We start from the raw sequence: 72,089 nt of genomic DNA, 5'->3' as shown, positions 1-72,089 counted from the left end.
AAATCATCTATAGCTGTTGGCTCTGGAGTCCCAACACACTAGGCTGGGCCACCTGTTCCCTACATACCCGTTAAAGGGATGAATAATGGTGAAAATCAGAGAGAAATTCAATCAATGGGGTGGCTTTGAGAATTACAGATAAAGGGATTGATTCAGTGACCCCAACTTCATCTTCAGGGAACTCATATGAACTTTGCATTTAAATAGAGGATGGGTTTGAGTAGGACACAAGGCATATGCTAAATTGAACAGCCTTGCTCAAGATGAAGTATGGCTGATCACTATTCCATTTCCTATTCTTCAAGGTGATTTGAAGAAGTCCTTATTGCTTGGGACAAGCTGGTTCCCATGGGAGAATTCTTTTCCTTGTTTTGGCTGGAATGTAATGTTGATAAAGCTCTGCTATTTCCAGACTCCAAGGTTGGTGCAAGTTTGGAATAATGACTAGAAAACTTCAAGCATATTTCATAGGATACGGTATAGGACACTGTAAAATCTGAAAGTAAGATACCTTGAAAACTCACTTGTATGCCTTCAACCTTGAGGGGAGATGAAATAGGTTAAGGTTTCAGCAGGCTTTGCATGGGTAGTCTTGCACAGTTAGGCAAAAGACATACAGAATGAAGAGCTGGGATACAAGCTTTTAGTTATATCCTTTGGGATCAAATGAGAAGATAGTGTTTTCTGAGCTGAAAGACTTTCTGAGCACTCATTCTTTTTTTTTTTTTTTTTTAAATTACAAACTGTATGGCCTATGGCTCAAGGTTTTTGCTAGCTAGCTCTTACGTTTTTTTTTTTTTGTGTGTGTGTGGTGTGTGTGTGTGTGTGTGTGTGTGTGTGTGTGTGTGTGTGTGGGTTGAGACAGGGATTCTCTGTGTAGCTTTGGAGCCTTTCCTGGAACTCATTTTGTATCCCAGGCTGGCCTTGAACTCACAGAGATCCACCTGCCTCTGCTTCCCAAGTGCTGGGATTAAACTAGCTAGCTCTTATAATTTAACCTATTTCCATTAATCTCTCTCTTGCCACGTGGCTTCGTGGCTTCTGAGCACTCATTCTATTTAGTCTCTTCCATCAGTCTGTCCCCAAGTTAGGTCCTTTACTGACGAGCCAGTGTAGTAGGCAAACTGTTTTCTTGAATTCTGTGAACATTTCAAGGAAAGACCAAACCCAGAGAGGAAATGGTGAGATCCTCCGATTTACAGCTGGTCAGATAGAAGCATAGGACCCATTCTGTACATGCATTTGACATCTGAAGTGACGTCTGTCTTGTAGAAGTGAACCTTAACCTATGGGGTCTGATGCTTACTCCAAGAAGACAGTATCTGAATTGAATTGAACTATCTTAGGACACAAAATTTGAACAAACTTTCACATTGCTCTCATGTTGATACAATTGGTGTTGGATAGAGTTTGAACTATTGTGGAGAGCTCAACTTCTTTTTCTTACATCTGGAGGCCAGAAGGGCTGTGAGAAAGCACAGTGAGTAAAGAAATACAGTTTATTTTTCTTAAGAAACGAGACACAATAGAAATCCTGATCCACAAGAAGTAGCACTGGCTATCTTCCATGACGACAAGGAACTCTAGGATTTGGTAAAGTAGCTCTGAAATTCCCTGATGTTCTGAGGTTGTCTACTTTGTGCAGGGCATTCGACCAGATGTCCTGAGGGTGACGATGATGACATAAGATGGTCTTTGAGTTCAAGGTACTTGTATCATTTTGGAAAGGCCAGCTGTATGTGCTTTTTAATGATGATGGTGAGTGCTGACCTAGTGACGGTAGTGTTCTCTGGCTTCGTGGCTCTGATCATCAATATTGTGGGGGCAAAGCCTGTGGACAGCAGTTGTTCTGCATTCAGGAGAGACTTGAGTAAAGCTATTAATTAGATGGGTCTAATGGTGGGAAGGACTTTATCCTGCAAAGAGAGACATATGGACATCTCACTAGTGCTCAGTTGCTAAGCTTTGCATAAAAGAGAAAAAACAGTGGTCAGTTGGAATTAATTCTGCATATGGTGAAGCCAGACCATCTTAATTATGGATTGTTTTGACTCTACTTTTCTACCCCTGCAATCCCAACTTAGACGCCTAATGAAAAAATGGTGGATCGTTTTCTGGGAGTAAGGATTGTTTACTTACTCCAGTCTCCTTTTCTTCCTTCATGTATAATATCTGGCATACAATCAAGCATTATGTGACACCCAAAGAAGCAGGGAAATATGAAGCATAATCAAGAGAATAAAAAAAAGAATATGAAAAAAGTGAATAGAAACTAGCTTACAGATGGCCCACATATTGCAATCATCCCACAAAGACCTTAAAATAGCTGTAATAAATATACGTGCAAATATGGTGTGAAAGAACCAGTATGATTGGACAGAATTATCTTCAGGAAGGCTTAAAGAGAAATAAGAAAGATTTATGATAATTCATGGCTTGCTAGTTACTAGAGAGTCAGGAGTAATTACACTGAGTTTTGTAAAGAAACTGAGAAATGGAAAATTTGAATAAACTTTCCCATTGCTTTCATGTTGATACAGGTTGTTGGGATTATTTTAAGTCAATTCCTATGACCCCACCCCCATTATAGTATACTTTAACCTATTTTGAATATTTTTCGATATACCACATTCTCCTCTTTTTAATTCTATTTTTGAACTTGAACAGTATTAGGGAAAAATGTAAAATATGACTTCAAAATGAAGTCCGTGAAGCTCACAGTTTTTCTCCCCGTAGGCCATTTTTTTTCTTTTTATCCAGGAAGACTGGTGATATCAATTGTATTCCTTTATTATTCTTTATCATTAGCATTTCATTTGTAATTCTTTGATTTGCACAATTGCATTTAACTAATCTCTGGTTCATGTTGTTTCCAACAAAAGTTCATCTTCCATAATTACTTGATTTTGTTCTTGCCTAGTAATATTAAATTATTAAATTTAATTTAATTATTAAATTAATTTAATATTAAAATATTAAATTAAAATATACATTTTCGTCAGATTAATGATTCTTTAAAAAAAACCAACACTGATTATCTTTAGAGGAAGAATTTACGCTGTAACTAAGGCATTCCTCTTTATGGGCTCACGCATTTCGTGAGGTTTAATATGCCGCCATGTTTTGAACATATTGTAGTGAAAAGCTACTTAGACTTTTCACGTAATTGGCCAGTCAGGGTGATTTTTGACTATTATGATTCAAGTAGGAATGGAAATAAGGTAGTATTTATGGGACAGTAGATTATACTAGATGATAGGATTTTGTCTCAAGTTGAATAAAGTCAAAGAAACGCCTTAGGAGACTTTAAAACAATAGTAACTACTGAGACAGTGACAAATGGCCACACATCTCTGTAACTGAAAGATTTTGTTTTATATGAAGTGAGAAATTTGGTAAAGGTCACATTGATAGGAATAGAAGCAGAGTCAAACTTCACATAATGTGTGATAGGTTCGTCTGGGTCATCTCTGTCTATATCCTCATTTTTAAAGAAAATATTGACGGAAGAAGAAAATAAAGATGAAATAGTTTTTGGTTTGTACTGCATTGCTTAGTGCTATTTGCTTTATTGTTTCCAGAGCTGTCCACACACAATCCCATACTAATTGGAATTAGGGAATATTTTAAATTCTTCGCATTCCGTGGCTATCCAGCATTATTCTCAGAAGAGGATCAATTTACATTTCTTCAGTCAGTTCAGCTCTTCAGTTACCCGCATCTTGACTTCTTTCTGCTTACTGAAAGAAAGGAAATGAAGAAGGTCCCATCCTGCTTCAAGGTATTGATCGTCTTCTGGCTATTGACTGATACTATATTTTGTATCTTTGTCTTTCAAAGGGCAAGATGTTAAAGGCTTGAGGCCAGGGTTTTACAGGAGGGTGATGGAAACCTTAAGAAATGGGTCCCAGTGAAATAACTGATGGATGATCCCTTGAAGAGGAAGGAGAAACCACAGGTCCTTCTCACTCACCTTTGACTGCTCACCAAGCAGTAGGTGCTTTTTCTCTGTTATGTGCTACAATCCTATATTGTCCCCAAACCAAGGCCCAAGAGCAATGGTTCCACCCAGCCGTGGACCAGATTCCCCACAACTCTGAGCGAAAATGCACCTTTTATCTTTATAAGTATTTTGCTAATAGTGACGAGGAACTGAACAAATAAAACTCCTAATAGTGAAAGGAGGGGAAAAAGACACCTTTAGCTTTTAGGTAATGTTATGATATTTGCCTTTTTTTTAAAAAATTGAAAATAGTTTTTTTTTTTCCTTTCCTCACGTAATATAACCTGATTGCTGCTGTTTTACGTTATCACAGTGGCTATGCTTTAAACTACTTAGTGGCTCAGCTACTAAGACCGTGGCTTGGGGGTGGACGTGGGGTGGGATTCTGTTCCCCAAGACAGTAGCTCTGTTGCTGCCTCTAAGGTAGTTTTAACTTAATCTCTGTTGTTCTAATAAAACTGGAGATTCAAAGGCTCAGGTGAAAACCTTTGAGCTCAGAGAATTAGAGTAGCAACTGGATAACTTTCCCTCTTAGATGGCGTCCCCGGAAACCTCTCTCCTTCCACACCATCCCAGTTGAAAAACCCAGGCTCTGCTCCTTCCTGTCAATCAGCTGCTAACCTCTCCTCTCTGAGCCCAGGTGAATTTTATTTAATTAATGCAAATGCAACACATCTTTAATAGTTAAACAAATGCAGCATAAACGAATGTAACACATCTTTGTCTAGTTAAACAAATATTTCACAACAGATTGCAGTTTCCTCTCCTCTCCTCCTCCCGGTTTCTCCCCACCTCACGTTGCATCTGCATCCACCCCCTTACTGTCTCTCTTCAGAAAACAGACTTCTAAGGGATAATAATAAAACATAATAAGATAAAACAAAACTAACACACCAGAGTAGGACAAAACAAATAGAAGGAAAAAAGCCTAAGCAAAGTCAGAAGAAACAGATATAGACACAGAGACCCACCCGTTCACACACTCAGGAATCTATAAAACACATAAAAACTGGAAGCCATAGTATGTATGCAAAGAATTAGTAGGGTAAAAAGGGAAAAAATACATTAATAAAATAAAATTTAAAAAAATTAAAAAATTAGACAGAAAACAGGGAAAGCCCCAACAGAACATTACAAGACAAGACACCTCAAAGTTGCTGTTGAGTTCCTTTTTTTGTTGGCCATCTACTGCTGAGCATACAGCCTACCCCTAAGAGTAGTTTGTTTTTTTTTCAGGGAGACTCCCTTGGAGAAAAACTAAACTTTCATTAGCAAGTGGTTATCAATAGGAGATAGCTTCTGGGTCAGGGATGGGGCCAAGTGTTCACCGCTTTCATCTCCAGGACCCCTTCTGGTGCAGACCCCTGCAGGCCCTCTGTTTGCTGCCTCTGTCTCTGAGGGTTGATATGTGCATAGATCCCGATGATTTATAGGACTTTGTTTTCTTGGTGTCCTTCATTCCCTAAGACTCTTAGACTCTTCCTGCTCCCCTTCCACTGGGCTCCGAGGGGAGGAAGTTGGTGGCGACACTTCTTTTAGGGCCGAGTGTTCCGAAGTCTCTCACTTTCTGCATAATGTCTGGCATTATGCGGGTCTCTGTATTTGTTCCCATCTGGTATAGGAGGACGCTTCTCTGATGATGGCTGAACAAGGCACTGATCTACGATGAACATAGCAGCATGTCATTAGGAGTAATTTTATTGCTACTTTTTTTTAAAAAATGTATTCTTCTCTCCTATATTGCATCCCAACAGCTGTTTCCCCTCCTGCCTCTCTTCCCAGTCCCTGTCTCCCTCCCCGAGATCCACTCCTCCTCCTTTCCCTTCAGAAAAGGGCAGGCCTCCCAGGGACATCAATCAAACATGGCATATCAAGTTATAATAAAACTAGGTACATCCTCTTACATTAGGGGTGAATGAGTCAACTCAGTAGGAGGAAAAGAGTCCCAAAAGCAGGCAAAAGAGTCAGAGACAGCCACAGCTCCTACTATAATGAGTCCTACAGGAACACCAAGCTACATAACCATAACATAATATACAGAGGATGTAGGTTAGACCCATATAGGCTCCCTGATTGTCGGTTGAGTCTCTTTGAGCCCCTTTGAACCCTGATTAGTTGATTATGTGGGCCATTTTCTTCTGATGTCTTGATCCCCTTGGCTCCCTCAGTCCTTCCTCACCCTCTTCTGCAGAATTCCACAAGCTCTGCCTAATGTTTGCCTGTGGGTCTCTGCATCTGCTCCTATCAGTTGCTGGATGAAGCCTCTCCGATGATGATTATACTAGGTTCCAGTCTGTGGGTATAGCAGAGTATCATCAGCAATCATTTCATTGACTATTTTTTTCCTGATCATGTTTGGTTCTATACTTGGTCTCTGGGTACAGTAGTATTTGGTTTTACCCTAGGTCCCTGGCTATCCAGTCTCAGGTCCTTGGTCACTCAAGAAGTATAGAGTATGGGTTTCATCTTGTGGAGTGGGCTTTAAATCTAATCAGACATCAGTTGGTTACTCCCACAAGCTTTGTACCACCCTGCACTAACATACCTTGCAGGCAGCACCATTGTAATATAAAGGGTTTGTGACTGGCTTGGTGTTAATGTTTCTCTTTTGGTAGTGTGTAGAGTGCCTTCCTGCACCAAAGATACTAACAGATAGGGGTGAGGGCTGTATGTGGGCACCAGCTTGACTTCTCCATGTTCACTGAATTGTGTAGGTGTTGACTTCAGCAATGGGGCCTTGCTGTCAGTTTGTAGAGAAAAATCTGTAGTCTTGGCAACAGCGTGGGCTGTTTGGGGGTTTCCAAACAACTCAATTAGATATAACCTGATCCTGGTCCTAGAATCTTCATTTGGTGACAAGAGATGCCCAGCTGGGGCTCTGTTTCCCTAATTATTTGGTTAATTCATTTAAATCACCTTCGTATACATATATATTTTGGAAAGTGTCTACTGTATTAGGTTTCTACACCACCCTTCAAAAGGTGCTTAATTTTAACTGCCTCTCGCAGTATTCTCTCCCTCACTCCTACTTTATTATAACCCCCCCTTGACCCTCAGTCATTTAGATAATTTGGATAAGGGTTTGTCAGTCACTGATTTTCTCAGAGAATCAACTCTTTGCTTCATTGATTCTTTGTAATGTTTCTTTTTTCTATTTTACTGATTGCAGCCTTGAGTTTGATTATTTCTTGTGATCTATTCTTTTTGGATGTAATTTCTTCTTTTTGTTCTAGGGCCTATAGGTGTGTTGTTAAGTTAGTAGTATGAAATCTCTTTAATTTCATTTATTTATTTATTTATTTATTTATTTATTTATTTATTTATTTAATGTGGGCACTTAGTGCTATGAATTTGCCTTTTAGAACCACCATCATTGTGTCCTGTAAGTTTGGGTATGTTGTCTATTTATTTTAATTCAGCTCCAGAAAGGTTTGTTTGTTTGTTTGTTTTGAGACAGCGTTTCTCTTCAAAACAGTCCTGGCTATCCTGGAACTCACTCTGTTGACCAGGCTGTCCTCAAACTCACAGAAATCCACCTGCCTCTGCCTCTTGAGTGCTGGGATTAAAGGTGAGCATCACCACTGCCCAGCTGAAAGTTTTTAATTTATTTTCAAATTTCTGTTTTGATTTGTTTTTTCATTCGGTAGTGAATTGGTCTGTTTCCACGAGTTTGTAAGATTTCTCTTGCTTTGGTTGTTATTTATATACAGCTTTAATCTGTGGTGGTCAAATAGGATTCAGGGTGTTATTTCAATTTTCTTGTATCTATTAAGATTTGCTTTGTTTCTAAGTATGTGGTCAACTTTGGAGAAAATTCTCTAATGTTCTGAGGTGAAGGTATGTTCTTTTGTGTTTGGGTAAAAAGTTCTACAAGTGTCTGTTAGGAGTATTTCATTTATAATGTCAGTTAGCTTCAGCACTTCTGTTTAGTTTTTGTTTGGATGAACTATCTTTGTGGAGAGTGGGGTATTGAAGTCTCCCTCTATCAGTGTGTGAGGGTCAATAGTTGATTTAAGCTGTAGTAGTATTTCTTTTATGAACATTTTTATTTGTTTCCTTCAACTGTATTTTTCTCCACTTTCTTTAAGGGATTTATTAATTTCCTCCATTTGTTTGTTTGTGTTTTCCTGGCTTTCTTCTAGGGACTTATTCATTTCCTCCAATTGTTTGTGTTTTCCTGGATTTCTTTAACTAATTTATTTATTTCCTCTTTAAGGACCTCTATCATCATCATATAGTTGGTTTTAAGGTCTTTTTCTTGTTCTTTAGCTGTGTTGGAATACTCAGGGCCTGCTGTGGTAGGATAGTTGGGCTGTGGTAGAGACCTATTGCTCTGGCTATTACTGATTGTGTTCTTACACTGGTGTCTAGGCATCTGGGTTTGGGGTAATTATAGGTCTAGGTTATGATTTCTGGGTTTGTCTTTGTGGGAGGATATTTGTTCCTTGTTTTCTGTTTCCTCTAGATTTTCAGTAAGTGTGTTGGCTGTGTATTGCCCCTTTTATTGGCCTGCTTGGCTGGTGTGTTCACAGAGAATGCTTGCTTGTGTTGGAGGCTGGGGGAAGGGAAGGCCGGGGGACATGGACTGAACTGTTGCAGCACTAGGGATGACCCTGAGAATTGGGTCTGAGAGAAAGAGAGTGGAGAAGGACTGGGGGAAGCCTACCTGATCATCTGGCAGCCGTAATCTGTGGTTGATCGGGGTGTCTTCTTGAATTGGGGACTGGGACACAGGGATGAGCCAGAAAGGGGGGGGGCGGTCATCTGTATATCCTTGATGTTGAGGTATGTTTCTTGTATGCAGCAGAGAGAGGGATGGATCTTGTTTTCACATTCATCTAGTTAGTCTGCGTCTTTTTATTATGGAATTGAGACCATTTATATTGAGAGATTTCAATGACCAATGTTTGTTAATTTCAGTTATTTTGTTGTTGTTGGTGGTGGTCGTGGTGGAGGTGATGGTAGGGTGCGTGCTTCCCTTATTTTGACTTTGCCGGTATGAGAGTATTTATTTTCTGCATTTTCATGTGTGTAGTTAACACACATGAAAACACAGGAAATATAGGGTTGAATTTGTAGATAGATATTGTTTAAATTTTACTTTATCATGGAATGTCGTATTTCTTCACTCTGTCAAAGAAAATGTTAAATCTAAGAAAAATTCCTTGACAAAACCTCCAGGAAATATGGGACACTATATAAAAAGAGAAAAATATACAAATAATAGAAATAGAGGAAGAAGATGACTGAGGTCACAGGCACAGAAAATATTTTCAACAAAATCATATAAGAAAAATTTCCTAATCCAAAGCAGGAGATGCCTATCAAGGTATAAGGAGCATATAAAATACTAAATAGACTTGACTAGAAAAGAAATTCCTCTCATCACATAATAATCAAACATTAAACATATAGAACAAAAATATTAATAGTTATGAGGGAAAAAGACCAAGTAACATATAAAGGCCATCCTACTAGAATAGAACCTGACTTCTCAATGGAGATTCTAAAAATCAGAAGAACCTGGACAGATGTTCTATAAGCTCTAAGAAGTCAGAGATGCCAGTCAAGACTACTAAATCTAGCAAAATTTTCAATCACAATAGATGGAGAAAATGAAACATTCTATGATAAAACCTAATTTAAGCAATATCTATCTATGAATCCAGCCCAACATAGGCACTAGGAGAAAAAACCTCAACCTAAAGAGGTTAACAACATGAAACACACACACACACACACACACACACACACACACACACACACACACCCCACACACACACACCATAACAAAATAATAGGAACCAACAAAAACCTCTCATTGATAACTCTCAATGTCAATGGTGACATTTCAAATCTTAACATTTATGTCCCAAAGGGCACCCACTTTTGTAAACAAACAAACAAAGAACACTACTACAGCTTATATCACATACTTCACACACTGACACTGGGAGACTTTAGTACCCCACTCTCACCAAGGACAGGTCAACTAGACAGGAACTAAACAGAGAAATGCTGGAGCTAACTGATGTTATAAACCAAATGAACCTAACAGATATTTACAAAACATTCCACTCAAACACAAAGAATATTCCTTCTTCTCAGAACATCACAGAACTTTCTCCAAATTGGACACATAATCTGACACAAAAGAAGTCTCAATAGATACAAGAAAACTGAAGTAACTCCCTGCTCCCTATCAGACCACCATGGATTAAAGCTGAATATCAACAACAGAAACAACAGAAAGCTTACAAAGTCATGGAAACTGAACAACTCTCTACTTAGAAATAAAGAAATTAAAAACTTTCTAAAATTAAATGAAAAGGAATACACAGCATATGCAAACTTATGGGACACAATAAAAGTGGTACTAAGAGGAAAGTTCATAGCATTATATGCCTACATATAAAAAAAAAATTAGAGAGATCTTATACTAGCAATTTAACAGAACACCTTAAAGCTCTAGAACAAAAAGAAGTAAGCACACCCAAAAGGAATAATGGCAAGAAATAATCAAATTGAGGGCTGAAATCAATATAATAGAAACAAACAGAACAATACAAAGAATCGATGAAACCAAGAGTTTATTCTTTGAAAAAATCAACAAGATAGACAAACCTTTATTCAAATTAACAAAAAGATGTCAAGAGAATATCCAAATTAATAAAATCAGAACCAAAAGGGGAACATAACAACAGAAACCAAGGAAATCCAGAGAACCATAAGGACATACTTTAAAAACTTGTATTCCACCAACTTGGAAAATCTAAAAGAAATGGGTAATTTTCTCAGTAGGTACGACTTACCAAAGTTAAATCAAGAAAAACAACTTAATTATTTATTTTTAAACCTGTACTCCACAAAACTGGAAAATCTAAAAGAAATGGATAATTTTCTGGATAGGTACCACATACCTAAGTTAAATTAAGACCAGATAAACTATTTAAATAGATCAATAACTCCTAAGGAAATAGAAACAGTCATTAAAAGTCTCCCAACCAAAAAAAGCCCAGGACCAGATGGTTTCAACACAGAATTATACCAGATCTTCAAAGAAGAGATAATACCAATACTCTTTAAATTGTTCCACACAACAGAAACAGAAGGAACGTTACCAAATCCCTTCTATGAGGCTACAATTACCCTGATTCCCAAGCCAAACAAAGATGTAACAAAGAAAGAGAACTACAGACCAATCTCCCTCATGAACATTGATGCAAAAATACTCAATAAAATATTGGCAAACAGACTCCAAGAACACATCAAAACAATTATCCACCATGATCAAGTAGGCTTCATCCCAGAAATGCAAGGGTGGTTCAACATACAAAAGTCTGTCAATGTAATATACCATATAAACAAACCAAAAGAAAAAAACCACGTGATCATCTGATGCTGAAAAGGCCTTTGACAAAATCCAACACCCCTTCATGATAAAGGTCTTGGAGAGATCAGGAATACAGGGAACATACCTAAACATAATAAAGGCAATTTACAGCAAGCCAACAGCCAACATCAAAGTAAATGGAGAGAAACTCAAACCAATTCCACTAAAATCAGGAACAAGACAAGGCTGTCCGCTCTCTCCATACTTATTCAATATAGTACTTGAAGTTCTAGCCAGAGCAATAAGACAACATAAGGAGATCAAGGGGATACAAATTGGAAAGGAAGAAGTCAAGTTTTCACTATTCGCAGATGACATGATAGTATACATAAGTGACCCCAAAAATTCGACCAAGGAACTCATACAGCTTATAGAGACCTAGATCTTATGTAATTGTTAGGTGCTTCTTTTACAACCAGTCTTGGAAAGAGCTTATGCAAATGAAAAGCCCCAAGTCTTAAGATTCATTGAGTTCACAATACATTGGCTTCAATTATATCAATATTTAGAAATATTTTTGTTTGTTTCTTGTCTTTTTGTTTTCTGAGACAGGGTCTCACTATGTACTCCTGACTGTTCTGAAATTTGCATTGTAGACCAGACTGGCTTGAACTCACAGAGATCCTCCTGTCTCTGCCTCCAGAGTGCTGGTATTAAAGATGTGTACCTCTATGCCCAGATAGAAATACTTTTATTAATATGTTGAATCTCTCTAAAGTACACCTAGATGGGTATTATGCTCTAATTCCCTGTCTAGCCACTTCATCTTGTTAAACTATGAGAAATGCAGTTCCCATTACATATAAATGTTGGCCTATTGAAAAAGATAGGCTAAAGGAAAAGTAGAGTGTATGAAATATGGAATAAAGCATATTAGATTTCCCTAAGGATGGTTATGTGATTTCTACAGGCTTATTCCTAGGTATACTAGGTCTCCTTTCAGTTCATAATCTTTAATAAAATTACGTTGATATAGTGAAACACCTATTTTTCTTAGCCAACTGTTAAAGTCTTGGACAAAATTCCCAGATAACATTGAACAGCAAATGAGAAATATTATGCCTTCCTGTCAGTAATTTAGCTATTGCTCTCTTCTGCTTCTCCAACTATCTTACTTTGCTTTCTCAAATCTTTCCCGCCTCCCTCTGTTTGTCTTTAGCAAGGTCCTCATGGGCTCTAGTAGTGAGAGCTTTTTCTTATGATGTACTGTTTCTTGGTGATAAGCACTGTGTTCTTAAACTTTAAGAATAGTTTTAATGGATTTACCCACTTGACTTTAAGCTACATTTCAATTTTCAACTGATGTAATGACACTTTTCGTAAGGAAGAAAATATGGGACCTATAAGTCAATTGGAGACAGGAGAAGTGCACCTATCTGACATCTCGATGGATATATTATGTCAAGCTTTTTCAATAGTTCATAAGTTCATGTCAGCAATGATAACAGTAGTCATTAATGATGACACTGAAAATGTTGAAACCTTAACTAGGATTTCCTCTGAAGGTCAGGGGATCCAGCCACCAAAGTCACCTTTGATATGGGATGGGAAATAGGCGTGAAAAAAATGTCTAAACATCAACAGATATAACTTGTGTCTTCATTGTTGTTTCCTAAATCTCTGAGGTCATCTCTTAGTTATATTATGATACAATGTGACTATTAAATAAAAGTCAATATTTTATTTTTAGAGATGAGGTTGCAGTATATCTTAGGAGGATTATTCTCTTTAGGATACAGCAAAAGGTAACATTCATTTTTCTCCTGCATAGACTATCTAACGGTTTTCATGTAGCATCTTTGTCTAGTTTCCCAATGACCGTGAAGAACCACATAAAGTAACATGAGTCTAAACTCTCAGGTATCCCAGGGAATAACAGTGCTCCTCAAGGCGTGGTCTTTAAAAACAAATGATTAAACTGAACATTTTTGGACTCTACAAGAATTCTACATACAAATCTGTAGAGACAGGGTCTGGAATTCTGTATTTAGCATCAACTGCTCATTTATATCTCATACATTCTAAAACATGAGATCTGTGTGTTTTAGTTCATAATATTTAATACTGAAGGGGTTTGTGAAGTTTATTTTTCAATCCTTTTAACTCAGGAAGCATGGGGAGCTTGTACTCAAACAAAAAAAAATTAGTTTGAAGGTACACTTAGCGGCTTTTCTCCTTCTGTGTAAAAGGTTCATTTGATCAAGGTGGCATTAAGCCACAAGAAATAAGGGTCAATTGTAAGAATTGTCACAACATAGCATTGCCTAAGGACATTGCATATGGCTTTGTAAACTCTGACACATCACAATGCTCACAGAGATGCAGATTTGGTGGCAGATTGCATAGTGAGAAGTCTATTTAGAATGTTGTATACCTCTCCTTGGAGAGAACATGATAGTTGCACATGTCTGAGCATCCTAAGTTACTCATGTAAAATGCGAGCAAATAGGAATGCAGCTGGGTGCCTGGTCATAACTTAGTCATGAGATGCTACTAAGAGAGTCACAAAGTGGCTGAATTTGGAGTTCAGTAACATTTCAGCATGAACCATTGCTTCCATTTTGCGAAATCCATTTTAAGCTGAAAATTGTGCTCAATCACTGTATTTGCATATCTGTTTGTGTCTTCTGTGGCTTGGAAGAGGTAACACTCTCAAACTCCTTTACTCCAGGCACTGGAGTCAGAGCCTATGCTCAACCTGTTCAGCTGATCCCTCGGAGACCCTGCCCACTGTTCTATAATGGCTTATAGAAAGTCCCATAGTGCAGCATTGCAGTACAATCAACACATACGTGGTGATTTCTGTTCCACGTACAGTTTTGAGGTTTTGTTTTGTTTTGTTTTGTTTTCAATATCTGAGGGTCTCATCAGCTGTTATCACTATCACTTTATATTTTATCAAAAGTAATAGAAACTGGACATTCATATCAGAGTATTCAAGGTGGTTAACTGGTTCACACTGACTCCTGTTTGAAGTGTTTCTAGTCATGACTTTATAGGAATTTAAATGATGCCAGAAGTATTTCTTCTCAGTTTTACGGGTCTCATTATATCTATTGTGTTAGTTGCTGTGTTTGTTATTGTGACAGATATCTGAGACAGCAAGGAGGATGGATTAGTTTGGCTCATGGTTTTAGAAGTTTCAGTCCATGCTTAGCTTGCCCAGTTGTTTTGAACCAATAGTAAGACACTACAGTAGCAAGAGCACTAGGCTGCTTGGTGGAACAAAGTTGTTCACCTAGCAGTGTCTGAGATGCTACATGTCTATATCATGAGTGCATGCGCTGAATGTACATATCTGCATCTATGTACTTCCTGCTTCCCTTCTTTTCCATTTTGACTCCAGTATCCTTTATAGTATGACCCACATTCAGTATATGTCTTCCTCAGTTCTCCCTAGAAAATTCATCCTGGAACATGACTTACTTACAAAGCCAGAAGTGTGCTTAACTAATCTAGGCAGCTCACAATGACATCAAGCAGATGGACATTCAAGAACCTGTCTTTACTAAGGATATATTGTTCATGTACCAATATATAAGGCCCTATACCAAAGCTTCATAACTGGTACTGTCCAAATAAAATGTTTGTGAAATAAAGACTATCCTTGGACTGTGAGCCTTCACTCTGGTAACCTGATCTTTTCTCCAGTAGCCCCTAAGTATATCGCCATTTGCTATTCAATCTATGAGGTGAAACATAGTGACAGTACCACCCAACCTAAAGGGGACTCTACTGAAACAATGAAGCAATAGAAGGCTGTGTACAAGTATGAGTTGATAAGAACATTGCAATCTCCATTTAGCTAAAATGAAGGGTGTGCATATGAGTTTTTGTTTGCTAAGGCTTATATATTGGATTGTAATTTTCCTCTGAAGAAACTGCTAAATCAACTTAAAAAAAATAAATCCAGAACCATTGTAAGTCACTAAAAATGTCCATCGCCTTTCTTAAATGTTAACAGTAAGTTTCTCTGACCCATGGCAAAAATAAGAGATCTGCTAAGCTTGAGAACTTTGCTCTGGTTCTATGAAAGCAATGACAGTATGACAAAATTAACTTAAATTCCATTTGTCCAGGAATAAGTTTATTTGATTAGTTAATATTCATGATAGTTCAGAATAACATCAATACTGGGTCTGTAGTGCATTTTGAATTTTACCAACTTCTCTGAAAATGGGCAAATTCAACATGTAGATAAGTGTGTGTGTGTGTCTGTGTGTATGTGCGCGCGCGCGCACACGTGCCTGAAAAATCTCATTAATTTATGCTAATTCTGTGCAAAGGAATTTACATTAATAAACAAATTTCACAAAGTATTTTATTATGGGAGGTCCTTGTAAGAATTTCTTTATCAGCTAGATGTGGCTGAATACATAAACGTAGGGATTTTTTTTTGTTGTTGTTGCTTGTATTTTGTTTAGACTTTTCCTCCTGATTAACTTTTAAAAATCTGTAACTCTACCTAAGTTTGGGTAGAGTTTAAATGTCTGTCAAGATTTTTCTGAAAGGTTTGACATAATCAAAATGTGCTCTTGGCTCAGTTTCCTTCAGTTAGCTCAGACCCAACATGGTAGGAACATGGTCTCTAGTTTCAAGAATATGCTTTCATAAGTTAAAGCTGAAAATATTTAGTACTTTTTTGTAAAGTCCAAAGGCAGGCTCTCTTACTCAGTATTGATAACGTACTAATCTAACTTCCCTTAAATTGCATTTCCAGAATCATGTTTTCTTTGGCTATATTTCAAAATGCTTAAAATTATTCAGAATTTGAAAAATAATTAAGTCAAGAAAGGAAAAAAATAAATGTCTGGGTTTAATTTTAAATCAGAACTTTATGGAATTTTAGCAGAATCATCCTAACTAACAATTAAGTGCTTGACTTGTGGGGGGAAATGCTGAGGATGGGTTAGCTGCTTGGTTTCATGGACTGTGCCATAAAAGCAACTTTTGTACAATTCTTCATTATTTTTCTTTTGGTTTGGCTTCTACAGAATAGTTCAGTTTACTCTTTGTAATTTCAGTTAACTTGTGATTTATGCTAAGAATTAAAGCTTGATGTATTTTATGTTTTGCTTAGACAACTCAATTAGATGAATAGAGTTTATTACATTTTTTATTAAATAATTTTTATTCTTAAACAGAGAGTTGTACACAATGATGACAAAATGGTTCTTTTTAAAGAGGAGATTTTTTTTAAAGGGTGCTTTTGTAGGGAAAAATTACACACTTCCTTGTGTTATACAGCAAGCATCCTGTGTGTTATTTAGAGATCCTTTATCATGGAGGGTGGTCCAGTGGTGATTTACCAGGGGTGTACAAAAATTTAATTATTATTTGACCTCAAATAATTATATGGCACTAAACTAATTAAAGAGCCAATTAACAATGGACCACTAATGGGCAGTCTGCTCTCGCATGAGTCACTCTCCATTCACAAAGAATAAGTGATTTATATTAGAAACGAGTTGTGAAGGATGTTTTCGGGGATAACTATCGCTGTCACTGCTATGTTAAATCACAGGCCAACCCCCGGATAAAAAGAGACAGGCTTATCATGAGCCAGGAAAACAGCAGCTCCAGCCTGATAGTCTTGAGTCAAAGCCTTGTTTCAGAGCTATGACTCAGTGTGGGGTAGCTGGGAGCTCTGTTCTCAGCTCTTTCCAGTCCAGCCATTCAGCCCCTAATGTTCAGGTTGCGTGCCTCATGCCGATTAGTTCTGTGAAGTCCATCACAGTCGGCCTTATTTTCTCCAGAGCATTCATCTTCATTTCCAAACGAATGAAGGGGGAGTTCAGTGGTAGCACTGTCTGTGAGGCAGTGTTAATAGTTCAACCAGGAAAACAACTGGTCAAATGACTGGAGGGATGTGGGATGTGAAAGTCCAACATAAAGAAAGGCTTTTAATATGTCAGTGTGGAGGGCTCAGATGTTTGTGGGAACTAATTTATTGTTATGGTGAGAATAAAAATACCCACAAATATAAACAAATATGCACATGCATTATTACCGGGTGGGTATTTTCAATCTGTCACTTTTTGTAATTTATGACTGCTTTCATGCATTCCATTCTTTCTTATGACTAAACCACAAAAACGTTTCATTATTGCTTTCTTATTCAACAACGTACAGATGAATACAATTGGTGGGGTGAGAAGCAGCAATTGGGGGCTGGAGAGATGGCAAGGCCAGTGGGAGGACCCGAGTTAGAATTCCAAGCATCCATGTAAAATTCCAGGAGTGTTAAGTGCACCTGCTTGTAACTCCAGTGCTGTGGGAGGGGGAGACAGGAGGATCACTGGGGGGCTCACTGTCCGCCAGCCTAGCTCCATGTTCAGTGGAAGACTGTCGTAAAGGAATAAGGCAAACAGTGACAGAGTCCTCCTTCTGGCTTCTAAACACTCACAGGTATGCAGGCACACATGTTCACATCTCTCTCTTTCTCTCACACACACACACAGACAAACACACACACACACACACACACAGAGAAAAACAACATAGAGAATTATCACTATATTGTTATTATATTTCTGTCAACAATAGTACAGTCAAGACAAAAGATGACAGGGACCAGGGTACAAACAGGGATTATGGATCCCTGGAAAAACTGAATTGGGGGCGGCAACCTTAACGCCCCAAGGACTGGTCTGGAACTACCGTGCTTAGAAACAGGCAAAGCTGAAAATTCAGGTGTTTAAGTGGCTTCTGTTGACTTTTTAAGACTGAAAACTAATGTCACAATTTTTTTTTTTTTTTTTTGGTTTTTCGAGACAGGGTTTCTCTGTGTAGCTTTGCACCTTTCCTGGGACTCACTTGGTAGCCCAGGCTGGCCTCTAACTCACAGAGATCCGCCTGGCTCTGCCTCCCGAGTGCTGGGATCAAAGGCGTGTGCCACCACCGCCCAGCTAATGTCACAATTTTTAAACACTGTGTAGATTAACAACCAGTTTGCAAGTTGTTTAAGGCTCCTGAGCTGCCAGCTTGTGAACTCTGATTTTAACTTTGTGGGTTGACTCCACTTTATTTCACTTGAATTTTCTCCGAAATGGTCCTCTTCTCCTTCTCCTTCTCATTTAAAAAGGTTTTTCATACACTATAACTTGATCATGTTCTGCTACCCCCCCCCACATCTTCCAGATTCTCCTCAGCCCATTTCCCACCCAACTTTACTTTACAATCTCTCTCTCTCTCTCACACACACACAAACACAAAAACAAAGAAAGAAAATCAAAGCAAACAAACAAACAAAAAATCAATAAGACAAACGCGCCCTCCCCATATCAAAAATGAAACAAAAAAAGTGACCTCCCCCCCAACAAAAAGTTCATCAAATTTGCTTTAGCAATTTAAAGTTTGGACCAAATATTACACCTATACCCTTCTTCAAGTAATGAGCCATACATACATTAGCTATTGTTACTGCCTTGCATGAAAGGAAAGAGATGCTTGGAGTACTCATAGATACCTCAACGGCACAGACTGACAGAGCTCATATTTTCTACATAGGTATCTTGGGCTTTTTCTAATAATATTTTTTAAACTTTATTTATTTTTTTTAATTTAAGAATTTTTTAAAATTCATTTTACATACCAACCACAGATCCCTCTCTCATCCCTTCCTCCCCCTCCCCCTCCCAGCCTTTCCCCGCCATACCCCCTGGCCCCCAGGCTTTTTCCAATTATCTTACACTGTGAATTGAATTATGTCCCCACTAAGCTTATTAATTCACATATTGGAGCCCAAACTCCCACCACATGTGGGTAGTCAGAGACCTTTAAAGAGGTAACTGAGGTCGAATGGGGCTCTAATTCAACAGCATTGGTGTCTGAGGGGGAAATCCCCGGGGTGGGTGTGCACAGAGGAGAGACCCCAGAACAGAACATCTACACCCCCTGGAAGAGGGGCCTCGGACACATTAACCTGAAGGCAACTGGACCTGGGACTTCCAGCTACCACACCTGTTGTTCGAATCTTAGATGGTCTCATTAATAAAAAACCCAGAGCCAGTTATCAGGGTGAAAGCTGAAAGACCAGAGAAGCAGAGCAGCCAGCCACTAGTTCTTACCTCTACGAAATCCTCAGTCTAAAGAGAGTGAGTTCCTGATTCCTCACACCTTATATACTTTTCTTTGCCCAGACATCACTTCCTGGGATTAAAGGCTTGTGTGCTCCCCAGTACTGGGGTTAAAGGTGTGTGCCACCACTGCCTGACTCTGTTTCTAATCTAGTAACTGGCTCTGTCCTCTGATCCTCAGGCAAGTTTATTAGGTTACACAATATAAGACCACACACATCTATGAAAACGGGAGAAAAAAGTTGACTATCGCTTCCTTCATTCAAATGATCAGAAGCTGACTTTCATATTTTCTGCCATCTAACAACATTCTAAGCATCCATTCGCATCAAAATCAAATAATTTGGAAATAAAAATATTCCATTAACAATTTGGAGTCTGATCTTGTGTTATGTGTAATAGGGTTGTCAAAATATTTATTGGTTGAATGAATAGATAGTGTTAAGTTCTTTAATGTTTGTGAATATCAATCCAATTACTTTTCCTTGAGTGGCAAATGCTGGATGACTATAAATGCTGGAATCTGAAAAAACCCATAAAAGTGGAATGTTTTCTTTAAAAATGATTTCTCCACACAAAGATATACAGAATTGGGGCATGGTATTTCATTTCACCAAAATACTGTACATTTTTTAGTCCTGTTTCCCAATTACATGTTTTAAAACAGTTATTAAAATGTTATTTAAGAAAAGCTAAAACCAAGTTTAGAATAAAAATGTAATTAATCATAAATTTATAAGAGCACCATTATGTGGACAATTTTATAATAAAAATAACAAAAATATTACTTAATATATATTACATAGGAAAGTAAACAGCTAACATGTTCTAAAGCATGAAAGAAAGGAAGCAAAATAATGTATTACTTAGAATGAGTAATCATGAAAGGCTAGTTAGGGTAGAATTTGAAGTTTTGGATTGAGCATCTCCACAATGTTTCCCCATAATGACGAAACTAAGTAATACAAATAAAAATAATCTTTTTTGACAGCACTTAAGGCACTGTGTTAAAGCTTAAAATGCTTAAAGCTTGGTTAATTGATTATATTATTACTTCATATTAAAAAGGGTTAAATTTAACTGTGTTCTTAGTATGGTGCTCTTAAGTAGAAATACATTACTCAGGCCGGGCGGTGGTGGCGCACGCCTTTAATCCCAGCACTCGGGAGGCAGAGCCAGGCGGATCTCTGTGAGTTCGAGGCCAACCTGGGCTACCAAGTGAGTTCCAGGAGAGACACAAAGCTACAGAGAGAAACCCTGTCTCGAAAAACCAAAAAAATAAAAAAAATAAAATAAAAAAGAAATACATTACTCAGAAATGTAAAATAATTAGCTGGGTGTCTGTGGCACACGCCTTTAATCACAGCACTCAGGTGACAGAAGCAGGGTGATCTCTGTGAATTTAAGACCAACCTGGTCAACAGAGCAAGCTCCAGGACAACTAGGGCTATACAGAGAAACCCTGTCTTGAAAAAGAAACAAAAAACCAAAAAAAAAAAAAAAAAAAAAAAAAAAGAAAGAGATATAAATAACTGGTCATTTAGAAAAACAAAAAAAAGTGTTTGTTACCTATAAATTAAAGTCATATAAATGATTATATAATATAAAAAGAGACATTCGTTTCCATTATATCTAAATATAAGTGATAGTTACTCCACGCTTAAAATGACATAAGGAAACTGGAAAAACTGGGAGGGGAGTGGGTGAAAGAGAAGGCCTGAATTTATACCAGATGTCGAAAGTGTCCCTTGGGGTGCATTCATTACGGACATGCACAATTAATCCTTCGGAGACTCGGCTCACGTCACGCCTTCCTTACCTGTTCATTGGCCGACACCTGCACATTGAGCGTGCACCTGGTTGAAATGGGGGTGACTCCCAACACCAGCTTGTAAAATCCTTTTCTATAAATTTTCCTCTTTAAAAATGTAGCAAAATAAATTCAGAAACAAAGAAAGACACCTACATAAACAAGTAGATCCCTGAAAAGCATAAGCGGCCACCGGATTCAACCAAAAACACACAGGTGGAAGTACTGTTTAACGGGCCCTGGAGCACCGTGAATGCTTCTCACGGAGTTATAGTTCTAGAAACACCTGGTTCTGCAAACGGGCCAGTCCACTGGGAAAACTTTCTAGCACTCAGTGGGTCTCAGAGTAGCTTTAGTACCTCGAATAGGAGCTATGTGCTGATGCAGAACTAAAAATATCTGGGATCTCAGACCAAACCACCATTCCATGAACTAAATAAACCTTTACTGTGCTTTCTAAAAACTGAACCTGTATAGTGAGCAGCAGGACTTAACTATTATGAGACTTGCCCGAAGTGGAAAACATGAGTCTGGGTCCACCTTTAGTTTAATATGGGGAATGAAAGTAAGCATTAGGAGAAGCCACGTTATTGCTTGGATAGGGAATTGGTATTTCTTTCTCTAATTGAGGTACCAAGAGTAGCGTAATAATAACTTCACTGAGAAAGGAGGGTGGTGGAGAGCATGTGCCACACATTATTCTGGTAATATGCCGCTTTGTTCCTGACCATCTAGATTTTGACTTCTGCTACCAAGTTCAGGGTAACATAAATATCCAATTCACTTAATTACATATTTCATAACTATGATCACTAACTCATAATCAATAGTCAATAAAGATATATTTTTCAGTTTCCTGCTATTTTACATGCAATACTCAGTTTGATAGCAGGACTACAAGATAACAAATTAATAAAATTAAAACAACATTTTCAAGTACTGGAATACATAAATAGAAAAAAATAGATAAACAATCATTTGAAAATCAAATAGAGGCTCAGACTTCACATAAGGGGAGAAATGATATTATCTAATGTTAGCAAGAACAAGACTTAGTTCATGTTTTACCTCCGACTTAGTTCATGTTTTACCTGCTTAGCTTTGAGAGCTGTGACTTCTCAGACCTCCAAACACACACGTACCCAGATGGAAGTAGAGACACACAAGCACTATTCTCAAAATAATAAGAAAACATGGCTAGGAAGATGGGTTGGTGGACAAAGTGCTTGTAACACAAGCGTGACCACCAGAGTCCAGATTCCCAGCTACCATGTAATAGCAGGACAGGTTTGGAGGGTTCCTATAACCCCAGCACTTGGGAAACAGGAACAGAGGATCTTTGGGTAAACTGGCTAGGTAGATTAGCCAGAACCAGTGAGCTCCAGGTTCAAGGAGGGTTTCTGCCTCAATAAACAAAGTGATGGAGGAAGATACTTGATGTCAACTTCAGGCCTCAGACACGCATGCCCACAGTATGTGAACACTCATGTACACGCAAAAGGGAGGATCATTCTGGGTTTATAATTCCCACTCTCAGCTTTGTTGATGTAGAAGTAAAGATGACTGCATTTCTTCCCATTGCTGCGTTGTAGGAATGAGAGGGTATCAAGTACTTACAAGACGAATTTGGGTCACATACAGCAATCATGTGATTGGCAGGTGGGAAGAGTCACTACAGAGGCTGGCTTGTGCCTGGTAGTTCTGACAGAAAGCCAGGGTCTTGAAAGTCTCTCTGCGCACCTGGGCACTGACACTGATTGGAGGAAGAAGAAAATGGAAGCGAGCTGCCGGGCATGGATGTGATTGTTTCCGCTTTGTCATTGGTTAGTGGTTTTAAAGTGGGCGGGGCGAAGAGCTGTTGGAATAATCTAGGCAGCATCAACAGTAGCTTGGGCTAGGGGGAAAGCAAAGGACGTTATAGGAAGTGGTCAGAATCACTTTATATTTGAAGGGATGTCCAACTGGGGACAACACATCAGAGTTCACATCCGGGAGGAAAAAGTGGTGGGGGTAGTGAAGGATGAATCCAAATTTTTCAGCCTGCGGAACTAGAAAGGTGAAATTGATTTTAGCCAATAGGAATTCCTACCATGAAGTAATACTGAACAATATCATTTTAATTTATTGTATGTGATCATGTCATAATTTAACAGTGACTCATCTACAGAGATTTGGAGTTAGTTTTGTTCCTCAATTATTATGTTTGAGAGTGTGATTGACATGCTTGCACAGGGGGACTCACATGAGTACTAACCCCAAGTACATATCTGTTGTTTGTTTATGATATTCTTTTGAATATACCAAAGCATATGAATGTTAAGACCCTTGGTATTGCTAATCTGTTTTGCAGAAGGTTTACAAATGCAACCAGTATTTTAAAGCAAAAAATGCAGAGCATGTATTTTACCTATTGTTTTATTTTAAAGAATAAATACATTTAATTAATGATACTAGACTTAATTAATGATACTAGATGTCAAGTATTTTATATGTTGCTTTTACACATACCGTCACACTTCATTCTCACGGTTTTAGGTGGCTGTATCTTACTTTAAGCATGAAGAAATAATCTCAGAGGAAGTAACTGGTATAAAATGTATTAACATAGCCACAAAACTCAAGTAACTACTTCAAAGTCTTAACACTGTTCTTTGGACTCCTTGTTTGAAAACTTCCACGCACTTGTTTTCCAGGGTATTTCTTATATACTATCTCTTATTGGGTTTTTGGAAACTAGTTTTCTTAGTGTACTTTCTGTTTCTATAACAAAATAACTGAGTTTGGATGATTTATGAAGAATGGAACTTTTTATTTTGGCTTACTAATCTGGAAGGTTGCAGTGTCTTAAGAATATGGGGCTGGCAAGGACCTGGAGCAGCTGTGTCTCATAGCAGAAAGCAGAAAGGCAAGTGGTTACGTGAGAGGTGAAGCAGGGGATAAATGACAAGGGGCAACCTCACCATATAATAATTTTTTTCTTATAGTAACTAATCCAGACTCTTGAGAGGGAAACTAAACCAGTCCCATGTGACTCCTCTTCCATGGGCCAAACACCTTCTAGTAGGTCTCCGCCTTCCAACTGTGACAAACTGAGAACAAGCTAGGATGTGCCAGTTAAAATCTATCTTGAAATTGAGATGTTGAAGCCCTGAGTACTTACTGTAACTGCCATTTCATTTTATTTCTGCCCTTTAATATACTCTTGTTTTTTTTAAATTAAACTTTATTATTATTATTATGTGAATGTATGGTGTATGTGTGTCTATGTGTATAATTTGGGATGTCCATACCACTGTGTGTATGTGTGTGCTGTGGGATGTTCTGTATGCTGTGATGTGTTGCTCTGATTGATTGATAAATAAAATGTTGATTGGCCAGTAGCCAGGCAGGAAGTATAGTATAGGCAGGAGAAGCAGAGACGAGAATTCTGGGAAGTGGAAGGCTAGTAAGATATAAAGTACTGGTAAGCCACAAGTCATGTGGTAACTTAGAGATTAATAGAAATGGGTTAATTTAAGATATAAGAACAAGATGGCAAGAAGCCTGAGCCATTAGGCCAAACAGTTTAAATAATATAAGCGTCTATGTGTTTATTTGGGTCTGAGTGGCTGTGGGCTCAGGCGGGACTGAAGATAACTCCAGCTGTGTGTGTGTGTGTGTGTGTGTGTGTGTGTGTGTGTGTGTGTGTGTGTGTGTGTTGCTCATGGACAATTCTGTGAAGTAGGTTCTTTCCTTCCACCTTTCCATGGGTCCCAGGGTTGAATTCAAGTGGTCAGGCTTGCAGGCAAGGACGTTTACTCCTAAGCCATGTACTGGTGCTTTGATTTTTAGTCTCTGTTACGGCTATTTCATTTGGCTTTGTTCACTTTAAAGTCTTAGTATGTGTTCTCCCTTGATATCATTAAAGAGTAACAACCACTTCTCAAAGGCACATTTCAATGTACACTTTCTCCATCATTGATTCATTTTACTCACTTATCCCTTAAAACATTTTCATAAAACTTTGGAGAAAAATTTTATTGTTATTGTCAATTGTCCTTTCACAAAAGAGCATACACCTATCCCATTTATTTATTATGGCTGTTTTGAGACTGGGGCTCAGTATGGAGCACAGTCTGGATTTGAACTCATGGTCTTTCTGCCTGGGCCCGCAGAGTGCTGGAATTACAGACATGCACTACCATGCCCAGCTCCCATTTATTGTTTTCTACAGATGTCAGCCTACTTTTTCTTTAAAACAGGCAGTTAGTAACATACAATGCCTGTTGCAACTCTTGTTAGTATGGTTCCAAAGCAGCTAATGCCAATACATAAATTGATGCAAAGTAGCCTCATGATGTCAAGACTCAGGCTTAGATTTGGAACCACCAGCATATGTGGTACTGCTCATCTAAGGAAGCTATGATGGGAGGAAACTCAAAATTAGTTTATTATTTATGGATAGAGAAACCAAAGGAGCCCAGAAACTACACAAGAAGTACATGAATTCCAACTTTATTGTTTCTATGATGAAAATCTTTGAATAGGAATCATGCAGAGGAGTCCCTTACCCACAGGGTCCATAAGAGAGGACACAGTGAGAGTCATTTTAGGTCACTAACTCATGAAATGATTTGTTACATAGCAACCAGAACTGGGATAGAATGTGACCTTTGGATGTAAGATGCCACCTCAACTAACTTCTGACATTTGTTGCCTAGTTTTTGTTAGTGGAAGTGAGAGAAAGTGAGATTCTTATTTCATGGTGGAAAGTTTAGCAGAGTTGTTTATACAAATTACATGAAAAAAAAGACATGAGTGTCAGAATCCTGATGATGCAGTTGACAAAATTTTTTTAGGCACAATGTTGAAGTAGCTTCAAAAAGGAGAGAAACATGGGCACGTGTGAATGGCAGATTTTGAATAGAATTCAGAGGAACTATAAAGGATGATAAACAGAATTTTTCCTCTTGTCTTCAAAGTGTTCTCAAAGAAAGAAAGAGACTGAGAACATAGGCCAGAACAAATTTGTTCTTGTTTAAGGTCATGTCTTATAAAACCATAGAAACTGATACAGATACATTTGAAGATGCAAAGGGCATGCCTTTGAGGGCCTTACATTTCAAAAGTGATATAAAAACTCCGAATCTAAAAATTTGGCACACCTGTAATCTCAGCACTCAAGATTTTAAAACAGGTGAATGGCCACTTTGAGGCTTACTAGGCTATACAGTGAGTTTGAAGCCAGCCTGAGCTACAATCATAACACTGTGTATCAAAGCAAAACAGAAAACACAAATTCACAAGGTCTTACTTCAAATACATAACACATGTAAAATAGAATCACCCTCAGTAAGATTTACAGAAAACTCATAACAACTCCTTGATCTTAAGGAAGGCCCTGGGCTTTCACTACTAATGACAGGAAATAGAAATGGACTCATTTGCAAAGCAGGTGTCTCTACATAGAAAACAAAGGATATTGTACTAGGTCAGTGGTTCTCAACCTGTGGGTTGTGACTGTTTGGCAAACCCCTATCTCCAAAAATGTTTACATTATGCTTCACAACAGTAGCAAAATTATAGTTATGAAGTAACAACAAAAGTAATTTTATGGTTGGGGGAGTCACCACAACATGAGAAACTGTGTTAAAGTGCCACAGCATTAGGAAGGTTGAGAACCACTGTACTAGGTGGAGGCAGCAGGAATGGAGAAGATCTCTTAGAGATCAGAACTGAACCTTAATCAAGAAACTAGCAAGAGGAGTCCAGTTTGCTTTCAGAATGGCTGTGCACACATTCCACTTCCCCCTTTTCTGAATGGGCCTTTTATGGTGGTTATCCTGAAGTTCACAGACTTGGCCTCATCTATTTCTCTTTCTGAGATTATTACAGAGGAAAATATCCCTAGTTTGTGGGACAGAAAACCGTTGCTAAGAGATTCTTGGTATTTGAAATCCTCTTTGTTTCTCACACGGATATTTTTACACAGTCATATAAATAATTAAAGGAACTTTTTTTTTTTTTAGCTCAGTAACTTTTAGTATGGATAGCAGAATTTTTGTTTCATTGTGTGGAATCAGAAATTAATAATTAAGTTTTAACCTTTTTTGGTAGGAGAATATCTTTGACTATGAAATTTTATTAACAATTACCCATCTCTTTTAAGAGAAAAAAAACCACTTAGATTAAGGTGGACATGAAATGAGTCATCTTTCTTTTCATCTGAGACTCCTCACAGAGATGCAAGAAGTGTTAGAACTCCTGGGAATGGGCTCTGCAAACCTCTCTAATACAATACATATATTTCCACAACATTTTGGTATGAAAAATTTAATGGAATATGAGTCAGGTGACCTGGGTTATAACCTTGGGTTTATTATTATATGACAGTGTGACTCATGCAAATCAATCAGTACTTCATTTTACTCTGCAATACTCCACAACTGTTATAGCTTAACCCAAACTCAGCAAAACAATCTATAGATACTAGGGGAGAATTACAATTCCTCTACTACCTTCATGGACCAAGTCTCTCGACTATTTACATTCGAGTTTACTTAGCCATTCATTAGTTTTCCGTAGTATGCCCACATACTACGGAATGTCTTAAAATATAAGCTACAGACTTTAATGAACATGCAGAAATGAAATTCAACCCATATCTCTACCTAAAACTTTAAGACTAACATTCCTTCAAGTGATAAAAAACAGTTTATTCCAACTCCATTGTAGGTGTAAAGGAATGGTTTTGAAAATATGCTTAGAAAATAAATTCCTCACCGGTTTTGTCTGTCTTTCAGCCCCCAACACAGTTGATCCCACTAATTAACACTTAAGGAAAAATCTTCAAAACATAAATTTCTTCATAGGAGTTAGTCTAGCACTAAAAACAAAGAGAGTTTTAATAGGTCCTTATTTTTCTGTCTTCTCATTTTTGGCAGTGACTAGGTTTGCTTCTGAAAAAAGTTCCAAATTCATTACACTGGCCTCCATAGAGCTAGGCACATGCCACAGATAGGCTTGGTAGTAGTTTATGTAGGGAACAGTTAGAAGTGTTAGAAAGAGAAGTGCTAGTGTTGGGTGACAGACAAATGATGTTTTTCAAGTTCCATCTTCAAGTGCCCATTACACCAATATGTCGTTTTCTCCCCATTATACTTTAAGTCATTATTGAAATGATCAAGATTAGATAACACATGTCTTTTCAAAGATGAGTCTAATTTGGACTTGAAATTGATATAATTTTAAAACAATTGGATTTGAAGTATTGTTAATATGGTGGGTTATACTGAGGGGGCATGTATTGAGAAAATGCATTTCCTACCAAAATTTGGAAGTAATTTACCCTTTTGTATTACTGATTTTCTAATTGAATTTAGAATTGTAATTCTATTTTATCTTATGTTGGTCTTCTACTTGGAAGTCATTCTTCTAAAATGCTATTTAGAATTCAATTAGGTAGCTATTTAGCAATCATGTTTTTATATTTTATTACACCAGAAGGGAAATAGCCTTGTATTCACATGTAAAAATTTAAATAGAAGGCTAAGCCTACTTTATGAGTTAGGAAATAATGTTTGTTGCATGGTGCACTGGATTCTTAGGGGAAGCAGATTGTATAAATAAATCCTGGTAGGTACTGTCTTTGGTCCAGCCTGCATCTCCCTTCAGGTATAAAAAACCCATATGATAAAAAGAAATCACAAGAAAGGTAATAAGCATGTAATAATTTTGCTATTTGTTATAGAAATAAATGTTATAGAAATAATTAAATATTTTGTCATATTTCCTGATTTTATGTATTAATAAACAAATGTTAGAGTTTTATACAATCCTTTGAAATAGAATATGTGAAAATAGTTTTTCGAAGGAAAAGTAAAATAGGCAGACTTATATGGACATTTTAAAAACTATATTTATTGTGTGTATCTGTGCATCTGCATGTGTGTGCACCACACAGTGCTGTAGCCTAGCAATCAGAGGACACATTGCTAGAGGTTCTCTGTACCCATAAGGTGAGATCCCGGATCTAACTCAGGTGATCAGGCTTGGAGGCAAGTATTATGATAAGCTACCCTACCAGTCCCATGTGCGTCTTTGTATTGTTACAAACTACATGTAAGGATAAACTGCTGCTCTTCCCAGATATTTTCAGTTTCAGGGGGTGTTGATCAACAACATGTAGGTGCACTCCCTACTCCCTGGCATGTAGTGACTATCAGACTTTTAAAATACTATGCAAGAAGAAATACTCGGCAATTGGGGCAACATAATGTGTTACAAATAGAATGCTTTGAATCTCCTTGAACATTATTCTTTTAGCCTGCATAATTAAGTACAAATTATTTTATTTTCAGTTAAGATATAATACATCATTTCCCACCCCAGTCACTCTATGTGCCCCCTGCAAAAAAATCCATGCCCTCTTTTTATTTAATTATTATCATTATACATACACATATATGAATGAATATATGAATGCAACTTGCTGTGTTTAGTGTTGCTCACATATATATGTTTTAGGGCTGACCACTTGGTACTGGATAACCAGTTAGGGGGCTCATCCCCGGGAAAAACCGATTCTTCCTCTCTCAACAGTCAGTAGTTGACTGTAGCTCTTCATCTTGTGGTGGGGCCTCATGCAATTTCCTCCATCCATGTTGGCATGCAAACTGGTGTTGTCAGTGTTTAGGTCTTGTTTAGGCAGCCATATTGTTGACATTTCATGGGTGCAGCCTTTCTGTCATATATAGAAGACATAATATTACATCTGAGTTTCTGACCCTCTGGCTTTTCCAACCTTTCTACTCCATCTTCTAGTATGTTCCCTGAACCTTAGGTGTATGGGTTGTACTGTAGATATATCAACTGGAGCTAGGAACCATACAGTCAATACACACACACACACACACACACACACACACACACACACACACACACACACACACGAGATAGGGATTTCTTAGATGCGTTTACAGGCTGTGGTCCAGCTAGTCCAATATGGCTGTCCACCCGTGGAAGGTCCATGAATCAATAGTTGTCCAGTCCATGAAGCTATGTGTTTTAGTTGGTCTTCAGTATATACCATAATTCCAAAACAGTAGTCTCTAATGCCAGTGAAGGGATGGACTTTATAGTGAGAACAAGAGCAATCAGGCAAAGAGAGGAAGCTTCTATTTTCCATGCCCTTTATATGGCTGCCAACAGAAAGCATGGCTCAAATTAGCCAAGTATCTTCCCACTTCGAAAGATCTGGATTAAAACTTCAAATGATTTAATGAAGGAAACACTCCCTCACAGGTGTACCTGGCCACTTGGGTGTTAGTTAATTCCAGATGCAGTCAAGTTGATAACCAAGAACAGCCATCACACACCTTCAGGAACGTCTTGCTGTGGTGATCATTGTTGTGGATCCTTGGCATCACAGCTGGGTAAGGAGTTTCTCATACCTGGACCTGCGGTTTTGTTAGATAGTGTATGGCCAAGTGACATAACTTCATTTAAACTATATGCATATTTATACACATGTACTTAGGTATATTATGTGTGATATAAAGTAATATAATTGTTTAAATTATATCAAATATAAACATAAAACAGTAAATACAACGTGATATAATTCCCGATGGGGTTTCAAACCTCCTGGTGTTACTATTCTTTCTCCCTTCTTTTCTCTCTGTATTGTCCTTCTCCTACTGAATTAAAGCCCCCAATTTTTTCCACTTTCCTCTTCATATAACCTAGCCCATAGCATTTTAATAGAAATGCCTGAGTGATTAAATTAAACCCTTTCATTTCTTACCATGGCATGAATCCACAAAGACCTCTTCAGTCAGATTATCTTAAATGCATTCTTTGCCATTATTACAAAACCTACCTTTCCTTTTAGGGACAAAGTTTTGTAAGAAACCCTCCATGCTATTACTCATAATAAATACATGTCAAACAAATGAATAATGTTTTAAATCTGTCAAACACCACCAAGAAAATTTTTAAACCTAAGTCCTTCATGAGGCCAAAGAGAGATACATATGTGAAAATGGATGAGCAATTCTTGGTCTATAAAAGTTTCTTTGTTTTGAATATGAGTTTAATTAATGGTAGCATGCACAGTTAAAGAACCACTAAAATGTGATGTTGTGGGTGCTTTGCTAGGACTGCCCTTTTGTTTTCCATTCAGGGTCTCTTCTAGCTCAGGCTGCTCTCAAGCTCCCAATCCTCCTGACTTTACCGCTCAAGTGCTGGGATTGTAGGTGTGCTCTACCACATCTGGCTAGGGTTTTCTTTCTTTCCCCTCCTGTTCCCTTTCCTCCCTTCTCCTCCTCTCTTTTTTCTTTCAGGGGATTGAACCCTGCAGCTCATATACATTAAACATTTGCTGGGTTCTAGCCAGGTTTTCTCTCTTCTCAGGCTCAAGGACGTTTAGTTTTACACCAGGAATACTGTGGCAGAGTGATTGATCACACAAATTAAGGCTGGGTTTGATGGAGTCTCACACTTTCCAGGGTTTAATCATGCAAAACTACTGTCGATGTAGATTAGAAAGGCATGGCACATCAGGTGTTTTCTACTGCTCTGCCCGGTCCTTGTGGGCTCAGGGGCAGGTTATTTCCTTTCTTTGAGGCTGAATATCCTCATTTATTATATGGAGAAAATAAGTTTACCTCATAGAATGATTAAAAGAATTGCATATAATGGTGTATGCATAATTATTTGCACAGTGCTTAGCTATGGTCCTTAGTTCAACATAACACACTTATTATTCCAGCAATACTACCCCTGTGGTCTCAACAATGACATTCAGCAGCAGCAGCAGCAGCAGCAGCAGCAGCAGCAGCAGCACAGCCTTACTGTGAATCCACATTAGGAAGTAAGTAAATATCAGCACCCACAGACTCTTCTTCAGCACAAGGTACGTGTGCTTCTAGAATGTTCTAAGAATGGGGCTGGCTGAGTTCAGATTTGCAGATGTAGACATCTATTTTTCATATCAACTGTCAGCCTGCTGCTGGAGACACATATTCATTATCTTTCACTGCAGTTTGAGAGGTTAAAAAAAAAGTGAAAAGAAGTTTTCTACTCGAACGTTTGATTTTTTTTTAATGTCCCCTTTCTTTAAATTCTTGCCTATCTTCAATTTATTCTTTATTTTACCGATTCATTTCAAGAATCTAGACTAATACACACTGGTCACCTCACATTCCCCACCTTCACCACCTGTGACTGTTTTCCAGGTCCCCTGCCTCAGTCTTTTCCATTAGCTTCCATGTGGATCTCTGTTGATGTGCTCTGGAGCTGCAAAATCACAGAATACCATCTTGTGGATCCTAACAATTGATGCCTCAGTTTCCCCACACAGCATGTAGGAATTCCAGTCTGTACTTCATAAAGTTAAAAAGTGCAATGTTGACAACGACTTCTACCATAATCATGAAACTGGCATTTCAAAAGGAAACAAGTGCTCACAATGTTATGCAAATTTTAGCCACTTCAAAATTATTTTCATTAACCTTTTCCCCCTGTTTCTACCAGAAGGAAACCAAATGATGGAGAATTTGAGTAATTTGTATAATATGTCACAGATAAGAGTTGGGGAACTGGTTTAGAGCTAAGTCTGTTCTTATGTCCAAGACTTGTTTTGGTCAGATTTCCTTTCCATATTCTCCCACAAACCCCAGCACATATCACTAGGGGATAATAAGAGTCATATACTTGGCTTCCTTATTCCAAACTCTGGACAATTTATAGGAAGGGAATATTTTTATTGCTTCTTTTTAATTCTAACTCAGACATTCAGTTGATTAAATAACTAAGCATTATTTTCCCCATATTAATCTACTTGGTACCTTCCCTCATATTTCTATCGTTTGATATCTTTTTGACAACTTTTAATTAAGAGCTCAGGATCTCCCAGAGATCTTGTGTCATGGGATCTTCACTTACTTGAACAGTGCAACTGTCCCTCATATCACATCTAGAATTAACCCACAAATTGCAAAGGCCCGTGTGTCCATGTGTAGCTGGAGAGCTTCTCTCCAGGTCCCACCAAGCCCCCACAGTCCCACAACCCACGTATAAAATAATCACTCAGACGCTTATATTACTTATAAACTATATGGCCATGGCAGGCTTCTTGTTATCTACTTCTTCTATCTTAAATTAACCCATTTCTATTAATCTATAAGTCGCCACGTGGCTTGTGGCTTACCGGTACCTTACATCTCATTTGTCATGGCGGCAGCTTGCAGGTCTCTCTCTCTTTCCTGTTCCCTCGATTTTCTGTCCTGCCTATACTTTGTGCCTAGCTACTGGACAATCAGTGTTTTATTTACTAACCAATCAGAGCAACACATTTGCCATACAGAACATCCCACAGCACTTCCCCTTTTCTTTTTTTTCCGAAAAGGATGGTTCCATCTACCATTTCTCAGGTACCATTATATTCCTTCTCAGGTCTTTGATGGGATTGAAGACTAGCAGTTATAGTTTCAACTTAGTATATATATATATATATATATATATATATATATATATATATATATATATAATATCTTAGATAGAACATATTAAGTATTAGATTCAAGTTCTTTAGGATAGGACACGTTTTGAAATATTCTTTGTAACATGCCATTTACCTATGTTCTAGACTTCTCTGGATTTTAGTATGTGTTTCTTGCTTGATATTGTTCGCATTGATTGTAGTTCCATTTTATCTAGGTCATTATCTCTCATTACTCCTGGACAATATTTGATAACCATTCCTTTGTATATAGTCTTGTATTAGGTTAGAACCTTCTTATTTAGACAAAAGGGGGAGATGTAGTGGGTAGCCATTCCAGCTTTGATCTGGAAGTTCCAAGCCCCATTGAGGCTTCGGTAACTGTCACGTCTACAAGGCAGGGCCAAGAGAGGACCCTGAAGACCTGAGATCTGGATGCACCAGCTCTCTTAGTTTCTGGATCCTGGATGCTAGAGGTAGACCAAGCAGAGTTCTCCAGAGAACACCGCCGGACTGCGCCACGCTTTTCCCAGACTCTGTAAACTATCCCTTTACTTGTAAGTTACCCCACAAAACAAACCTCCCTTTTAACTATGTGGAATGGCCTTAATAATTTCACCAGTATCCATGTGCTGGATCTGGATTGCACCAAGATGGAAGAGAGTTAAAGACTGGGAAAGAAAACAATAGCCTGCACTAGCAAAGAAGCATCAGTAAGTCCCCAAGAAACACTGTGATAACAGACCTGTGGGGAGGGCTGAAAGGTGGGTGCAACATGCTTTGTGACATGAAAGAGGAAAGCCTCAGGATCCTGGCACATTAAACCTCAGAGATGAGTGACAAGAGACAGCTTGGTTCAAGTTCAAATGCACCATTTGTAGGAGTTTAAGTTTAATTTCTTTAAGTTTAAAATTCAGAAGATTTAGTTCCATGAAAGCCCTTGCGGATGCTTCTGTAGAAGTCCTACTATTGAATGATTGGTTATAGCTGTTGTGCTAAAGTTTCTATTGTTTTTTTTTTCTCATCCTGTCTGTCTTACCACTGCTCCACATGAAATCCAGAAGACAACAACATCTTTATTTTTCTTGTTATCATCATTGTTATTCATGATATGTTTATTAAGTACCTGCTATGAATCACAGATCAAGGAAGACATAAAAAAGCAAATGTATTGTAACTCAAGGAGATGATAAGTATAATGAAGAAAAATAAGGCATGGTAAGGTGGTAAGGTATGGAGTACTAGAAGGCTGTAGCTGTTTTATATGGGTAATAAGACCTGAAGAGAATGAGGAAGCATTGCTACCTGGTCATTTGGGTGAAGAGTATTCCTGGCTATGAGACTAGTAAGTCCAAAGTCCCTTAGAAGACAATTTATGTGTTTGAAGAAAAGCAAGATGAGTGGAAGAGAAGGAGCTGAGGGCAAATGGTGATAGATAATGTTGGAGAACAGATGCGGACCATATTAGACTTTCATTTTTACCAATAGAATAATGGCGGTGGAACATGACCTTTCAAGAGGAGAATAGAGAGCAGAAAGATAGATATAGAGAGATCAGGTTAAATGCTGCTGAAAATGATTCAATGAGAGTGTTGAAAAATGGTCCGTGTCTAAGAAACTTTCTTCCTACTACCTAGAATATATAGTACCAGAAAATGTTATACATAGTGCCATAATGTGTTATGTGAAGGCTGCGGGGGAGAAAAGACATCAATGGTCTTAACCCAAGCTGTACTCTTTATATTACAATGCTGACCTACCAGCATGATGTGCCTACTAGTGCGATAATGGCATAGTAGCTAGGGAAGGAACCAAGTGCTTTGTGATTGAATATGAGGTCTAATACACTGGATAGATTTTATGTCTGGAGCCGAAAACATGGTCCAAAGCCCATGACTAGGGCAAGCATAGTCCCCGGTGGAAATCTATTGTTGTTTTCTTGCCAAATGGTCATGCTGTTAACCTACATTATAAATATTTGTGTTTATGTCCACATATGAGCTGCAATTAACTTTGGTCAGAGAAGCTTCTGTTTTTGAAGTGAGTAGTGATTAACACAGAGAATCATAAGTGGTCAACATGCTAACTATCAATACTCCCAAGTGCTTGGCTGTGGATGGGTGGGTCATCTAGACCAACCTTTCACCATCTAAGGTTCAGGGAACTTCATGCAAGAGGAGGTGGAAAGAATGTAAGACCTAGCAGGTGGGAATGAGAGCTAAGAAATGATGACCTCTGGATATGACATGGCTGTTGAATACATCAACTCACAGTAGCTGTGGTTACCTGCCCAAGACCTACATAAGCGAGTCGAAATTCCAGCACATATGTGGGATGGATTCCCTGAGACCACTCACCTGTCAGAGGAGCTATTGGCAGTTGACGACTGCTGAGGGAGGGGTAGTCATTCTCCTTTTGAGATGTGGACACTGAAAGGTGCTCATGTTCCAGTGTAGGGCCACACATTTCCGTTCATATGCAAAGCACTATTTAGGCTCAGAAACGAAAAGTTACATAAAAAGATGGCATAAATCTGGGAGGGAGATTGGGTGCGGTTCCTGGGAGGGGGGTTGGAAGGCAGGTTTTGTTAGGTGGATATAATCAATATACTTTGTATAAATGTATGAAACAATCAAAGAATAAAAACAGTATCCAAAACAAAGAATTGCTCAGACTTCGAACATATCCGGCAGGCAAAGATGACAAGGCTGGACTGCTATAGTGAGGAAGGGAGCCAAGGATGATCTGATATCCTCAGGCCTGAGGCATTAGGGAAATAGAGCTGCTATTGACTGAACTAGGGAAGACTGTGTGGAGGAGAGGGTTTCAGAGTGCATGGGAAGTGGGAGGCAGCAACAATTTCATTTCATCATAAGGAGGGGAGCACTTTTCATTTTCAAATGTAAACAAGTCTAGAGAGCTTTAATTTAGGCGTCTTACATTATTCTGCACAGAATTTCTTCTGGGGGTCTGGTATCTTTAAGATACCAAGTAAGGTTTTTGTCTACCATAAATTAAAAGGACAATAAGTTGAAGTTGCTCATGATAAAATAGAAAATCTCTATAGTCAATCTGTATACACACTGTTTCATGGATTTGTTTTTCCTATTTTCTTAACAGGGATGATTTTTTGGTACAGAGGCCAGGGAACATACGTTTAACTTAAATAGAGAAGCAGTTACTTGGGGTTTTAAAAAGTCTGGGGCAAGATTATATCAATGGAAAGTTCTTACTGAGCACTGAAGCACTAATGTGTGGGTGAGTTAGGCCACGGACTGGAGAATATTCAGGATGTCCACCAAGTGAGACTCTAGCTGCTTTGGTGAGTCAAAAATATTCTGGTGGCTTTCTCTGTGTGACATAAAGAGGAGGATGTGTGTGAAGGGCCTAGGGACTCTTTCAGCCACAAGTATATTAAATGTGGACTGGCCACATTTACCTCCCTATTTGTGCAACTGAGAGTTATTGGATTGGGATTTACTTTTTGTATATTGGCTCAAGTGCCTTTTCCTTAACAAATAAATTGTCCTCATCAAATCAAATAAATCAGAAACTCGGCTGAAGATGCAACTCAGTGGTAGAAAACTTGGTAGCGTGCTTAAAGGTCATGGGATGAATGCCCAGCTCTGCCTGAATCAAAACAAACAAAAAAACAACCAGAAACTTGGAATCATCATTGTGTTTAGTCAAAGTGTTACTAGGCAGTAAAATCCTCACAACTCATGTTCTCATAGGAAAGTCATAATGGGCTCAATAGGCATGCACATAATAAGGGTTCCTGTGTCTTTAGCTTGTGTCCAACAAATGTCTGTTCATCAGTCAAACAACTCTTAAGAGGTAAGTCTCTCTGACCAATAGCAACAACAGAGCAATCTTGTTCTAAACATAGAAGCAATTTTAGGGCCTGTTTCAGGGAAGAGAGACAATTACTGCCAAATCAAACAAGCCAGTGTCTTTGTACTTCAGGCACCAAGCATTCAGTCCTAGCAAGGACTGGGGCTGAGAGCAGTAAATCAGCATGCCTGGATGGAGTGCCGAGCTCCAAGGAGGACCTCTTGATGAGCCAGTTGATTGACAGATTTGCTAACTGAAATGGAATGTGAGACCCACGAGACTGTAGCGCCTGCTTGCTAATAAGAGAAGGGTACAATACTCACCAGAAATGGGAAACTTAAATTTAAAAAAAAATGTCAATGACATTGGATAACTTCAGCATGTCACTTCTGAGCTGTCTCAAAATCCTGATTGTATTTTAAAAATAACTTTGAATTTGGGCGTCACGGTGGGGGTGTGGTGGATTAGTGTTCTTACAGAGAAGTTCAGCTCTATGAACAGAATTAATGTGGTCTCTATAAATAACTCCATCGAGCGTCTCCTCTCCACTTGGTACTTCACTGTTCTGGAGAATTCTTTTGCAGTCTGTGGCACCTGTATCTGCGTGTTTCTTTGCAGGGTTCTGCTCCCAACTCATGATTTAACTCCGAGATCTTTCCTTTGTCTCCATACGTCTGCATTAATGACTTATCTTTTCTTTTTATTTTGTTATGCGCAGGATGGAAGCCCTGCCTTGCACGCTAGACAGGGATGTTGTCACCGAGTCACATCCCCAGCCCGTCTCCTTCGTCTTGAGGTCCCTCTGCCCTATCTTCTCTACTTTGTTCTTGGATTCAACAGGGAAAAACAAGGCTTGTTTCAGATTTTATTTTAAATTCTCAATGTCCTTAGCCTTACGACCAGCTGCTGACACTACTTTCTACTTTAGTGAGATTGAAGTCATTTTTCCTTTATCTTGAATCACCTTATCATCTTTAGTTCTCACATTTTTGTTTTGTTTTTTTCGAGACAGGGTTTCTCTGTGTTGTTTTGTTGCCTATCTTGGATCTTGCTCTGTAGACCAGGCTGGCCTCAAACTCGCAGAGATCCGCCTGGCTCTAGGATTAAATCCGAGAGCCGGGATTAAAGGCATGCGCACCTACTGCCCGGCTCATTTTGCTTTTCTAATTTAGATGTTTTCTTTTTTAAAAAGATCTTAGAAAAATGTGTGCTTGCCAGGCAGTGTGTAACATCTGTATTTCCTGTACTCACAGATTGCTGTGAGTTTTAGTCTAGCCTGGGCTACAGTCACAAGCTTCAGGCAAACATGAGATTTAGAATAAAACTCTGTTTCAGAAAATATGAATGCAAACACATTTAAAAGATAATATAGCTGGGCAATGGTGGCTCATGCCTTTAATCCCAGCATTTGGGAGGCAGAGGCATGCAGATCTCTGTGAGTCCTAGGCCAGCCTGGTCTACAAAGAGAGTTCCAGGACAGCCAGGATTGTCTTGAAAAATTTAAAAAAAGATAATATAAAATTACTCCATATAGAGAAAATGTACATTTAGGTTTTCCTATATTTTCAAAATTAGATCTCTTCTTCGTTGTTGTTGTCATGAGATTTATTTTTGAGGCAGGGTCTCACTCTATAGCCAAGGCTGGCCTAGAACTCACTATGTAGCCCAGGCTGGCCTCTAACTCCCACCAAATCATCCTATTTTAGCCATCCATGAGCTGAGATGGTAAGTGTGACTCACCATGTGAAAGCTCTAGCTTTGCTTATTGACAAACATCCCTCTAAACCTCTGGTTTTGCCTACTTCCTGCAGCATTTTGTGTTTGAGGCAGATGCTGGCTGGATAGCACATGATAGCTTCAAACCTTTATGTCTGTTTCCTCTTGTGGTTTTTTTTTTTTTTTTTTTTTTTGGTTTTTCGAGACAAGGTTTCTCTGTGTAGCTTTGCGCCTCTCCTGGAACTCACTTGGTAGCCCAGGCTGGCCTCGAACTCACAGAGATCCACCTGGCTCTGCCTCCCGAGTTCTGGGATTAAAGGCGTGCGCCACCACCGCCCGGCTTTCTTGTGATTTTTTTTAAGTAGCAGGACATGAATGATGAAGTGGGGGAGAAGAAGCATTCTCTAACCCAACCAGTGGTCCTGCTTCCGGTGACTCCATGCCACTGGGCTCTGCACCTTGCAAACATTTTTTTTCCCAGCTCCTGCCTCTCAAAAGCAGTGGTGGTACAGAGCAGCAAGGTGGGCTGGAGCTGGGCATCTCCTTCACTCACCAGGTCACCGCCACTCTGATAACAACCAAGGGAGTTAGGAGCTGGTTGAATGGGTTTTTCTGAGGGCCTACCTTGCATGGACACATGCAGGCAGAACACTGTATACATAAGAGATAAATCTTTAAAAACGTCATAGAGCCTTCATCCAGTGACTGATGGAAGCAGATGCAGAGATCCACGTCCTGGCGCCAGGCTGAACTCTGGGAATCCAGTGACAGAGAGGAGGGATTCTGTGGGGAGGGGACATCGAGATCATGATGAGAAAACATGCAGAGATGACAAGCCACACTAGTGAAAACCCATGAACTGTGGACTAATAGCTGTGGAACCCTCACAGGACTAGACTAGACCCTCTGGATATGGGAGACAGTTGTTTAGCTTGAACTGTTTGGGGGGCCCCCAGGCAGGGGGATCAGGATCCGTCGCTGGTGCAAGGGCTGGCGTTTTGGAGCCCTGTGCCTAGGGTGTGACACCTTGCACAGCCTTGGTACAGGGAGGAGGGGCTTGGACCTGCCTCATCTGAGTGTGCCAGGCTCTGCTGACTCCCCATGGAAGAGCTTGCCTTGGGAAATGTGGGGATGGGGGGTGGGTTGTGGGGGAAGGCTGGGGGGCAGGAAGAGGGAAGAGGGGGGCATCTGTGATTGGTATGTAAAGTGAACAGAAAATTTCTTAATAATAAAAAAAGAAAAAAGTTTTTTAAAAACAAACAGAAAAAGAACACAACATCTAGGTGACTTCAAAAGCCTGTCTCTCTTCCTCTGCCATAATTGCAAGGAAATGGTCCCCCCAATATTTCCCATGAAAACTCTTGTAAATTCTTAGAGATAAATGTGCTGGAGGGATGGCTCAGCAGTTAAAAGCACTTATGGTGCTTACAGAGACCAGGTTTTTTTCCAGCACCCACAGGGCAAATCACAATTGTCTGTAACTTCAATTCCAGGAGATCTGACACCCTCTTCTGGCTTCCACAGGCACTGTATTCTTATGGCTTATGTACTTCACCATCCAGGCAAAACACTAATATGCTTAAAATAAAAATAAATACGTCTTTTGGAGGAGTCACAGAAATGGGGGCAACCCTGTTATGGTTTGGGTCTATTTGATTGCTCAGTTCCCAAGTTCTGCTCTGCCCCTTCTTCCAGAGGTTATTGAGTATACTGCAAAGAAGAAGTAGTCCAGGCAAGATAAAGTGTCTGCCTTATGACCCTGTTTGGAAGTCTGGAGGAGGAGCATTACTGGGGCAGGCCTTGAAGGTCATACCCTTTTCTGGTTGCATCTCTTGCTTTCTGAGTCCTATTTGCTGTGATGTGAGAAGCCTTTGCTTCATCTCCTATCACCATGAGGTACACCATACCTTCCCACCATAGTGAACCAAAATTCCCTAGCAACTATGACCTGAAAGAAATCCTTACTCTCATATGTTGGTCTGTCCCATCGTCTATCACAGAAAGGAAAAAAAAAATGATGCATGCCCATTGACTGCAGCCCTTACATCTCTCAGAGCCCAATCTGAGAAGAGCTTTTTTGACTTTTCAGTTTGTCCGTCCTTCTAACTTACTGATAAAGATATGGTGGTGACTTGCAAGTTCCTTACATAAGTAATCAGGACTGGAAGTCCAATAGCAATAGCATCTTTAAAGTCCTGAATGAAGGAGACACAGTAAAGCCAAATTTCCACAGGAAGTGAAAATGTTCCTAAATGATGTAAGTTAGGAATAAACACTTCAGATAAGCAATAACTAAGCAAAACTAAAACTAATGTGATCTATCTAATAACACACACACACACACACACACACACACACACACACACACACACACGATGACCAGGAGGAATTTTTGTTGTGGAGTAATACTTTTCTTAAACATTAATTAATTTGCATTTGTAGTACATACATTGTTTCATTCAACTAGAATGATTCTACACTAAGATGAATTAAAAAAAATCTTACTTGAAATATATAGCATTTACAAAGGCTTAATTGCATAGTTTCTCAGTTACTACAAGTCAAAAAGTATTTAGAGGAACTTGTTCTGTGCTTTTTGTTGTTGTTTGTTTGTTTGTTTCTTTCTTTTTTTTTGGTTGCCCGTCTTGCATTTAGCATCAAGAAAAAAGATACAATGCTAAAGTTTTTCTTCTATTCTTTCTAAAAGGGAAGGTAATCAATATCAAAGAAAAGTAGGAAAGGTCATTCCATGGCTGGGAAGATCACTCGGTGGTAAAATGTTTGCATACATGTTAAAGGTGAGCATGGGTACACATGTCTGTAATACCAGTACTGAGGGGTAGAGTCAGGCAGATCGAAGGAGCTTGCTGCTTAGCAGGACTAGCTGAACAGGGGAGCTCCAGGCTTGCTGAGCAGCCCTGTCTCAAAATGTAAGGTAGAGAACAATCCAGGAAGACATCTGATTTGAACCCCCACCCCCACACACACATGTGCACAGCTCCCACCACATATGTATACATAGTCATGTGTTTATTGCACACATAGAGGCCAATAAAAAAATAAAATGTTATGAACTATCAAAAGAAACAAAAGATATGGTGAGTGACATTCTTGGTGGCTTCAGACATAAACTTTACAGAGTTTAAAATTAGATTTTTGGCTAAATTTCTAAGTGAGTATATTTCAATTAAAAAACATCCATAAAACAAGCTATATATGTAGATTGTAATAAAAATCAAGCTGTAGAGAGACGGCTTAACTTCATCAGTATGGATGCCCCTCTGATGCTATCAGAAAGCGCTCTGATGTAATAGTTGTTATGATCCCAGCCAAATTCCATGCTGCTCTGTAAGTCCACATGCCCACGAGTTGATGTACTTTAGCTAGATTGTAGCAGTAAACCACTTTCTCGTGCTGTGCCTCTGCCTCTGCTCTCTTTTCCTGATTTTATTTCCTCTTTTTGTACAGATTGAAAGCAGGACCTCACACCTGCTAGGCTAGCGCTCTACTACTGAGCTACAGCTCTCTATGATTCTGAGCTCTCTGTACTACAGGAAAATATTTTGCTTTGAGTGACAGAGTGATTTAGAAGAGAGACTAGGGCTTTGGTGTGCCTCGGTTATTATGCTTAGTACAATCCTGGTTCCCTTATTTTCCATCACTACTTTCTGGCTTTGAGAATTCACATCTGGTTTTGGCTCTGGTCTTTTATTCTGCTTGGTTAATTTAATTTTGATAAGATCTGGAATTCCTCTTACATCAATGAGTGAACATTGTCATTCTTAGAAGACTTTTATCTGTTTCTAATCTTTGGTACTTGATACAGTTGAAATATTTTTCATAGTATCATCTATGGACTTCACTTACCTATTCAATTTTTGCTATGTTTATGATCCTTATATCAATTTCATTCTTACTAATTAATATTTATATAATCTAATATTTTTCATTTTTTGTACCAGATTTAATCACACGTGTCCTGGCTACTTTTTTATTTCACTTAGAAATTAAAATTCATTCTGTTTTTTGATTATTATAGTAAGTACAAGTAGCAAAACATGCATGCACTAGAGAATAGAATTTTGTTTCATCTTACCTATTGAAAATGAACACAGATTCTGAGTGGTATCAGTGCATCTTTCTCAGCAGTCATAATCCAAAGTAGTTACCCCCTCATCCTTTCCATACACCTACTTTCCTTAGAGGAGGTTCAAAAATGTATTCTATGACCTCATGTCCTCAGAATTCTCGTTGAATAGTTTCATCAGGCTCATGAAAGGGAACTCAAGGTCTAGCTATGGAGAAGTCTTGTCATGTGGCTTCCAGTCCTTTCTATCTGTCATTAGAGAGCTCTGGACTTTATATGCTCATATTCTTTCAAACCACTTTAAGGGTATGTAGGTTATATTAGCTTTCCCATTGCTGTGACCAAATACCTAACGGAAGCATAAGAAGAAAGACTTATTTTCACTCATGGCTTTTGAGGGTTTGGACAATAGAGGCTTGCTCCATGTATTAGGGCAGAACATCATGCTGGTGGGAGTGCATGGATGGGGTGGAGAGGAAGCAGAGTGAGCAAGGAGCCAAGGACTAGTTATGACCTTCAAACAAATGCCCCTACTGATCCAGATCCTTCATGTAGGCACCACCTCCCAAAGTATCCTTGATGGTCCACTGGGAACCAAACTGGTGAGTTTGTGGGGAACATTTTAAGTTCAAACCACAACCTGAACTAACTTTAAATTTCATTCTTATTGATTTCACTTGTAACTTGTTCAGTCAATGTTCACTGTTTTCTATGAGCTGGACTTTATGGAAGATTCGGAGGAAACAGCTGAGGTGAATAAAGAGCAAAATTATCCCTAGCTACAGGTCCTGGAGCCCACATGCTTGCTGGGGAAGGGGGTGAATCAAATTCACGAAGGAAACAAATAGTACAAGCGGGAACTGGCCCTCACTTTTGTATTCCCAGGGCTAAGTAATTGCTAAATAGGGCAGTTTATTTAATCAATAAAGGGGCAGGAAATTCTAGGATGTATCAGAACACAATTAAAGGAAAAAGAGGAAGATGGAGAGGAAAAGAAAGCAGGGAAAATAGAGAATAGGAAAGAAAATGAGAAAGGAGAAAACATGCTTCTTTTATTAGCATGTGTTCATCATACAAGTTAGTGGGGTCCATTCTAATATTTTTATTTTTGTACATGCATATTAATTACTTTACTCATATGCATTAGCCACTCTTCCACTTGCCCCCTCCCTGCTCTCCCATCCCCTGCTCACGTTCTTTTCCAGATGGTCCTCAAAGAGCTTCTTTTTTGACTAAGGGCTTCTTTTTGTGAGTGATTCCAGAGCTGAGATAAAAAAAAGTTGGTAGAGCATAGCGTAGGTGTAAAGGAGTGTCCTAAACAATGAGAATAACATCTTTAAAAGCTCTGTGGCTCCAAGGGGACCCCTAATGGAGGGAGGTTGATAAGACTGCTCCAAGGTGAGTCAATGCTTAGTATGACTGGCTGGATTATGTCAATTCTCACTACTTGTACAGAGAAAATTGACATCTAGTCTGAAAATAATAGTTTTAAATTATTATACATAGTGCATAGGAAGGGGTTCACTTGTAGAAGTAGGTATGTTTGGAATGCTACATATTTTGGCAGAGAATTATATTTTTCACATTCCATCTTTAGGCCCTAATGAAGCACTATCAGTCCTGTTCGTGACTTCAACTGTCAGTTACAGTGAAAAGAGTGACAGGGTGGATAGGTAGGATAGCTTTGTGAGTTCCACCTGCATCTGAATCCATCCCTGGACATCTATCCACAGATCCATCTCTTCTTCCAGATAGTTGGAAGTCTCTGCCTTGCTCCATACACCCCCAGGTAGTGCTCTATTTAGTTGGAAGCCTATCTGTTGCTTTACCATTGGGAAGTCTTGAATGATCCTACATCCCACCTCTAAATCAGAGGAACGTACATCCGGTTTTCTATGCCTTTTTTACTAATCTGTAGGTTCCAGAAGAACATGTAGGCCCAGACCTCTGTCCTGCCACTTAACTGTGATTGGTTAAGTTTTAAAACCTCTTATAACCTCTGCCTCATTATCTGTTGAATGACAACAATAACAACAAAAGAACTACTTCCATGGAACATGCAGTCAGCCATCTTCTGCTCCTCACAGCATCCCTATAAGGTGGATACTGTATCATTTATTTTCTTAAGGATGGAAAAATCTGATACATCAGGAAGTGAATTCACCCGCCTTATGTTATGTAGATAAAAAGTGATAGATATGAGTGAGGTACCAGGTCTTGACACCTAACTGTGCTACTATACAAGTGATAGCTGTAATGTGGTTACAAGTGTCTACCTTTTACTAGATTGTTTTGAGAGTAAAATAAAATGATATGTTGGGTATGTGTGTGTGTGTAAAAAAATCATGTAGTTTCAGGTACATAATCAACTCCCAATAACTTACTTATTTATATTTAAATTGATAATTAAGTTTAATTTCTCTGTTATTCAGAAGGAAGGTACACAATGTAAAAAGGCTTTTCTACATGCTGCACATTTGTTATTATTTTAATATTTTACCTCGTGTCATTAAATAAATGGAAAGTGATATTCAGTGTGACTGTGTCCTGTTTTGCTCTTCTGCAAAGCCCTGCACTTTTTCTATGGCCACAAGGCCACATTTCGTGTAAATCTAAGTTGCCTTTTGAATGGATTACAAGTGGAGCTGACTTTTCTAATGACCCACTCAATTGACCTGGGACAAAGAAGGTTAAAGTTCCCACCTAATATATGATCATTAAAGCTTTTCATGTAGCGTTTCAGACAGGGCAGTCTGGGAAAACCCGAGACAACATCATTTTTGGTGCCAGACTGATAAAGCATTTAGCATTTGTCAGTTACAGGAGGAGACAAGTTGATATGTTAATTAGATGTAATACCTCTCTTTGGACAAAATGGAAAGAATTAGCTTTTCAGAAAAAAAAAAAGTCAGATGATAAAAGGTGAGTGCAAACTTAAAGTACTTTAACACTGAAACTTTAAAACACATATTAGATGCATGTATTGTAGAAATACGCACTGAATCATGTTTTGCACTAGCCTCACATTTTAAGTTTTATGGCCGACAATTTCACCAAGGATGGTGATTTCCAATGCTTTGTGTCAAGTAAGGTAAATGTAAAAATTTTAGAAAAACAACACACATACACACACACACACACACACACACACACACACACGCTTTTATTTTATTTTATTTTTTAAAAGCTGGCACACATCTCTTTGATTTTATAATTTCTTTTTTGGCTCTCAACTTCCAAAATGTTGAAAAACAAACAGTAAATCCAATAATTGTCCTCTAAGATTTTGGTCTTAGTTGAAATCAATCATGTGGGCCATTTATCTCCTCTTCCCTGCCCCCACCTCCCACCAGACGAGGGTAGATTGGCCCCTTGAATGATGTTCATCCACATGTGTTTCAGTTTGGGGATCCTTAACCGTAATTGATGAAGGATTGTTTTTCTTTACGGCCAAATCTACACAACATGCTTTAAGAACGGGGAACCACAACAATATATGTGTAAATGACAACTTTTAAATATTTTGCAAGTCTTAACAATGTTTAGTTTTATATACAGAGAGAAAATGTCAGAGTTTCAAAGCTTAGGTAAGCATTTATGTGTTCAGATCTGTAGGGGACAGACCCACTGTTGTATTCAGGAAAGTAATTTTTTTTTATAAATATAACTTATAGTATGTTATAATGTATAATACCAAACCCTTAGAAAATGGTTCTTGTCCATAAATAAGTTGCTTTATAAACCAAACTAGATTTGATTTATTTCTTGGTCTGTAAGTAAACAGAATTCTGATTTCTGTTTGTGTGTGTTGTGACACTGTACCTTATTTCAATGTATGCTGATGGTAAAAGTTTAGATCTAAGTCAGCCACACGAAATCACTATTGTTATTTGTTGTCTCCCCTCTTTTTGCTCTCCTAGTCATTCTGTCAGAGGAGAAACTGAGGCGTGGAACATTCAGGAAGGCAGATGAGATTACATTTCTACACCTGGTCGAGAGAGGGGAAAACCTAGGTTTTTCCATCTTTGGTCAGTGCTGTAGTTTCATTATAAGGCAATTAAATGCTTATTTATTTATAGTTAATGTACTAGTTTTAAAGATTTATTTATTTATTATGTATACAGAAAAGGGCGCCACATCCCATTACAGATGGTTGTGAGCCACCATGTGGTTGCTGGGAATTGAACTCAGGACCTCTGGAAGAGCAGTCAGTGCTCTTAACCTCTGAGCCATCTCTCCAGCCCTAATGTACTAATTTTAAATCACGGCAAAAATACAGATCATGGCATTTTTGCTATGAAATCTTTACTTACTTTGTCAGTTACAAAAACTGGAGAGACAGATGCTCATATGTTAGTTAGAAGTAATATTTAATTATGCAATATATAACTATTTTTGTTTTGGAGGGCAAAAACCTCTCTTTTTGTCCTAGAAACAAGGCTAGAAAATGAAGGGTAGTATATTCTGAAAAACTGGTTCCACTTTCACTGAACTTTGATAGCCATAGCATTATCATGATGTGGAATATCTTATGAAAAACAGTCACATAATATGTATGTGTTAATGTAGGCTTCGTATGTGTTTGCTAGTACCAGGACACGCAGATGGTCAGCCCAGAGGAACTGTTATGTAAACTATGTAGACTAGCTATGAGTCATGGGTTCTCCTAACTCTCCATATCATTGGGACTGGCCTTTCTGTAACCAGTGGCTAGCAGAGATTGTGAGGCCTCTCCCGAATATGCTCAGACACACAAGGCCTGCTTTCTTGACATTGCCAATGTCTCAGATAAGTAGTGATGGGAAAAGCTTGAGGACCAACTGTGTTTTCTGGGGAAAAATACTGTAACGTGTTACACCCATCATCCACCTCCAATGAGCTCAAGATAGTCAATTTTCTTTTGTCAACTAGTTGGTGTGCTATAAAATTGGCTTAGATAGTGAATTAAATTATGTTGTTATTCTAAAAACACTTTAATGTAATTTACAGGGGACAGTAGAGAATTCGGAAGAATCTTAAACAATGGAGGACTCTATCTTCCATGCCACGACAATGTTCCACACTTGTGCTATTTTTCCACATTGGTGATTGACAGTCTATCTCAGACTTGGGAATGGTGCAGCAGAAATGTGAAATTACCAGCTCTTCATGGACTGTGTTGAAACATCTCTAGTGGCACTGTATGTGTTCACGGTATTTCTCTTTTGCCAATTGGAGGAGACACTGAGCTTAGTGTGGACTTGTGTGCAGGTTTTATAGGATGTCAGACAAATGATTTTTTATTGAGAAAGGGTCAAACAAGTTGTGTTTTTTGTTGTGTCACACTATACAATATGAGGGCCACGTCATAAAAACTTGGGGCTCCCACAAGAAGGTAAAGGGTAAGAATGGTGATTTAAGACTACATTATCCTGTTCTAATCCCTTTTCTTTCCTCCTGCGGAAATGTAATTGCAGAAGCTGGGCGAAGGGGCTGGAGCACGGACTTCCATATCTGTCTCAGAGAGAGTCATAAAGTCTGTTTTATGAGTCTCTCTCTAGCCCCGTTCTACTTTTCCAAATTAAAGGAGACGATATGACAATCTCACCAGGCTCTGATCTTACATCTTAATTTTCAAACTCAGCAGCAATCTTAGGGCCTGCTCTAAGTGGCTCAGACAAAAGAATCTTGAAATTAATGATGTAGCCATAGAAATTCTAAAAAATATCTGCTATATTAAAAAAAACCCTTTTCTTTTAAAAGAGAAAATTTTAATCGTGAAATTCCTTTTTTAAATGTTGATGTATTAAATGTCAACTTCTCAGTTTTACAAGGAATTGGGTAAAATGTCGATAAGAGTCAGAGGGACTAGGTGAGAAGAATTCATATTATCTATCTGACAATCCTTTCAATAAAATATGGCCTAAAAAAATCCACAAACTACCTGGAAGCCCCGATAAAATTGTGGTGTGCTAACATAGAGACTAGTCCATTATTTTTGACTTAAGATTAGACCAAGTTTTCAGAGTTTGTGATGTTGCTTATCCTTTCATTTTAAGCAGGAAGGGCATTTTTGTTTCTTAGTATATGCCATGCAAAAGGGCCACATGAAGTTGAGTGAAGCATTTTCACCAACTGTTTGTTTACATTTAGGCCAAATAGCCCCATCTCATGTTGTCTGAATTCCCTTCTCCTGCAAAGGCCTTAATGGAGCCCTGTGACTAAAACCTTTACCCACAGTGTCTGTTGATTGTGGCTTCAAAGGACCACCCACTTCTGGGGGTGAGAGGCCAATTCTACCTCCCCCACAGGCCTATTTTAGACCTTAGGAAAATCTTCCCAAACTGGATAACATTTATTAGGAGCTATACATAATTCAAGGATTTGGCACAGAGTGACATCAACCCTTAGTCTTATTTAAATAGAACAAATATCAGAATTTGCTATTTATCTCCCTGAAGAGCTCTTCAGGGAGGCAGGAAAAAAATGTGTTTGAGCTTTAACTACAATGATTCCATGGCTAATGAGTTGCCACTGATTATCCCAGGAGAAAAGTAATAGCCGTTGGCATATAAATCTTTATGTGGTACTTATAGAATATGTATCTATTTCTTTGCTTTAGCGAAACTAACTGAAACAAAAAAAGCACATTAGCTTTCAAAAAAAGAAGCTAAATTTATTGACACAGCTTTGCAAATAGCAGCTGAGACCCAAATTAAACTTCAAATAAAAGAAATAATGTGGTAATTGGGCCCCTCGTCTTATATAATACACTTGTTGGCATACATTGTGGGTTTGCTATCTTTTAAGAGTATTAAATCATTGTGGGAGAACACTGCCAAAAACCTTCTTCATTTCCTCTTGGTGACTTCTTACTACCCTTAGAAGGGATTTAATAGAAAAGGAAGGACATGATGTAGTTTTAATGACAGGAAACCCATGGCCTTTCAAATGAATAAATTCCATCACTCACTGCCACAGTGTGCTAATTATTTCCTTTGATAAATTAAAAGCTGTAAAAGTCCTAAGCATATAAGCATGTAGTTTACAGTTATAATCAACCTGTCTTCATTACTGAAATTTGTATTAACTTCATTATTTAGTAGGCATACATCTTAAGATTCTACCAACTTGTATAGAAAGCCTGTGTTAAACTCACTGTTTTGATGGATGATTAAATGAATGAATAAGCCTTCATGCTTCTGAGTTCTAGGGTATAAAGTCAATTATTAATGTATTATTAATAGGTGAGCATATCACTGCAAAGATGAATCAAGGTAAGCGAAGAAAAACCAATCAAAATGTAGAGAAGACAGACCATTATATCAGATTTTATTTTACTTTAAATATCAACTAAATAATTTGGGAATGAAATGTAGCAATTTAATCACTGAGCAAAATTTATTACATGTCCTTCTATGGTCTTCAGGAATTAATGTATTAATTTCATAAATATTTGACACATGTCACGCATTCTGAGGCTATAATACTAATAAAAATAGATTTCCTAGTTGCCTTATTGAGTTTCTGATAGAGTGAGAAAGCTATCAATCCAGCGATTCTACAAAAACATACTTGGAAGTGTTATATGAGTTTTGGGGTTTGATGAAGCTGTAGAATTGTTGACTGTAGAACTGTTCTGATTGGAGAGGTAGGACTCCTGCTGTGAAAGGGGGTGGGGCTCAAATTAAAAGCTGAAGAACGACCTGCAGAGGACAGGGAAACTTTCTGGTATAGAGATAGCATTTCTAAGTCTCCATGCTGAGACTGAGACAAAGTCTACCAGGCAAGGGAGCAGGAAGTAAACTAAGTCAAAGTTGAGCTTGCTCAGCCAGTCCCTTCTTGCGTTCTTTCTGCATGATGAATACACATTGTGTAATGATGTAGGAGTTGTTCAGCAAGCTGCGGGATGCATTTCAAACGAAGCACCTCCTTGACTGAGTGCCAAAGAGCATTCAGAGCCTGATCTAGACAGCTGGGCAGCCCTGGGGAAAAGTGGAGTGAGGAAGAAGTAGGTGGAAACCAAAGAACACAAGAGTTTGTGACGTCATAGCAAATAGGAAGAATGGATTTTTCTCAGCTTGTTCACATTAACTAATCCATTTTTCTAACGTTCATTTTGCAAATACCAAATTTCCAATATTTTTCAAGTTTTACCTCCGAAGGTTTTCAAGTTTCTAACTCAGTAGTGCCTTGTGGTTGTCATCACATTTCATGCTTTGTCATGGTTTTCATTAAAAAATGTTTTCTATCATGTACTCAGTCATTTTATCTGTCTAGACTGGCAAAATGAAAAGAAAATAATTTGCCTTTCATATATGTGCAGGTATTCTGTTCCAGTAGAACTTAAATTCTTACTAGTTTAACTATTTTATAATAAAAATTCTAATAATTAATGTAGAGTAAAACTGTTATTTATATTTTTCTGTTGTCTTTAAAGTTCTAAGGGAAAGAGGTGTTATCAAGTGTAAATGACTAACTGTTAATTGTGGGAAGCTGAGCAATCCATGGACTGACTTCCAATGCAGGAAGTCCCATTGAAGATTTTTAAAATGTAGATTCAGAAAAGAAGACAGGTTCGTGGAGGGGGGGCAGTTATAAGTCACATTGTAAATTATTTTTCCCCTTGCAATGCTAGGAATTGAATCCAGGGTGTAGTTTTTGCTAAGCAAGGAGCAAGTTTAGCTGCTCAGCTCCTTCCCCAGTTCTGAATTTAAAAGAAAATCGAAGCACTTGCTAAGAATTTTACTGGAAGCAGCTGATACTCTTGTTCTTTATTCTTTCAGTTATACTTTAGAGAAGATCTTTAAAAAATGTATCCCACATTTATTTTAATAGATACAATGGGAGGGCCCTAGGAGATATTCGGTCTAGGTTCTACGTTCATGATTTTGTCTGCGCGGTGTTCACTTATCTGGGGGAGATGGTCACATAACCAGATATTTCAGGGACAGACTTATGAGTGATAGTGCCTCTGAATGCAAGGGGTCAGGATAGATGTCTCAGCAGAGCATGTAAAGAGCCCTTGGAACTGATTTGAGAAAGGAGAAGAAAAAGCTGTTCAGATTGGGAGGCAAAAAAGAGCACTAGCAGCAGATGAGAGAAAAAAAAACCCCTGCAAGTGATGAGGAGGTGTCAATCAAAGACAAGATTGTCAGTCAAGGAGACTGGACTTAACTTTATTAATGACGGAACTAGAAGGACCTGGCTTGAGAAGGCTGGCAGGTGAGGTGCAGTCAGTTATCAGCAAAGATTTACCTATTTGCTCTCTTAAGAGAGGGAAAAAGAACGCATGGAGTGGGAAGGGTGGGGAGGACCTGGGGGGAAATGAGGGAGGAGAAACCTTGATCAGAACATATTGTATGATAAAAAAAACTTTTTAAACCAAAAGGACTTGATGCTGAAGCCGAGGAGACAGAAACTTAAGGGGAATTCAGGAGGTGGTAACAAGGGGGGAAGGGAGAAACCAAGGTCGATTGGTGGGCATCCAGCTTGCATAAGGGAACGGACTGGAAAGTTGGGAAGCAATAAGATGTCAAAAGCAGCCCCGCTTTCACAAATTAAACCGAGAAAATGAGGGCTCAGAAGACAGTTTTGATAAATGCAGACTTCATTTTCAGCTGCATGGGCTGGCCTTTATTGAACACACAGTCGTTCAGGACATGATAACGGAAGTCCTCTTTTGACAAGATGCCTTTCCATGGCATCCTCCAACAGTGCTTTGCATGGTCCAAGCAAATCCTTCCAGTGGCCAGTACACGGCTGTGTCTCTTGTTCTATCTCTACATTCTTTCTTGCAGTTCCAGATATGTATTAATCGCATCCAGCCTCCGCATCCCTGCTTTTTCTTCCTCAGTCCTAAATAAACCTAATCCTTTTAACTTCTGCTTGAAAGCTCTTAGTTTTGCAAACTATGAATCATTTTACTGCTTCTTTTGGGATCCCATCCAAGGAGTCCACACCTCATTTTTAAGGCCTCAAATCAGACACATTTCTCCATCATCATGCCTTTCAGGCAGTAGGTGGTTGAGAAGTTGTTTTCAGAATGATAAAATTCGGAGGCTGGTGGGAAACTTGTCTAGGAACTCCCACATGCTAAAATCCTATTTATTTCACTTCATTATCAACACAGTTGTGAACATTAACTAGCACTGATGACTCATGTGAGCTCTATAATTCTGTCTTTTGTTTATACTGTATTTGCCTGTAACCAAGTCTTTATCATTGTTTGTAAAGTTTACCTTCCTCTTTCTCCTCGTTCAGATTACAGTTTTATTCTCATTATTTTTCTGTTTATTTTCCAAGGTCATTTTAAAGTGTAATTATTTTCCCAAGTTGCTAAGCTCCCTACGCAGCATGGTGCCTCTCATAATGAGCTCCTCCAAAATCTATCAGTGCCATTAAAATGTTATTAAATATTTCTGGCCCAGGATGGTTCTTTTGGAAAAAAAAAACATTCATGCCCTCTAAATTGATATTGCATTATTGATTCTTCTTTAATTTCTTTGTAATAAATTTGTATACTTACCAGGTAGCAAAGAGGTTTTAGAAAAAGCTAATAACATATGCCTATGTACAACTATAGTTTACAAAAAGTTCCTTCTACCCCAGATTACTTTTTTGCTGATTATATAATCCCGTGAAATAGGAAGAAAGGTTATTTTATTTTAGTTTCAAAAGTATAGAATCAGACATTCAGATTAACTTGAACAAGGTCATTCAGCTACAAATTTGTAGAACTTAGATTTAGACGTTCTGGTCTCATAGCCAGCCACTTTTTAACCACCATACGGTTACAGTTGGTCTGCACAACCTGCTTGAATTCAGAATGGCCTGCTTGCTATGCGTACAATACTCACCAAAACACTGTATGATATATTAAATAACTGTGTTATTATTCCCGAAGAAGAGATGACCTCACACATCAGGGAGCAAGCTGCACATTCAACACGAACCAAGAAGCACAGTAGTTCAGAATTATGTGTTGCTTCCTAGCACCTGTTCATGTGATGTGTTAAGTTTTTCTGTTCATTGCTGTAAAAAAATGACTTTTCTTGGTACATGTTCTCTGTGGTTTACATCTCAATCTTCAACCATACTTAGCAGGTTTTGGACAAATAATATGAATTATGAAGTGCTCATCTGATGCTTGGCTGGTTGAACAATGATATATTGAATTCCTATCATGAGCTCATTGCTGTACAAGGTATAATTTGTATTGGGTAGCCTTGTTCTCTCCTAAAGGAGCCATCACAAACAGGGTAGGCCAACAACATTTAGGACGCTCTCTGACTACAGTAAAATTATGATTATTACTAGGTTTAAAATGCACAGGAAATGGAAATAAGCTTGGAAAAGTCAGGCTGGTCCATACTAAAGAGAACCTAGAGTGTCAGGCAGGAAAAAGTCTGGAATTGACATGGTAAGACATCTAAATTCAAAAGCAAACCATTGTTTAAGATGAGAAATATGTCATGCCATAATATCTCTATTATATGGTTATACGGTAATTTCATTATTTTAGTTAATTATACTTGAAAAATAAAATGAGGAAATTAGACTTTGTTCCCTCTTTGAGATAAAAAATTTGTGTTCTCTCTCTCTCTCCTTTTTTTTTTTGTTTTTTCGAGACAGGGTTTCTCTGTTTAGCTTTGTACCTTTCCTGGAACTCACTCTGTAGTCCAGGCTGGCCCCGAACTCACAGAGATCTGCCTGCCTCTGCCTCCCTAGTGCTGGGATTAAAGGCGTGTGCCACCACCACCCAGTGAAAAATTTGTTCTCTTTAGTTTTTTTTTTTTTTTTTCCTACCTGTCTACAGAGTCTTAACCTAGTGCAGCAATTCTCAACCTATGGGCCATGACCCCTTTGGCAAACCTCTATCTCCAAAAATATTTACATTGTAATTCATAACAGTAGCAAAATTATAGTTATGAAGTAGTAATGAAAACCATTTTATGGTTTGGGGGAGTCACCATAATATGAACAACTATATTTTATTTTTGTTTTTTTGTTTTTTTTTTGTTTTTCGAGACAGGGTTTCTCTGTGTAGCTTTGCGACTCTCCTGGGACTCACTTGGTATCCCAGGCTGGCCTCGAACTCACAGAGATCCGCCTGGCTCTGCCTCCCGAGTGCTGGGATCAAAGGCGTGCGCCACCACCGCCCGGGCCATGAGCAACTATATTAAAAGATCATAGCATAAGGAAGATTGAGAACCACTGATCTAGTGCATTCATGATACCATTCATGTCCTCTACATTGATATTTTATTATTGATTTTTCTTTAATATTTTTTATAATAAATTTGTACACTTATCTAGTAGCAAAAGGGTTTTAGATAAAGCTAATAACATAACATATGTTTGTGTACAATTATAGATCACAAAAATTCCTTTTATTCCAGATTACTTAATTTACTGATTGTATAATCCCATAAAGTAGGAAGAAAGGTCATTTTATTTTAGCTTCAAAAGTATGCAATCAGACATTCAGATCTTCCTGCCAAGGCCCCCTCCTGCTTTTCTTCCCTTCTCTGTTTATAAATGAGTGTTAAAGCTAACTACACTTTAATATAAACAATTTCAGTTTCACATTGTCCTTTGATCAAGAATGTAGGAAGAAAATCATCTATAAGGATGTAAATAACAACAAAAAGACACTTGAGGACCTTGAAAAGCTCGTAGGCAGCGGAATGCATACCAAGTCTTATATATCCCTAAACGTAAGAATACCGATATAGTATACTATTTATGCCACAAATGTTATAGCATAATTAAAGATATGTAGCTATCTCATGCTGTCTGTCTTAATTAAATTAGAATTAGAGTTTTATTTTCATGACATTGAACAAGGTCGTTCAGGTGGATAATTATTTGTTGGTTGGATATACTCAGTAATAAATGTTTTATGCCCCAACGATTCCTTTTATTTTTAAAAACTTTTTATTAATTCTTTGTGGATTTCACACCATGCATCCTGATCCCATGCATCTCCCTGTGCCCTTGCCTCCAGCCTCTGCCCCTGCAACTTCCCCCTTAAAACAAAATTTAAAAGTAAGTACAAAACAAAACAAAAAACCAACCAAACAAACAAAAAAATCTCTCAGCATGGAAGCTATAGTGTGGCCCAGTGAGTCACAGTTTACCCTTTAGTCCATACGTCTTTGCTTGCAAATGTTCATTGCAGTAAGTCATTGGTCTGGCTCAAAGCCTCTGGCCTCTGATACACTCTCAATACTGGGCCTTCACAGGGACTCCTCTTGGGTATCCTATTGCTTCCTTGTGTCTTTGAGATTCTGAAGCTTTGGATCTGCAGGTCCGGCCCCTTCACATGCCGCAGCAGTTCATAGATGAAGTGGGTGTTAGGGTGGGTCACCTTAGAGTCCTGGTTCTGGGCCTGGTTGGTAGCTGGACTATTCAGCCTGCCAGCTTTTCTTCATCATCATCATCACGCAGGCAAGCTCTCCAGCACTGCCTGGGCTAGCTCACTCAACATATCAGACAGCAAGGATGCTCCACCATCTCTTAGATTCTATCTAAATAGCATACAGATGACTGACTATAAACTTTAAGACGTGTTACTCCCAAGCATAGTCCAATCTGAAGATTAAATATGAGAATCTTTATGGATAATGATATGAGAAACACTTCATATTTGTAGAGAGTGGCCTAGTCCCAAAGGCTCTAAAATGTAGTCAAAGCAGGATATTGTGGTGTACACTTGTAATTCCATACCAATAAGGCTGAGGCAGGACGATATCCCAGCTTGCTTTATGTAGTGAATTTGAGGCAAGCCTGGGCTACTTAACAAACTCTGTCTCATCAAATAAAAGTATGAGAGAGAGAGACAGAGACACAGAGAGAGACAGAGACACAGAGAGAGACAGAGACAGAGACACAGAGAGAGACAGAGACAGAGACACAGAGAGAGACAGAGACAGAGAGAGACAGAGAGACAGAGAGAGACAGAGAGACAGAGGGAGAGAGAAAGCTCAAAAATTGGATTTGAAAGGTCAAGTAGTGATGACAAACTACTGCTTGAGCAGGAATAGCAACATAACCAGGATGGCACTTAGAGACTTAATGTTCCCAAAGTGGCACACAATGGTCCAGAAGGGATGTGGTTAGCATAGCCTGTAGAATTTTGGTAATGTAAGGAGGTGTGTAGAGATGAAATTGTTGCAGTGTTGACCCTCCCGGGGCTTAAAGTCCAGTGGAAAGCAGTCAGGAAAACACATCAAACCAAAGAGAAGATGGGTGGAAGATAGGAATCACAGCCTGTGGGAGCATAGAGGATGACTAAGTCAGGAGGAAGGAGTCAGGAGGCATCAAAGCAGGGCATGGCGAGGGGAGTGATTTGAGCAGAAGGTGCTAGTGGAGGGGAAGTAGACAGGCTTGGGAGGTCCCGCTAGGACTGGTGTTTTCTGCTAAGGAGCTGGTCCTTTCAATTGGGGTCACTGCAAATATCAGAGTGATGTGTTTTCGTTTGCATTTCAAATGACTCTGTTGGAACCAATTTGGAAAGCCGGTGGAAGAGTCTTATGTATATCTCAAGGCAAGTGTGGAGATGATACAAGACTGTGATTTGCAGAAAAGCAATATGACACATGCAAAGCTTTGAGACTTGTTATAGAGTAAGCTCTGGTGGTGGAATTACTATCACTACTTATACTATTGCGATAGTTTCGGTGAGACATCGGTAGAGCATGCCCTTATGTTCCAGAGAGGTAAAGGAGAAGGAAATCTAGATTCTGGGAACATGAGGGAGTCAGACAGGAGTAAGATTCTGCTTTGATGAAAAGGCGAAGTGGGAGGAGCCTGGGAAATTCTTTGAGACTTTATAGCATTACCTATTAGTGGGTTGTGGGATCTGTGGTGGTATTGTGCTCCCCAAAATATTGTGCACTCTAATAAACTTATCTGGGGTCAGAGACAGAACAGCCACAATATTAAACATAGAGGTTAGGCAGTGGTAGCACACGCCTTTAATCCTAGCATTCCAGAGGCAGAAATCCTTCTGGATCTCTGTGAGTTCAAGGCCACACTGGAAACAGCCAGGCATGGTGACACACGCCTTTAATCCCAAGAAGTGAGCCTTTAATCCCAGGGAGTGATGGCAGAAGCAGAAAGATATAAGAGGCGTGAAGACCAGAAACTAGAAGCATTTGGCTTTTAGGCTTCTAGATCAATCCAGTAGATTACGGACAGTAATTAAAAACAAAAAATGAAATAATAGGATAGAATTAAAGAAACTTTACACCAAGGATCACACCAGTTACTTCATGAAACTTTTAGGAAGGTGGTATATGAAAGATCATTTCTGAGTATCCAGTGTGTTTCAGATTGTCCAGTAGAAACAGGTGTGAACCTGTGTTGATGACTCTCACTGTCTAATACTAGAGTGAATGGCTCAGGGCAGCCTCCAGCTTATGCTCTTGGAGATATGCCAGTTCCAAAAGAGAGGCCAAGGCAGAGAAGCATACCTATCCATGTCTACTACACCTGATTATTAGACAGCTCAATCTCCTTTTTTTGTTACCTTTTTAGAGCTTTCCTGGGAGGGGGGAGAGAGGGAGAGAGAGAGAGAGAGAGAGAGAGAGAGAGAGAGAGAGAGAGAGAGAGAGAGAGAGAGAGAGAGAAGGAGAGAGAAGGAGAGAGCGGAAAGAGAAGGGGGAGCTCAATCTTCTTTAGGGACTGCATATATGAAGAGAGGATAGAATTTTAATCTAGGAAAGCTGATGATACTGTTGCAGTCAGAGGAATTTGAGTACATCTTCTCCTTTAATAGGCTAACTTGCCTACACATTTGATGAAGTTATCACAGTAGTTAGTGTCATGTAGACCGACACTAAAATGGACTTCTAATGGCAGTTTCAGAAATTCAGATATTCAGTCCGGACACACACACACACACACACACACACACACACTATTATAAAATTTCTGAAGAATTTTTGCTTCTTTATAGGAAAGCTTTTTTTTTCAAATGAGAGACTAATGCAGCATCTTCATCTCTCTCTCTCTCTCTCTCTCTCTCTCTCTCTCTCTCTCTCTCTCTCTCTGAAGCAGAATATCACTACAGCCCTAGCTGTCCTGTGACTCACTATGTAGGCCAGTGTAGTCTTAAATTCACAGAGATCCTCCTGCCTCTGCCTCCTGAATACTGGAATTATTAAGGACTAATAATAATTATTATTAATAATTGGAATTAAGGCTTGGCATTCTTGAAGATTTTGGTCAGATCACCAAATTATTGTCATTGTATCAAAGTCTATCAGCTGTGTCAGAGAATAAAATCTGGATAGAAATTTTTATTTTTTAGCTGTGGCTTCATGTTTACTAAGTGTTGACTATAACCTATTATTTAAATTTGTCCTGATTCTAGTTTATGATTAACCTAGGTTGAATTAAGTTTTCTCTTTTGCATTCACATTTTTTGACACTTGTTCTCTTCAAATGTTTCCACCGGTATATGGAAGCGAAGTGTATGTAACCAGTGGATTCTAAAGCATGGAGTAGGCAAATGGGTCAGGAATCCAATTATGCTTTCTCTATTCCAATTAATGTGCTGAGAAAATTCAACTTTAATATAGTGTTCTTTCTTGGGATTCAGGACATGTGGGAGTGCTTTAGCTCACTGGCTTGAAACAGACAATTTTGCTTAATGATTTCAGAGTGGTCTTCCATCCTAAACAGCTCTCATTTCTTCTTGACATACCTTGAGGAATGCAAGATATTCACAGTTGCTATTATTCTACAAAGGGGAGCTGAATATGATTTACTTAAATAGAGCTTGCAGTCGTATATTGTAGATGCCGTTTTATACATGAGCTTAGGTAACTTGTGGACTTATGCAAACCCAAACTTCTAACCTAGTAGAACTCACTAGGAGACTGGAAGTGGGAGAAGAGAGAAAGAGTGTGAGACTGGCTGAGTGTATGTAAAATATCCAGTGTTAGAGTTGTGTAATATTAGAGTTTGTATACGACTTCAGTGTCTTTTTTGTCTCTTTCATCCTCTTGATTTCCAGATAAGATCTGTCCCACCCTTCCTGTTCATGATGCTAAGGAGTAAAAGGACACATTCTCCTGTGCCTGGATCACTGTTGCATAAAGATTACTGGCTCCAGTTCTTTGTCTTCTCCAGATAGTTCGTGACCAGACTAATAAGCTTTTCTTCTCAAAGGACTACTCCAGACCCCTTGAAGAATCCCCATTTTCTACATCCCAGATCCTCCACTTTGCCTTTGAAATCCTTCATACGCATCCCCGCCCCCAGAGGCTCACTTTCCACGACTTTCCAGAGACTTTCTCTGTACCTATCCTCCGTCCTGTAACCTCCCTCTGAATTGTTAAAGCTGATGTATATTGCAGCTCCTGGAATATCCCTGATTGTAACCATGGATGTGCCATAAATCTTGTCTGCTACAAGGGAGGATATACATGCATAAAGTTGTTAAAATGGTGTAAAAATAGCTTTAAAACATATCTCATACTTCTTGTGTTCTTCCTTTACCCCAGGCTCCTTGCATTTTCCCCTTCTCTATTCATCATTTTTCTTCCAATATAGCGTTTAAACATTTGATATCAGACAGCATATCTTCCTTCATTATAATTCTAAACACCTTATATGAGATTTATTTCACACATTTCTGACTAATTTAACATTGAAAGCACTAAGGTTTTTGCTTTTAAACATATTTTCTTCGTACAAGTGAACAGCAGTTCTGATTACGATGGAGCACGGAATTTCAGCCTACTCAGTTTGAAAAGGGTTTTCCTACAATACAAGCCATTTCTTCTGTTTTCTTTCATGTGTCTTCCCTATCAATCTCTACCTTCCATTTTGATGTAATGAACAATATAATGCTGTAGCTCATCTCTTTACAGTTTCTTAAGTTCATCACTAATATAAGATTCCATCTCCTAGCTAGTCTCATGGATATTCCCAGGGTTTGAGACATTATAATTATTTCTGGAACTTTCTTTTTTTTTTCATGATGGCAAGCTGTGGTGATATTTTGTTTGTGCTCTAACAAATAAACCTTACTTGGGGGTCAGAGGACAGGGCCAGCCACTGGATTAGACATAGAGGTCAGACATTGGTGACATGCACCCTCAATCCTACCACTTGGGAGGCAGAGATCTGTCTGGATCTCTGTGAGTTCAAGGCCACATTGGGAACAGAGCCAGGCATGGTGGTACACACCTTTAATCCCAGTACTTGAGATCTCATGTTTTCTTCTTGGGAAGGACACATGCCTTTAATCCCAGAAAATGACTGCAGGAAGCAGAAAGGTACATAAGGTGTGAGGAAACAGGAACTCATGCTACTAAGATGTGAGGACCAGGAACTATAGGCTTTTTTTTTTTTTTTAAATTTTTATTTTGCAATACAATTCAGTTCTATATATCAGCCACGGATTCCCTTGTTCTCCCCCCTCCCGCCCCCCTCACCTTCCCCCCAGCCTACCCCTCATTCCTACCTCCTCCAGGGCAAAGCCTCCCCGCGGACTGAGATCACCCTGGTAGACTCAGTCCAGGGTAGGTCCAGTCCCCTCTTCCCAGGCCAAGCCAAGCCAAGCGATCCTGCATAGGCCCCAGGTTTCAAACAGCCAACTCATGCAATGAGCACAGAACCCAGTCCCACTGCCTGGATGCCTCCCAAACAGATCAAGCCAATCAACTGTCTCACCCATTCAGAGGGCCTAATCCAGTTGGTGACCCCTCAGCCATGGTTCATAGTTCATAGAGGACTGATATCCAGAATATATAAGGAACTCAAGAAATTAGACATCAAAATGCCCAACAGTCCAATTAAGAAATGGGCTATAGAACTAAACAGAGAATTCTCAACAGAGGAAACTCAAATGGCTGAAAGACATTTAAGGAATTGCTCAACATCCCTAATCATCAGGGAAATGCAAATCAAAACAACTCTGAGATACCACCTTACACCTGTCAGAATGGCTAAGATCAAAAACACTGAAGACACCTTATGCTGGAGAGGATGTGGAGCTAGGGGAACTCTCCTCCACTGCTGGTGGGAATGCAAGCTTGTACAACCACTTTGGAAATCAATATGGCGCTTTCTTAGAAAATTGGGAATACATCTCCCCCAAGATCCAACTATAGGCTTTTTTAGCAGCAGTTCAGCAGAGACACTTTTGGGTGAGGACTTAGAGGCTTTCAGTCTGAGGATTCGTGGAAACAGGATCGGCTGAGGAGTTGGCGAGGTGAGATTGGCTGTGGCTTGTTCTGCTTCTCTGATCTTTCAGCGTTCACCCCAATACCTGGTTCCGTTTTTTTTTTTAATTTTTTTTTTATTAACAAGACTGTTTAGCAATTTGTGTTACAGAAAGCCAACTTCCAACTTGAAGTTCAATGGCCCGGATTTGTGTACAGACAGCTCAGGATTCCATCCTGCATATGCTACTAGCACTTGAGCAGAAATGAGAAGACAAAGGATGGATGTAGAATACTTCCAGTGAGATGGCTATGGGTGTCAAGAGAAGACGGTGACAAAAGAGTAACTTGAAATGATACACACAGCAACACGGCAATAGGAAACACAGTAAAGGATGAATGAGTAGTTCAGCTTAGTCCATGAAAGATAATATAGCATATGTGATCTTTAAAATACACTCATTGTCCTATGCCATTTTATAGAATTGTTAAACATTACCTTAAGCAGTTTATTCAGTATGTGCCTTTGTTTCCCTTAAGCAAACTCTACGTTGACTCTCGTGTTCTTATTGTTCTAGGTAGTATGAGTGAATTGTGGGTTCCTAAGATTTTCATGTAGCGTATGTAGCGTATAGGATAACTGTAACATTGTAACAACATTATTTTGCTGTTACATTTCAGGGTACTTAACACAAGAAATTTCTTGATTCCTGTGAGGAATGCCCATGAGAATATAGGACTTGTTGTTTAATCTCACGTTAATTGTGAGAGTTCAAACAAAAGCTAAGAAAGAACTGAAGGGAGAAAATGAAAGCAACCATAATGCAATTCAGGAAATCTAGCACATTTCTAGCCAGTACTTCTACCTATGGTACTGAATAGCTACAAGCTGGGTTACCTACCCACCGTACTGAGCAGCTATAAACTGGGTTACCTACCTACAGTACTGAGCAGCATATACTGGGTTACCTACCTACAGTACTAAGCAGCATATACTGAGTTACCTACCTACAGTACTGAGCAGCATATATTGAGTTATCTACCTACAGCACTGAGCAGTATATACTGGGTTATCTACCTACAGCACTGAGCAGCATATACTGGGTTATCTACCTATAGTACTGAGCAGCATATACTGGGTTACTTACCTACAGTACTGAGCAACATATACTGGGTTATCCACCTACAGTACTGAGCAGCATATACTGGGTTATCTACCTACAGTACTGAGCAGCATATACTTGGTTACCTACTTACAGTACTGAGAAGCATATACTGGGTTATCTACCTACAGTACTGAGCAGCATATACTTGGTTACCTACTTACAGTACTGAGCAGCATATACTGGGTTATCTACCCACACTATCATGCAGCTATAAGCTGGGCTATCTGTCTATAGTACTGAGCTGTAATAAGCTGCATTATTTTCATGTACAGTTTCGACTCCTGGTGACTTAAAATTTCTGTTTACTGTAAGCTTATGCCATTGGATGGCATACATCTTAACAATTTGGGGTTAGCCATCCCATCAAAGCTCTTTTAAGTCATAAAACCTCATGTTCTATTGTCCTCACTATTTTGTCACTTAAAGAAAGGCTTGAGGATAATATATTTAATGAGTGTCTATTTAATGAATCAAATTTTATTTAGCCATATGTTGTTAAATGCTGTATTTATTTTGGAAAGACATGAACAAGTCCTTGTAAATTTTATTTCATAGCTTTGACAGTCCTTAAAATCTGAGTGACTTTTCAGGCACACCGATACCTACAATATGTCAGATTCCAATAATCATTCTTTGGAAGTAAATAAGAGTAGAGTAGGGATAGAAATGTGGCACATTTGTTTTTACATGAGATACATATGTCAGGCCATCACCCATTGAAACAGCTGCATTTGGGGTTTGGAAGATGGTTCAGTGGATTTAAGTGTTTGTTCTACAAGCATTCAAGCATGAAGATCCGAGTTTGAATCCCAAGAATCCCTACTCCATCTTCTCAAAATATCAGGTATAGCTATGCATGTCTACTACCTGAGCATTTGGTGGTAGATACAAGTGAATTCCAGGAGTTTGGGAATCCATCCCTCCAGCCTAGTCTAGCTGGTGAGCTTACAGCTCTGTGACAGATTCTGTTGCAGAGCAGAAATGCAGTGACTGACAATGATACCCCATGTCCTTCTCTGGCTTCCGTATGCATATGCACAGTCATGGGTAGCCACATTTTCACATGCATGCATCACTCTCTCATCCAACACACACACACACACACACACACACACACACACACACACACACACACACACACACACACGCTCTGCATTTTATGTTAATTAAGTCATTAGAAGTATTGAATTCGAAGATAATCTTCTATTTTTTTATTTATTGACTGTGCTCCCAACCTCAGCCATATCTCTGAAGGCTTGATATCTTGATATCTTTTTTTTCCTGTTTTTTTTTTTTTTGAGACAAGGTTTCTCTGTGTTGTTTTGGAGCCTGTCCTGGATCTCGCTCTGTAGACCAGGCTGGCCTCGAACTCACAGAGATCCGCCTGGCTCTGCCTCCCGAGTGCTGGAATTAAAGGCATGTGCCACCACCGCCCAGCTGATATCTTGACATCTTATATCTTAATAAGCATATTCCTATTCTTTATTTGGACGAGAATAGAATACCAGTGTTTTCTTTCTTTTTTAATATTTCAAAGAAGAAGGAGTATTGTTATAACTGTCTTTTAGCAAGAGAAATCAAGAGTGCGTGACAGTAGATTTTACAGAGAAACTTTCAGAGGAAGAAAAATATAATAGCATTATTAATAAATCATGAGATGCTTTGTAAAGGTCTAGCATGTGTTTTTTACAATCCGCAGGCATCAGTTGGATCTTTAATTGTTTGGCGGTCCTTTACTTTTGGCTAGGTGAATAGCAGGAATGATTGATGGATCCTTCCTAATTTCCCAGTGTCACAGTTGAGGTAAACTATGAAGAGTTGTAAACGTTAATAGCTTATAAAAGACTGCTCCCATGTAGATCTACTGGGCTTGCAAGGGCCTCTTGGGACAAAACAATTACCCACACTTATCTGAAAGTTTCCACTATCCTGAGTGGGAAGCTTAACAATATTATGCTAAGATGTTTCCCTTTTCAGTCTTCAGAGACGATGGAATGGAATTGAGATGAAAGTTTCCCCATGGCCCTTGAAGTTAACTGTAAGATAGATTGCTCTTTGCAGCGATGTTGCTCATGGTACTTGGTTAAATATTTGAATATTGTTACAGTCAAATCAGTCTTATAACATTTTTAGAACAACAGTGGTCTGAAAATTGGCACATGAAGCTCAGTGTGCAAATAGATAAATCCCCAGGGGAAAAGAGAAAGCCAGGAACACATGGATCTAAAGGAACTCATTCTCCATTAAGAGGGCTCTTTCTTTGTGCACGGAGAATTTCTCCATTTAAAAACAATTGGCGTAAGTGTTAGAACTGAAGACTACCAGGTACATCATGCTGTCACATGAACACAATAAAAATTTTCCAGCAATTGTTTGTCATGGATCTAATCACATTGTTTGTAGAAAACACTTCCAAGATGAATTTACTAAGTGTCTTCTATTTTTTTTTTTTAAGGATATACCTAAGAATTTTAAAGGAAGTATAAACAAATGATAAATCCCGGGTAAGACCTTTGCTCTGGACAACTCCTTTTGTTGTGCCTATATTTCATCTCTTTTCACTGCATTTTTTTAGAAGAAGAGTGTCTGCTAGTTAGTGGATTATACTCCCCCCTTTCCAGGGAGAACCAGAGCAAAGGAGTTATGATGTGTGCCGTATTGTAAAAGGAAACATTTGCTTAGAAATCTGATGCTGACATTTTTATGCAGGATCTCGTGCTTTCAAGGCAATGAAAATCAGGACAATGTTTTCCTTGTAGAGTGTGAGGAGGGCTCCAATTAAAACGGACTGTGCTCACTGGTTTCTAGGGAAGAAAACACGGCCCATTGTTGGTCTTTTTCCACCACCAGGCACCCTTTAGCTACCCTGTAGTCTGATTAGCATTGCCACAGCCTGGGAGTTTATTCTGAACTTGTTATCGAGTTCGGATGTAGAGGCTTTCTCTTTTTTTCTAGCACTTCTATAAAATGTTTCTGACATTAAGCACACTCTGAAGTGGCATGTTAGCAGGCTCGGACTGTTCAGTTTCTCACTCCTTTTTGAGGTAGGGTTGCATGTAGCACAGGCTGGCCTTGAACTCTTCATGTAGCTGAGAATGATCTCGCACTACTGTTCTTTCCAGTATCCCCATGTTGCTGAGATTATAGGTGAGCATCAACACATCTGTGGCTGGGGATCCATCCCAGGGCTTTGTGAATGCTGGGCAAACAGTCTACTAACAGAGCCTCATTCCCAGTCCATAATTTAGTTTCAATAGTTTGTCATTCATTTCATCGTTAGTGTGAATGTTTTAAAGTTTTCATTTGTAAGGCCCCCGGTGGGACTATCTTCATGGCGTTTATCCTCAGCTTCCACCTTACTAATAAAGCAGAGAGAGCAGTCTCATTCTGGTGTCTCAGTGGGGGGGGGGATGAACAGCAGCATATAAGCACGGGGCTACCATGTGTAGCTTCTCTCTATGCAAAGAACGTCTCTTGGGGTTGGGATTTATCATCCATCCAGAAAAGGTGGTGACAAAACTCAAAATCTCATTAAAAGTTTTTCCATGAGAAATTAAAAAAAAAATCCTAATTACTCTACAAGTTTTCAAAGGGTTCAACAGCATAGCTCCTTACATGGTCAGTAGTTAGCTTCCATATCGTGAATAAATAAATGTAAAAGGTTTTCATGTTAGGATTTTTAATTTATACCCACCTCTGTCCCTAGATATAGCAAGTGACTCTGGTTATAATGTCTCCTTTGTTGAACTTCAGATCCTTATAAGCATGAATTATTTTCTATTTGATTTTTAATGTGTCCTCAGTACTTGATGTCCTTCCTTCCTTCCTTCCTTCCTTCCTTCCTTCCTTCCTTCCTTCCTTCCTTCCTTCCTTCCTTCCTTCCTTCCTCCCAAGAGCATCATTGAAAGCCCAGCATGCAAATCTACTAAGCCATAGGAGTAGTATGCTTAGTAAAGTGTGAAAAAGGTCTGCTTTCAAGCATGTGTGATTTAGTGGACTACATTATGTAATAAACACATAAATGGCAGTAAAGGAAAAGTGTACAAGAGTTAGTGGGAGGTAAGGATTTGATTGAGGGGTGAGAGAAAAGCTCCACCATGACAATGTCAATCATCATGCATGGGACTGGCCATCGAGAAGACAAAAGGCACACGTGGAAGGCTACTTCCAGATATTTAGAGAGGGGGCAACTTAAGGAAGATTGGGGGAAGAACTGGAATTTACTCTAAACACTCAGAAATTTTCATTTTTTTTTTTTTGTGGGGAAGTGGGGGAAGGGTAATCCAGGTTGCAAGCTAAGATCATCTGGCTATTGGGAGCAAAAATATGACATGATCACAGTGTTTTAGGCAAGGCATTGTTGTTGTCTTATTTCTAAAGAAAGTGGTGATGAACATGTAAAAGATGGTAGTGGATGGGTACAGTCTGTTTTGGAGGTCTGATTCACAGATCTTGATAATGGTTTGAAAGTAGGAGTTAAGAATGAGGGAGAGATCATGACTACTGCCAGGCCTTTGGGTAACTAAGCGGATTTCAGTGTCATTTGTAGATAAAAGAGCCATATTTACCAAAGGAGTAAATACGGGGTGGATGACCAATAGATCACTTCAAAACATTTGAAGTGTAGGATATGTGTATGAAGTCAAACATAGATGAGGTATCTGAACTTGCTGAAGTGAAACATCTCTCTTCACAGGGATGCTTTATAAAGCCAGTGGAGATCACAGCTAAGTTAGTGTTGTTGGGAATCCCAAACAGGCAGAATTCTAGAATGAACAGGCAGTGACTTAAAATTCTTCTTTCATACTGGGTGTGATGGTGCTCACCCTTAATTCTGGCACTCAGTAGGCATAAGCAGAGACAGGCAGATTTCTATAGAGTTTGAGGCCATCCAGGGCTACTTAGTGTATACCTTGGTCTAAAAAATAAACAAACAAACAAAAAAACAAAACCAACAAACCAACCAACAACAACAACAACAACAACAACAACAACAAAGCAATGTTCCTAGGCTCTATTTCAGTGATACCTTCTAAGAGTTTTATAGGAGGAAACATAGAAAATTGAACTTCTAATAAGTCTAAGACAGACCTGGGATCCTGCAAGAACACAGGTCAAGATCAAATCCTAACAATTAGAGGGACGGGAAAGGCACAGTGAGGGGTACAGACTAAGAATGCAAATGAGGCAACAAGTCAATCTTAGAATTTTTAAAGTCTGGGTCAGAACTGATATTATCAGACAGACCCTCTCCTTACTGATATAAAACAGCCTACTAGATAGATTTATTTATATTTCAACACTTCACATGACTTCATAAAATATCAGTGTATTTATTTAATGTGAATTTGTACATACAAGATCTTTATACAGTTTCCTAACTCTTAAGGGAGAAGGTAATCAGAATTACTTTTACACCTTCTATTTATAAAAATAATGTCTTCCTAGAGTCAAGAGTCAAACCAAATAAGCCAAATAATTATGTTTGGCCTAATTCTAAAAACTAGAGACAAAATACTGGCTTTAAAAACTGACCCAGCAAACCTTTTTTTTTTTTTTTTCCTGAGGTAGCTTTGGGCCGTCAGGATCTGATCATTTAGAATCAAAAATGGCAATTAAACAAAACTCTGGCTATTGCAGATGAATCATAACTAATTTTGTGAATTGGAGTGTGTTTTGATCTCATTTGCTACAGTACTGTTACAAAAAAATCGAAAGAAATATGATTTGAAAGCTTTCTCCTTTCTCCAGGCTACTGAAAGAGAGGAAATCCAACCTTCCACATTTCATAGCCCAGGACCTCAAGTTAGCGTTGAGTTAGACTTGTCAAAACCCAAAGCAATTTCTATAAGTTGTTTCTTTCCTTTTTTTTTCTCTTATATTTTTTACTTTTTTCCCTATTTCTTTTCCTTCTTTCCTTTTTTTTGATTGCAGATTTAAAGTTTTAATGAAAGGATTAAATTATGAGCATATACACTGCATGGATGTTTGGAGCTGTCTGTGTTCCTTCTATGAAGTACAGCGGCTCTATTTTCTGTCTCCCTATCTAGTGTTCGTTAGGTGAAGGTGGGTTGAGCTGATCTGTGTTATGTCTATGTGACATGAATCCTCCTTCTTTTTTGGCTCTCTTCTCCCTTTGGGGTCTTGACTTCTATCACTATTTTGGAAAGTCAGGAAGTCAGCCAAAATAAAACGAAGCCCAGGAGATATTTTAAAATAGCATTTATTTAGGACAGTAATTCCAGTGGCAGCAAGCCTGCTATTAGCAAGGATATATTGGCTACTTTTATTATGTAGATCTGAGTTTCTTGTCTGTCCTGCCACACATAAACCCAGAAGAAAAGAGTTAGTAGATTTATGGTTTGCTCTGTCTGTAGATGTTTCTTTAAATACTTGATTCTTAATTCTCTGGAGTGAAATATCACCTAGCAGGAGATCAAGGGGGCCACAATAACTTTGGAAGCAGAACTGGGTTTCTATTGCATTGTAAAGCCCAGCTTATTCTCCCTCTAAGAATAGAATTTTCAATTTTAAAAGACTGAACAAGAATGCTAATTCTTCATGTTGCTCAATAAACAATCAAAGCAATAATTTCAAAAAGTTAAAATTTGGACTCCAGTTTTTACAAAGCAATTCAGGATGTAGATATAGACACTCCAACTATGCTTATGCTGTCAAATTTACACACAAATAGAAAGACTGATCGTAAGCTTTAGGGAACACCTAACTGTGCAAAAGCTTCTTAGGAGCAGCTGCCTTTGTAAACCATCAGCGTTAGTGACCAGCACTTCCCATGAGAGCTTCGGTGTGCACATTCATTTCATTATTTTGCTTACCTTGAGAAGAATGGGTCTTTTCCCCAGAACCCAAGTGACGTTTATTTGATGAAAAAGACAGTGAAAGAAGCCAATGTACCAAGAGGACAGGAAGAGGGGAACTTATTTGGCTTCATCTGAAATCTATATCCTCAAGACTGACGGCTGTCCCTGATGATAGAAAAGAAGGTGGAAACAGGCTAAAATAAAAATTTAAGATGTGGGTGCTAATGCTAGAATTCATTTCTAATTCTAGAACTTAGTTTTGCATTCATAAAACCAAGGCCACGATACCTCTCTTGCTCGTTCCAAAGGGTTTTTGTAAAGGTCAGATGAGAGCTTTGAGTGAACTACTATCAAATGAGGGTTTTCTATAAAATTGAAAATATTTTTATTGAAATCATGAAGTGAATACCATTTCAAATAAATTAAGAATTTCACATTTAAATACAAGTACCATAATATTGCCACAGAAACTGTGGTAATAGAATTAGGTGTTGTGGCTATCATTTGTTGAATATCTGTATTAGTTGTTTCCTATAGGTATAACAAAATGTCTGAGTCTGAGCACTCTCCAAAGGGTGAGAGCAGGGTATACAGTCAACTCTTTTTGAAGAATGGATGTTCAAGATTCAGTATCACCACCTGTTAAGCCTCTGATTAGGAACTCATGGTGGAAGGCAGGATAGTGGCGAAATCATTTGTGGAAGAAGTCATGGTGAGAAAAGAAGCCAGGGACATGGCCTGCTTCTTTTTTTATTATTATAACAAGCTGCTCTTATAGGAACTTGCTAGCTATCTATGAGAACCATGTTAATTTCTCCCACGTGTGATGGTCCATGTCACTTAGACACTTCCCACTGGATCTACCTCTTAAATATCCCACTGCCTCTCAGCATCCCCACACTGAAAAACAGTCTTTCACACATGGGGCTCTGGTACTCACTCAAGTCATAGTCAAACTCAAATCACATTTTCCTTAGAAGCTCCCAGTGTCTACTAACAGCTATTCTGAATGGTGTTTCTAAAGTTCTTTTTGAATGTCTAATAGCTTTGCAGATTGTTTTTTAAATGCCATCTTTGTGAGAAAAAAAAAACTGTATTTCAGACAAAATTTGTATAAAGATTCTCAGCAAATATGTACTGTAATATTAAAGCCAAGAGGTGAATGTTAGATATGTTTGGGTAGAAGATGCAGATGGAGTTTGTTCTTCTTATTTGAAGTGGTTAGTGTTATGTTCCTGTTTTCATAGTTCTAGCTTTTGCATTAGGACCCAAGAGAATACGAGTTAATAAGGCCTCCACTTCTGAGAGGGAACAAAGATATATTTACATGATTAGGAGAAATTCTTTGAAATTGACAAGATCTTTATGGTCCATTCTGGCTAAGAAATGAACAGAAAAAGAATATTAAGAACCTCAGGTATGATGGGTGCTCTGTAAGATTCTAAAATAAATGCCTCTACCTAGGTAAATGTATTGGTGAGGTTAATATGAGAGAAAAAAGGAAAGCAGAAACAATAACAACAAAAGGCTGAAATTCTGT

The 72,089-nt window shown here is 38.7% G+C and overlaps 1 long non-coding RNA gene across 1 annotated transcript; it reads right to left on the bottom strand.

Annotated features, from left to right (window-relative positions):
• Positions 1-29,654: 29,654 nt before the first annotated feature.
• LOC131894508 (uncharacterized) lies at positions 29,655-43,520 on the bottom strand. The gene is made up of 3 exons (XR_009374934.1): positions 43,412-43,520; positions 30,641-30,721; positions 29,655-30,006 (listed from the first exon to the last, which is right to left on the bottom strand). It is a non-coding gene; the product is annotated as an uncharacterized LOC131894508 (long non-coding RNA).
• Positions 43,521-72,089: the final 28,569 nt, after the last annotated feature.

This window comes from Peromyscus eremicus, chromosome 17 (genome assembly GCF_949786415.1).
Source record: "Peromyscus eremicus chromosome 17, PerEre_H2_v1, whole genome shotgun sequence".
Classification (NCBI taxonomy): Eukaryota; Metazoa; Chordata; class Mammalia; order Rodentia; family Cricetidae; genus Peromyscus; species Peromyscus eremicus.
This window is presented reverse-complemented; position numbering and strand designations above follow the sequence as displayed.